Raw genomic sequence first — 72089 nt, 5'->3', positions numbered from 1 at the left:
CGTTTAAGATATTCTGCAGCTTTAACAAGTACATTGTATTTTTCTGGATCATTAAATTAACTGACGTCCCACGTTTGGGCAATTCATTTTACTCTCCTGTCCCCCTAGCCTGTGCTTGGCAGTAGCCTAAGATGACCGTAAAACCAATTGCGCAATATTTGGCAGAAACATTATCTGCACTGTATTTGATTGACAAATTGAAAAGTGAAAAGACTACCCTAAGAGTAAGGTTCTAGGATCAGCACTTGTACTTGTACTGCGGTTTACAGACCTAAAACTACTGCGGTAGAAATTGCTCTTGTGGAACATTGCTGGGAAGCAGAGGCAAAGGTGGTAGATGTCTCACTTCTTAGCTTTTGCAATTTAATTTGTTTGCAGGAAACCTTTACAACTTAATGAATTTTGAGCTTTCAAAGATTTTGCAAAGGAAGTGTAAAAGGTGGCATAATGACAGAGTTTAATTAAATTTTCAAAGCTTTATTCGACAGCATGTCATAAAAGCAGGGTATACATCCCATCACAAACACTATATTACATAGCAAAATTCAATGTTAAAAAGTATATTAAATCTTAATTGCTGTCATTTACAGAATTAAACATTTTAAAAGAGTATTTTAAACAACTAAAATTATGCATAAAATGAAGATTGTTCTTGCGTTTTTGGATGTCTTAGAGTGCTTTAGCTAGCTTCTAGGGACTGTAAAGTGCAAGTGCGTATAATCCAAGCCCACCTTAAAAATTTAGTAACAGCAATCGCTATACAGGGTGAACAATCTGACTCTAATATCCTTAGAGCCTCAATATACCTCCGGGTGCCCAAGTTAATACACGTTGGTTTTATCAGCGGTCAGGGTTTTTAGGAGAGTTCAGATATGTAGGGCGCTCTGCCTTAGTTTCTACGTTACAGTGTGTGGTGTGAGTAAGTCAGAGGTAGTGCGTGAAGAGCAGACGGAAAACACCCTTAACCGTCCAATGAAGTCAAAGACTTGGCAACAATTATACAGCTGTGCTCTCGCAACTACTTTAGGGTATCAACACTTAGTACAATGACAATTGAAATACAATAAATAGAAGCAGATTCTTTGGTGTGTTTCTTGTCACAGCAAGATGACGATTTAATATGTCCAGACTTGAAGCACAGTCACAGTAAGCCGACACGTGTTTCGTCGTGTACTGGAGAGAGAGGTTTTTCATTTACGTAATGCGAGCACTACCAATTAATTTATACCGAACACTTCTTGCACTTGACCTCCCACTTCTGTGAGCTTGTCACTTTCACTCTCCCACACCAGCCTCACCATAGACCGCCCACACTCGCATGGTATGTCACCACCTATCACTTTCGACGCAAAGCAGGATCACCATGTGCTTGGGAAACACTAGGCACACATACTTTTGAACAAATCACCCTTAAATCACTTCTAGTGCACTGCCACTCAAGGGTAGCCACTCACATCCTTAGAGTGGTACACCCTAAACATATGTATCGCCATCACAAATCACACCCACAATGTGTGACTATAACTGCTCGTCACAACTGCATGTGTGATGCACTCTTGTCACCAGATGCAGTATGTTTAAATAACAAGACGCGCAACTGAATATGAATACGTCATTTTTGTATCACCAGCCCTGAAGAGTCGTGTTGACTCACCAGTACACGACGAAACACGTGTCGGCTTACTGTGACTGTGCTTCAAGTCTGGACATATTAAATCGTCATCTTGCTGTGACAAGAAACACACCAAAGAATCTGCTTCTATTTATTGTATTTCAATTGTCATTGTACTAAGTGTTGATACCCTAAAGTAGTTGCGAGAGCACAGCTGTATAATTGTTGCCAAGTCTTTGACTTCATTGGACGGTTAAGGGTGTTTTCCGTCTGCTCTTCACGCACTACCTCCGACTTACTCACACCATACACTGTAACGTAGAAACTAAGGCAGAGCGCCCTACATATCTGAACTCTCCTAAAAACCCTGACTGCTGATTTCACTATTGGTGTCAGATTGGGTGCCTCCACGTTACCACACACACCTCTTTGTACATATACCTCTTAGATCTGTCCGGCACATCATGGACAGAGAGAAAGCAGCGGCAGATCTCTTTGAGAATTTGGCCAAGGGCATGCCTACACACCAGGCATCGGCCACGGCAGGTCCTGCGCGCATAGAAGGTTTAAGAGACAAGTTCGTCAAACTTGAGAGACTCAAAAAACGAGAAAATTCCCGCTGGTGGGATGGAGCTACTCTGAAACACTACCTCAGACTCAAGCTAGTTCCTAGAGGACTGCGATCCCACATTTTCCCAACTTATGACGATCTAGATCCAGATCTCATGACTAAATGGGAAGATTCACTCAACCAGAATTCCAACACACTCATGGATATTCTTATTGAGAGTGTTGACCGGAAAACCGCCAAACTAAAACTAGAAATCTCTACTGTAGAACAAGAGATCAAGGATTTAAACAAACCTGAAGCCACCGTCAAGAATTACACCACATTAGATGAGATTCTTCTTAAACACCAAACCGAGATCAAGAATAGAAAAGCACGTCAGATCAAAAGAGATGAGGCAGATTATAAGAATGGCAGAATTTATACTTTTGATCGAAAATATGATTCTCTGATCCCTAAACCTAAAGTAATCTCACAGACAGGCAGATCTACTACAACCAGTTCAGCCCACTCCAGCACCACTTCACTGAGCTCTACTGGACTCAGTGATATTGAAAATGAAATTCTAGCCAACACAGAAGCCCATAGTTCAACCTTTCTTTTAGAAATGGAACGGGTCAGGAAGGGCAACAGGACACAGCCACCCAGCGCCGCTGCAGACCCAAACCCCACAGGGGCAAACGTAGGAACAAGCGAAGATTATCGCAGGAAACTGAGATCAGGGACACAGAGGAACTAACCACACCAGCAGACACAGTCCAAGTTATCAATCTGTCTTCACTTCCTCTTACACCGGACATGATCTCCCTACTTAGCAGAGGCCTGAATTTCAATCCCTACACTACTGGTGACATATGCCAAACCAAAGTTGATATTTTTAAGTTCATACGCAATCTGAAACTTAAAAAACATTTCGCGGGACAACAGGGCACTCAGAGACAATCTAGACACATTCCGAATGTTTTTGATGATGTATCCTTGTCCATTAAAGATGTACAATCTACACACCTGCTTCTTTCTTTAACAGATAGGGAAGACAGCCCGCTTGAAATGGAGAGATTACTTGAGGAGCTGAATGTTGAAACTGATTTCAGTATGGCGAGTGGTTTGAAAAATAAATCCAAATGGACCCCCACGCTATCAGGGGGCAATGTGATAGACAATTTTCACAGACATGTACTAGAAGATTTAAACAGAACCAACACCAAGAACTTGAACACTAAGTTCAAATACAAAGACAATCTGACCAAAGGCGAACGGCTAGCACTTTCTACCCTTAGCAACAACCCTAACATCATCATCAGGGAGGCAGACAAAGGGGGCAATGTGGTGGTCATGGATCTGGTGGACTACAACAACGAGATCAATGGCCAACTCAATGACGACTCATGTTATGAGTTACTCACTCATAACCCCATGGGTCCTTTAACACTTCTACTCAACCAACTTCTACTCAACTGGAAACAATCTGGTCTTCTAGATGATAATGAATACCTTTATCTCAAAATCCTCAAACCCACGTATCCTTGGCTGTATACACTGCCGAAGATCCATAAGAACTTACCATTTCCTCCTGGGAGACCGATAGTATCGGGAATTGGAGGTCCCACTGAGAGAATCGCAGAATATGTGGATCTTTTCTTGGGCCCTCTAGTCAAGAACCTACCATCTTATATACAAGATTCCAAACACATACTAAGCATCATGTCAGACATAGAATGGCAACGAGACACCATACTTGTAACCATGGATGTGGTTTCTTTATACACCAGTATTAATCCGGAACTGGGTATATCGGCCATCACTAAACTACTATCCAACAGACCAGCCTCACTCTGGGCACATACCAACATGTTACTACATATGATGACTATCATTCTAGAAAACAATTTCTTCATTTTTGACCGGAAGTGGTATCGACAGAAAAAGGGAGTAGCCATGGGCTCAAAATTCTCACCCTCCTTCGCTAATCTCTTTATGGGGGCTTTGGAGGCAGACATGATTTGGAGCGACAAAGGGACAAAATACGTTGACTCCATAGTCTTTTGGGGACGATACATTGACGATTGTTTTCTTTTATGGTCAGGTTCTGAGGAATTACTTTTTTCATTCTTTGAACATTTAAACAATAGCACATGGGAAATCAGCTTTACCATGCGACATAGCCTCACGAATATGGAATTTCTAGACCTTGAATTTTACGTGAAGGACAACTATCTGCACTCCAAATTGTTCAGGAAACCCACCTCCTGTAACTCCATACTCCACGCATCTAGTTTCCACCCTGAGCACCAGTTACGATCCATTCCATATGGAGAATTTCTCAGGGCTAAACGTAACTGTAGCGAACCCACTGAATTTGATAACTGCATCTCTAACATGAAAGAGAGATTTCGAAAAAGAGGATACTCTAATGCATCCCTTAAGAAAGCAGAAGTAAGGACTAGAATCATCCCGAGACCAGATTGTTTAAAGACACGCACGGAGCCAGAATCCTCTGTACAGTGTATTAGACTCATAACAGAGTTTAACGCACTGAACCACACCACCAAAAAGAGTTTTAATAAACACTGGAAACTCTTAACTGCAGATCCTGTTCTTAAAGAATTTCTTCCGGATAGACCTTCCATCACTTACAGAAAGGGCTTTACTCTGAGAAACAAACTGAGCCCCACAGTTCCCCCAAACACTACAGCTCAAGACTGGTTAACCACACGAGGTCTGGGTTTCACACAAATGTGGTTTTTGTTCAATGTGTATTTGGGGCAAACATGGCACCAAAACATTCAAGGGTCCGGAAGGTACTACATACAAAATCAAACACAACATTGCTTGCCTCACGAAATTTGTAGTCTACATAATCGAATGCCAATGTGGCAAGATCTATGTGGGCAGCACAATCAGGGCACTTAAAGAAAGAATTGCGGAACACATGAGAGCTATCCAAAAGAGAGATCCCAGATACCCAGTAGCCCTACACATAGCTGAATGTCAACCACTGGGGGATGACATCAAAGTGCGTGTCTTTGGGATTGACATGATCCCCCTCAACATTAGAGGGGGCAACCGAGAACTGACACTCAGACGTAGGGAGGCCACATGGATCATGCGCCTACAAAGTGTGGAACATGGGCTAAACTACGACCCTGAGCTTCAATACTTCCTGGGTGATTAGTCGTCACCCTAGGGGATGCACCAAATTGAGACATACATTCTGTAACTTGAATAGTAATTATCTATTTTGTAACACAGTCATATGTATATACAAACTTGTTTACTGTTAAATATGCCTGTGGAAGGAAGATTTAGCCTAAATAGTATATACAGTCATATGCAATTTTGATGATACACCGTATGCTTTTCCATATGTTACTTGTGCAAATGATCTATTATATATGATAACCTAAACAATGTGCTAGAGAATATAGATTCAAGTACTGTAATCAGATTGATCGATCAAAGTCACGAATGTCTTGGGTGATAGGCACTCTCTCCCTTAACACAGTTTTCAGAAGCATTGTCTTCCATCACCCTCACCTCACCAAGGGGCACCGGGTCACACCATCCTTGGACAAGCACAACGACTCCTCACTGACCGATCTTTTGTATATTCAATTTAAAAGTCTCTCTTAATGATACTCGGGCCAACTACAAGCAAACGCAATTACTATGGCTCATTTTGTCATACTTCCACTAAGTACTATTTAGGCGGAAATGTTTTTCCTAAATATGTTATGGTACTCGTCATAATCTGCTTTCCTCAAGCATGATACTGAGACACACCATTTTCTGTCATACATCTATACAATTTGACATGTACTAAGTGTCTCACTCTTTCGCTCCCTTCTACAAGATGGCGCCCGTATTAGAGAGCACGTCTCTTGACGTTTTCCTTGACGAAAACTTCATCAAATAGTCACCTCCCTCCCGGTCACGTGTCCGTTCACGGAAGACGGCGACCGGGAAACTACAGAGGAGGGATACCGCACCACCGGTAAGTTGACTCACTCGCGCCCTAAAACAACCGAATCCGCCTTGAAGCCTGCTGGAATAGGTCACTCGCTTTGGGCGAAAACCGCATTTTGATTAAATTAACTGGCAACTCAAAATACTAGCGCGTGCGCACATTTTCACTGTTTTTCCCTTTCCAGCGCATCGCGCTTGAGAAAACGTACCCGTTTTCTTTTGTGCCTCATCAGATGGATCCCCTCCCGGCACTGCTTTTTACGTACCCGTATTAAGGTACTGGTTACTCTCAAACTTACCATTTGAACTTTCATGAACTTCTAATTATAATACAATTGAAATGCCGCATAACACTTTATGTTTAACCAAAGGGCATTTGTACTATATGTTTTCTCCTACTTACAGTGTTACTCTTGGGATAACTCGACCAACCCCACTGGGCAAAACATAGTAGCGAGATCTTTCTCGTGTACCTTACCAATTGGATATACTGTCGTACCGATGTATATACAAGAACAGACATAACTAGTGGTGAGAATATTTTCCACTAGTCTTCCTGCAACCCCTTATTCTTACTAGGTCACATAGGTATCCTTGGACATTTCCCCCGTTTTATGCCTTCCCCATGACTTATCTTTTCTCTCTCTCTCCAAACCTTTCTATACAGATTGTCAATTCAAGCACCAGACTATCCTCAACTCACTTGCTCAGAGTTGAGTATAAAGGTAAAGAGTCTACCTTTTAAAGAGAGAGAGGTTTTTCATTTACGTAATGCGAGCACTACCAATTACTTTATACCGAACACTTCTTGCACTTGACCTCCCACTTCTGTGAGCTTGTCACTTTCACTCTCCCACACCAGCCTCACCATAGACCGCCCACACTCGCATGGCATATCACCACCTATCACTTTCGACGCAAAGCAGGATCACCATGTGCTTGGGAAACACTAGGCACACATACTTTTGAACAAATCACCCTTAAATCACTTCTAGTGCACTGCCACTCAAGGGTAACCACTCACATCCTTAGAGTGGTACACCCTAAACATATGTATCGCCATCACAAATCACACCCACAATGTGTGACTATAACTGCTCGTCACAACTGCATGTGTGATGCACTCTTGTCACCAGATGCAGTATGTTTAAATAACAAGACGCGCAACTGAATATGCATACGTCATTTTTGTATCACCAGCCCTGAAGAGTCGTGTTGACTCACCAGTACACGACGAAACACGTGTCGGCTTACTGTGACTGTGCTTCAAGTCTGGACATATTAAATCGTCATCTTGCTGTGACAAGAAACACACCAAAGAATCTGCTTCTATTTATTGTATTTCAATTGTCATTGTACTAAGTGTTGATACCCTAAAGTAGTTGCGAGAGCACAGCTGTATAATTGTTGCCAAGTCTTTGACTTCATTGGACGGTTAAGGGTGTTTTCCGTCTGCTCTTCACGCACTACCTCCGACTTACTCACACCATACACTGTAACGTAGAAACTAAGGCAGAGCGCCCTACATATCTGAACTCTCCTAAAAACCCTGACCGCTGATTTCACTATTGGTGTCAGATTGGGTGCCTCCACGTTACCACACACACCTCTTTGTACATATACCTCTTAGATCTGTCCGGCACATCATGGACAGAGAGAAAGCAGCAGCAGATCTCTTTGAGAATTTGGCCAAGGGCATGCCTACACACCAGGCATCGGCCACGGCTGGTCCTGCGCGCATAGAAGGTTTAAGAGACAAGTTCGTCAAACTTGAGAGACTAAAAAAACAAGAAAATTCCCGCTGGTGGGATGGAACTACTCTGAAACACTACCTCAGACTCAAGCTAGTTCCTAGAGGACTGCGATCCCACATTTTCCCAACTTATGACGATCTAGATCCAGATCTCATGACTAAATGGGAAGATTCACTCAACCAGAATTCCAACACACTCATGGATATTCTTATTGAGAGTGCTGACCGGAAAACCGCCAAACTAAAACTAGAAATCTCTACTGTAGAACAAGAGATCAAGGATTTAAACAAACCTGAAGCCACCGTCAAGAATTACACCACATTAGATGAGATTCTTCTTAAACACCAAACCGAGATCAAGAATAGAAAAGCACGTCAGATCAAAAGAGATGAGGCAGATTATAAGAATGGCAGAATTTATACTTTTGATCGAAAATATGATTCTCTGATCCCTAAACCTAAAGTAATCTCACAGACAGGCAGATCTACTACAACCAGTTCAGCCCACTCCAGCACCACTTCACTGAGCTCTACTGGACTCAGTGATATTGAAATTGAAATTCTAGAGAACACAGAAGCCCATAGTTCAACCTTTTTTTTAGAAATGGAACGGGTCAGGAAGGGCAACAGGACACAGCCACCCAGGGCCACTGCAGACCAAAACCCCACAGGGGCAAACGTAGGAACAAGCGAAGATTATCGCAGGAAACTGAGATCAGGGACACAGAGGAACCAACCACACCAGCAGACACAGTCCAAGTTATCAATCTGTCTTCACTTCCTCTTACACCGGACATGATCTCCCTACTTAGCAGAGGCCTGAATTTCAATCCCTACACTACTGGTGACATATGCCAAACCAAAGTTGATATTTTTAAGTTCATACGCAATCTGAAACTTAAAAAACATTTCGCGGGACAACAGGGCACTCAGAGACAATCTAGACACATTCCGAATGTTTTTGATGATGTTTCCTTGTCCATTAAAGATGTGCAATCTACACACCTGCTTCTTTCTTTAACAGATAGGGAAGACAGCCCGCTTGAAATGGAGAGATTACTTGAGGAGCTGAATGTTGAAACTGATTTCAGTATGGCGAGTGGTTTGAAAAATAAATCCAAATGGACCCCCACGCTATCAGGGGGCAATGTGATAGACAATTTTCACAGACATGTACTAGAAGATTTAAACAGAACCAACACCAAGAACTTGAACACTAAGTTCAAATACAAAGACAATCTGACCAAAGGCGAACGGCTAGCACTTTCTACCCTTAGCATCAACCCTAACATCATCATCAGGGAGGCAGACAAAGGGGGCAATGTGGTGGTCATGGATCTGGTGGACTACAACAACGAGATCAATGGCCAACTCAATGACGACTCATGTTATGAGTTACTCACTCATAACCCCATGGGTCCTTTAACACTTCTACTCAACCAACTTCTACTCAACTGGAAACAATCTGGTCTTCTAGATGATAATGAATACCTTTATCTCAAAATCTTCAAACCCACGTATCCTTGGCTGTATACACTGCCGAAGATCCATAAGAACTTACCATTTCCTCCTGGGAGACCGATAGTATCGGGAATTGGAGGTCCCACTGAGAGAATCGCAGAATATGTGGATCTTTTCTTGGGCCCTCTAGTCAAGAACCTACCATCTTATATACAAGATTCCAAACACATACTAAGCATCATGTCAGACATAGAATGGCAACGAGACACCATACTTGTAACCATGGATGTGGTTTCTTTATACACCAGTATTAATCCGGAACTGGGTATATCGGCCATCACTAAACTACTATCCAACAGACCAGCCTCACTCTGGGCACATACCAACATGTTACTACATATGATGACTATCATTCTAGAAAACAATTTCTTCATTTTTGACCGGAAGTGGTATCGACAGAAAAAGGGAGTAGCCATGGGCTCAAAATTCTCACCCTCCTTCGCTAATCTCTTTATGGGGGCTTTGGAGGCAGACATGATTTGGAGCGACAAAGGGACAAAATATGTTGACTCCATAGTCTTTTGGGGATGATACATTGACAATTGTTTTCTTTTATGGTCAGGTTCTGAGGAATTACTTTTTTCATTCTTTGAACATTTAAACAATAACACATGGGAAATCAGCTTTACCATGCGACATAGCCTCACGAATATGGAATTTCTAGACCTTGAATTTTACGTGAAGGACAACTATCTGCACTCCAAATTGTTCAGGAAACCCACCTCCTGTAACTCCATACTCCACGCATCTAGTTTCCACCCTGAGCACCAGTTACGATCCATTCCATATGGAGAATTTCTCAGGGCTAAACGTAACTGTAGCGAACCCACTGAATTTGATAACTGCATCTCTAACATGAAAGAGAGATTTCAAAAAAGAGGATACTCTAATGCATCCCTTAAGAAAGCAGAAGTAAGGACTAGAATCATCCCGAGACCAGATTGTTTAAAGACACGCACGGAGCCAGAATCCTCCGTACAGAGTATTAGACTCATAACAGAGTTTAACGCACTTAACCACACCACCAAAAAGAGTTTTAATAAACACTGGAAACTCTTAACTGCAGATCCTGTTCTTAAATAATTTCTTCCGGATAGACCTTCCATCACTTACAGAAAGGGCTTTACTCTGAGAAACAAACTGAGCCCCACAGTTCCCCCAAACACTACAGCTCAAGACTGGTTAACCACACGAGGTCTGGGTTTCCACAAATGTGGTTTTTGTTCAATGTGTATTTGGGGCAAACATGGCACCAAAACATTCAAGGGTCCGGAAGGTACTACATACAAAATCAAACACAACATTACTTGCCTCACGAAATTTGTAGTCTACATAATCGAATGCCAATGTGGCAAGATCTATGTGGGCAGCACAATCAGGGCACTTAAAGAAAGAATTGCGGAACACATGAGAGCTATCCAAAAGAGAGATCCCAGATACCCAGTAGCCCTACACATAGCTGAATGTCAACCACTGGGGGATGACATCAAAGTGCGTGTCTTTGGGATTGACATGATCCCCCTCAACATTAGAGGGGGCAACCGAGAACTGACACTCAGACGTAGGGAGGCCACATGGATCATGCGCCTACAAAGCGTGAAACATGGGCTAAACTACGACCCTGAGCTTCAATACTTCCTCGGTGATTAGTCGTCACCCTAGGGGATACACCAAATTGAGACATACATTCTGTAAATTGAATAGTAATTATCTATTTTGTAACACAGTCATATGTATATACGAACTTGTTTACTGTTAAATATGCCTGTGGAAGGAAGATTTAGCCTAAATAGTATATACAGTCATATGCAATTTTGATGATACACCGTATGCTTTTCCATATGTTACTTGTGCAAATGATCTATTATATATGATAACCTAAACAATGTGCTAGAGAATATAGATTCAAGTACTGTAATCAGATTGATCGATCAAAGTCACGAATGAGTTGGGTGATAGGCACTCTCTCCCTTAACACAGTTTTCAGAAGCATTGTCTTCCATCACCCTCACCTCACCAAGGGGCACCGGGTCACACCATCCTTGGACAAGCACAACGACTCCTCACTGACCGATCTTTTGTATATTCAATTTAAAAGTCTCTCTTAATGATACTCGGGCCAACTACAAGCAAACGCAATTACTATGGCTGATTTCGTCATACTTCCACTAAGTACTATTTAGGAGGAGATGTTTTTCCTAAATATGTTATGGTACTCGTCATAATCTGCTTTCCTCAAGCATGATACCGAGGCACACCATTTTCTGTCATACATCTATACAATTTGACATGTACTAAGTGTCTCACTCTTTCGCTCCCTTCTACAAGATGGCGCCCGTATTAGAGAGCACGTCTCTTGACGTTTTCCTTGACGAAAACTTCATCAAATAGTCACCTCCCTCCCGGTCACGTGTCCGTTCACGGAAGACGGCGACCGGGAAACTACAGAGGAGGGATACCGCACCACCGGTAAGTTGACTCACTCGCGCCCTAAAACAACCGAATCCGCCTTGAAGCCTGCTGGAATAGGTCACTCGCTTTGGGCGAAAACCACATTTTGATTAAATTAACTGGCAACTCAAAATACTAACGCGTGCGCACATTTTCACTGTTTTTCCCTTTCCAGCGCATCGCGTTTGAGAAAACGTACCCGTTTTCTTTTGTGCCTCATCAGATGGATCCCCTCCCGGCACTGCTTTTTACGTACCCGTATTAAGGTACTGGTTACTCTCAAACTTACCATTTGAACTTTCATGAACTTCTAATTATAATACAATTGAAATGCCGCATAACACTTTATGTTTAACCAAAGGGCATTTGTACTATATGTTTTCTCCTACTTACAGTGTTACTCTTGGGATAACTCGACCAACCCCACTGGGCAAAACATAGTAGCGAGATCTTTCTCGTGTACCTTACCAATTGGATATACTGTTGTACCGATGTATATACAAGAACAGACATAACTAGTGGTGAGAATATTTTCCACTAGTCTTCCTGCAACCCCTTATTCTTACTAGGTCACATAGGTATCCTTGGACATTTCCCCCGTTTTATGCCTTCCCCATGACTTATCTTTTCTCTCTCTCTCCAAACCTTTCTATACAGATTGTCAATTCAAGCACCAGACTATCCTCAACTCACTTGCTCAGAGTTGAGTATAAAGGTAAAGAGTCTACCTTTTAAAGAGAGAGAGGTTTTTCATTTACGTAATGCGAGCACTACCAATTACTTTATACCGAACACTTCTTGCACTTGACGTCCCACTTCTGTGAGCTTGTCACTTTCACTCTCCCACACCAGCCTCACCATAGACCGCCCACACTCGCATGGTATGTCACCACCTATCACTTTCGACGCAAAGCAGGATCACCGTGTGCTTGCGAAACACTCGGCACACATACTTTTGAACAAATCACCCTTAAATCACTTCTAGTGCACTGCCACTCAAGGGTAACCACTCACATCCTTAGAGTGGTACACCCTAAACATATGTATCGCCATCACAAATCACACCCACAATGTGTGACTATAACTGCTCGTCACAACTGCATGTGTGATGCACTCTTGTCACCAGATGCAGTATTTTTAAATAACAAGACGCGCAACTGAATATGCATACGTCATTTTTGTATCACCAGCCCTGAAGAGTCGTGTTGACTCACCAGTACACGACGAAACACGTGTCGGCTTACTGTGACTGTGCTTCAAGTCTGGACATATTAAAACGTCATCTTGCTGTGACAAGAAACACACCAAAGAATCTGCTTCTATTTATTGTATTTCAATTGTCATTGTACTAAGTGTTGATACCCTAAAGTAGTTGTGAGAGCACAGCTGTATACACGTTGGTTTTAGCCACTTACGAAGAGGGCTTGTATAAAGGGGACATACAAACAACATATGGGCTATGTTCTCAGTCAGATCTTTACAGTTGTGACATTCATCATCCCGGGTAGCTGACCATTTATAGCTAAAAGCTTTTACAGGAAGAGTCCCAGTTCTAAACTGGAAATACAGTTTTCGGTCAAACGGACCCTCTATATTATCCCAATAAGCCTCACAGAGTGGACGAGGTTTACATTCAAGGAAACATCCAGTTAAATTAGTGTTTACACAGGTACTATGGGCGGACATCCAAATCATTTCCCAATACTTTTTTTTTCCGATTTATTTTTGATGGGAACATTAGACGTGTGAGTCTTCCCATAGGTGGTCAAGTTCCAGCTTTGATAATAAACCCCTTATCTCTTTAAGCCATGGGATAGAATGAAAACCATCTGCCCTGATAATATCCTTTATTGCAAGGGCATAGTGAGCTAGTTCTGGGGTTGTCCAGATACGTCTCCAATATAATAGAGGCGGTAACCATGCTATATCCTCAATTTTTTTCCTGCCAAGATCATATAAAAGCGGAACAGTGGGAGTACTTTGGGGGACCCCGACTAAACAGCGTAGAAATTTATTCTCCGCCTGTGTTAGTTGGTTCAAATAAATAAATCCCCATAGTTCTGAACCATACAAAGAGGCGCTTATAACCTTCATATTGTAGATCTCTAAGGCAGGTGTAATTGGCTTGGTAAAAGAAGCTTTATGCTTGATGGCTAAGGCACCCGCAAGCTGATGGAATTTTAGAACAGCCATGTCAATATGACTTTTCCAGCTCATGTTACTCTGGAGAGATATTCCTAAATACGTAAATGCCTCTACCTGCTCTAGTGGAGTTCCATTAAAATTAATTGTACCTTTGAATGTTTTCCGCTGATTCAGTCACATGAACTTGGTTTTTGAGGTGTTTATCTCAAGTCCACGCAGTTGACAAAATTCTCCAAACGCATTCACAGCCTTCTGGAGCCCACTCGGGGTCCGGGAAACAATCAACGTGTCATCCGCGAACATGAGAACAGCTAAAACGAGAGCATTAGTGGGGGAACGGCTAAGATGATCCACTATGCCGTTGATGTATAATGAAAATAGCGTGGGTGCCAGAACACACCCCTGCCGAACACCACGCTCGACAGGGAATGAGTTGGTCACCTCACCCTGTGCCCCCCATCTGATTCTGGTGTAGTTGTTCTCATACAGGCGGACGAGTAGAGTCAATAGTTCCGGGGACATCCCTGCTTCAGCGAGAACCCTTCAAAGTTTGGAACGGGGGACTAAATCGAAAGCCGATTTCAGGTCTACAAAGACTGCGTAAAGTGTCCCATTGGTTAAGGCCACATTCCTCCAGTAAAGTGCTGTGAAGTAAAAGACCTGGTCAATTGAACTAATACATGGTCAAAAGCCAGCTTGATATGGGGACAAAATATTGTGTTCTTCTATCCATATTTGCAATTTATTTTGCACTAAACGACCTATAAGGTTTTGGGCTGAGTCTATAAGACTGATAGGTCTATAATTACTGGGTAGAGATTTGTCACTCTTTTTAAAAAACGGAATTATTTCAGCGCCTTTCCATGAAGATGGGATTGGCGCACCCCTAGCCAGAGAGTTAGCTAAACACTCAAAGTACTGGCACCAAGACGATCTATCACTTAAAAACACGGCAGCTGGGATGCCATCCATGCCTGGAGCTCTTCCCCCAGTCACACAGTCTAACGCTAAATTGACATCTTTAGTTGTGAAAAGCTGACTTTGATAAAAAATAGTTGGGGGTAGAGGACACTCTTCTTCAGCTGGGTTACGAGCGTATTGGGGTCTGAAAAAATCTACCCATTGTTGTTTGGCAACATTGTTTTGGGGGGGTTCAGCTTCACCTCCTCTATCCCACTTAACAATGGCCCAAAATTGTTTTGAGTCCTTTGCTTCACAGGCTGATTTCAGATCACGCCACTGATCCTCATACCACTGTTTTTTTTGCTACTTTCTGAGCTTGCCTATATGTCTGTCTTGCCTTTCTCACACCTAAGGGATTCCTACATCTTATTTCTGTGCTCAGGCTAATTTACAAGCATTGTTATACCACCCCACCTTGGGTTGTCTTTTGTTTCCCTTATCTGGTTTTATAATCTTCCTGAAGATCAATTGGAGTTTTGTGAAAAAGTGGGTATGTGCCTCAAGCATTATTTGGGGAAAGTCTTGCTTACTAATGTGAGTGTTTAAATTAGCCACTTCTTCAACGACCATATTTTTAAGGACCTCCAACTTCTCAGGGTTCTCAATGAATCTACCCCATTTAATGTGACGCATGTTATTAGAGGCAACGATATCTAGCGTGACTTTCCCATGCCCCGGTTTCGGTTCTCTAGTCCCCTTTTGTGCTAGAAATTCCATACAAAGTGGATTATGGTCACTTTCCATCCTATTTATAACAGTCATATCTATCAGACAGTACCATCCTCTTATATCCACCAGAAAGTAATCTATGCGGCTGGAATACCTGCCATTATCAAATGTATTTTCTCCCAGGCGGTCAGACAGGGTGCACCCATTTGCTGCTCTAAGCCCTCTCACTAAGCATAAGGCCTTGAACTGTATGGCTACAGCTGACCATTTTCTTACGGCTGGTAATTCAAGCTGAGGGACGCTCCATTTACTGTCCTCCTCAGCAGCAAGAAATTGATCCTCTTGTCCAAAAGGTTCAAAAGTAGTATTGAAATCTCCACCTACTATAATAGACAACTGTGTTGGGAGGGCCTCAAGCTGATGGTCAAGAGCAGAGATTACCTCAGATGTTTGTCCCCCTGCCGCCCCCCTTGCATAAATGTTGTAAATAGCCACCAATGACAGAGTTCACTAAACATGGGCTACTGGAACACAGCATAGTAGTGTCCAAGGACTAGGCATCCACAAGTATCACCCATCAGACATCCACAAGCGTCAGGCATCCAAAAAGGGTCTGGGATGCACAAGCATCAGGCATTCACAAGCTACAAGCATCCACAAGCGTCAGCCATCCACAGGCGTCAGCCATCCACAAGCGTCAGCCATCCACAAGCGTCAGCCATCCACAAGCGTCAGGCAACTACAAGCGTCAGACATCCACAAACATCAGGCACCAGACATCCAAAAGCGTCAGCCATCCACAAGCATCAGACATCCAAAGGCATCAGGCATCCACAAGCGTCAGGCATCCACAAGCGTCAGGCATCCACAAGCCTCAGGTATGCACAAGTGTAAGGCATGCACAAGTGTCAGGCATGCACAAGCTTCAAGCATTCACAAACATCAGACATCCACAAGCGTCAGACATCCACAAGCACCCACAAGCATCAGGCATCAACAAGCAACAGACATCCATTAGCAACAGACATCCACAAGCAACAGACATCCACAAGCATTAGGAATCAGACATCCAGAAGCATCAGACATCCAGAAGAATCAGACATCCACATACATCCAGAAGCATCAGACGTCCACAAGCATCAGACATACACAAGCATCAGACATCCACAAGCATCAGGCATCAGACATCCAGAAGCATCAGACATCCAGAAGCATCAGACATCCACAAACATCCAGAAGCATCAGACGTCCACAAGCATCAGACATACACAAGCATCAGGCATCCACAAGCATCAGAAATACACAAGCATCAGGCATCTACAAGCATCAGACCACCAGGAGCATCAGACATCCACAAGCATCAGGCGTCCACAAGCATCAGGCATCCACAAGCATCAGATATCCCCAAGCATCAGACATCCACAAGCATCAGACATCCACAAGCAACAGACATCCAAAAGCATCAAGCATCCACTAGCATCAAACATCCACAAGCAACAGACATCCACAAGCATCAGACACCCACGAACTTCAGACATCCACAACCGTCAGACATCCACAAACATCAGGCATCAGACATCTACAAGCGTCAGCCATCCACACGCATCAGCCATCCAAAGGCATCAGACATCCAAAGGCATCAGACATCCAAAGGCATCAGACATCCACAAGCATCAGACATCCACAAGCATCAGACATCAACAAAAAACAGACATCCACGAGCAACAGACATACACAAGCATCAGACATCCACAAGCATCAGACATCCACCAGTATCAGACATCCACAAACATCAGACATCCACAAGCATCAGGCATTAGACATACACAAGCGTCAGACATCCACAAACATCAGACATCCACAAGCATCAGACATCAACAAGCATCAACAAGCATCAGGCATCAACAAGCAACAGACATCCACAAGTAACAGACATCCACAAGCATCAGACATGACATTCACAAGCATCAGACATCCACAAGCATCAGACATCCACAAGCGTCAGACATCCACAAGCGTCAGACATCCACAAGCCTCCACAAGCATCAGGCATCAACAAGCAACAGACATCCACAAGCAACAGACATCCACAAGCATCAGACATCCACAAGCATCAGACATCCACCAGCATCAGACATCCACAAGCGTCAGACATCCACACGCAACAGGCATCAGACATCCACAAGCATCAGGCATCCACAAGCGTCAGGCATCCACAAGCGTCAGACATCCACAAGCGTCAGACATCCACAAACATCAGGCATCAGACATCCACAAACATCAGGCATCCACAAGCATTAGACATCCAAAGGCATCAAGCATTCACAAAAGTCAGACATCCACAAGCGTCAGATATCCACAAGTGTCACACATCCACAAGCAACAGACAACCACAAGCATCAGACGTCCTCAAGCATCAGACATACACAAGCATCAGGCATCCACAAGCATCAGACATCAGACAACCAGGAGCATCAGACAACCAGGAGCATCAGACATCCAAAAGCATCAGGCGTCCACAAGCATCAGACATCCACAAGCATCAGACATCCACAAGCATCAGACATCCACAAGCAACAGACATCCACAAGCATCAGACACCCACAAGCGTCAGGCATCCAAAAGCATCAAGCATCCACAAGCATCAAACATCCACAAGCAACAGACATCCACAAGCATCAGACACCCACAAGCATCAGACATCCACAAGTGTCAGGCATCCACAAGCGTCAGGCATCCTCAAGCGTCAGGTATGCACAAGCGTCGGGAATGCAAAAGCTTCAAGCATTCACAAACATCAGACATCCACAAGCTTCAGACATCCACAAGTGTCAGACATCCACAAGCATCAGGCATCAACTAGCAACAGACATCCACAAGCATCAGACATCCACAAGCATCAGACATCCACAAGCATCAGACATCCACAAACATTAGACATCCACAAACATCAGATATCCACCAGCATCAGGCATCAGGCATCCACAAGCGTCAGGCATCCACAAGTGTCAGACATCCACAAGCGTCAGACATCCACAAGCTGAGGTTCCGTGAATTCTGAACGCGTTTCATAAAGGTCATGGTTTCGTTGCGAATTTGATAGTAGCGAACCGTAACTAGTGAGTGCGGCAAGTACGAGTGATTTCGCCATGTTAGACCGATGGATTCACTACGTATTTAGGGATTTTGTTCTGAACCCCTGAGTTCCATTTTATGCATGGCAGCCATTTTGTGGTTGCCCTCACATAGGCCGATGACTACGGCCGAATGAGTCTTTAGTACACATACACTTTAGCTGACTTTTGAATGACCTGAGCGAACTGACCTCGTTGCCTGAAGCTGACCTTGTTAAGCTAGTTCCTTGCCCGGTAGCTGATCGAGATTAAGGATCAAAAAACAGGACATTGTTGAGTTTATTGCACACGCACACACCCCTTATCCTACTTCTCATCTGTTTCTGTTCTTTCTTTTATGGCCTATTTATGGTATGGGTTGTGGTCTTTTATTATGGGTTTGTCCAGCCTGTTCGAGAAAGAATGCTGGGCTTTTTCCGTGCAACTGATGGTGGGCTGGACAACTGAGAAGTGGGTTTGTTGTCATGCGATACCTTTTGCAATGTTACCTATGATTGGACAAATTGTAACTAGTGGGTGTTTGTCCGGAATGTGATTTGTAGCATAAAAGATGATGTCTCGCTCTACGAAGATTGAGCAGTCTCTGACGAACCTACTTGTGTCGTACTTCGTAGACCTCTGTTCCTGGTTGCAGCCAATAAATGTGATCTTTGACGTCACCGAGAAGTATCCCATGTCTCTGTATTCTAAGACAGGTGAACCCGAAGACTTTGGGCGTGCCCCTGGTGCCGCTGGGTTCTAAAACCCGGATATTCAGTTGGCGCCCCACGTGGGGCGACTTCAGTGGTACCGGTCCAAGCCTGAAGATCGTGAGGAGCTTCGTGAGGAAATTCTGGAAGAGGGCCCCCACTCCATCGACCCCTGCATGTCGAACGTGGACTGAAGGTTTTTGTTGCGAGGCTTCCCGCTTTCCGACGGCTACGAAGGACTGCTGCCCTGACTGTCGCCCTATCTTGGACCCTTCATGACGATTTGTACAGCGAGACGATAGCCGGGTCTTCTGGGTGACGTGATCGATACTTCAGTTAAGTATAAGTGGGTCACTCCCAGTCCTGAGTCTTGGTTCCTTAGTTTTGATTTTGTACTTGCAAGTGCCAAAGCCGAGGGACTCGTATATTTGCGAGACTATCATTTTTGGTAATCCCTTGAAGTTTGAAACTAGATTAGTGAGCGAAGATGCCTGGTTTTAGCAAACTTGGAAAGATATTTTGTTGTAGTTGTAACAGGGATTCCCGATTGGAGAACTCGTGTCCGATACCTCCGGTTGGAACTCCGACTTATGAGCTCTATTCTAAACATGGCGTGGGCCACATTACGTATAATGAATTGTGGGTCCGATACACTAGGAAAGACGGTGTCTTAAAATGGCCCCAACATGGTAGCTATGACACCGAGATTTTAGATAATCTGGAAGTTAAACTATTTAAGAAGAAAGCCCGGCCAGCAATGTTTGACTCTTTCCGCCTCTGGCGTAAGGAAGCCAAACAGAAAGCAATTAAACAAGCGAAAAAAGATAAAAGAGAGAAGGGTATATCGATAATGCAAGCAGCTAGGCAGTTTAAAGATAATGAAGAAGATCGAGTGAGTGAAGAGTTGCACAGGCAACATAAAATGGCCATCAATAAATGCTATCCAGCTTTGTCACCTCTTTTACAAGGTGCAACGAAGGACCCTGAAAAGGATCCTTTGATGTCACATTTGTTGAGTTCACCACCCCCTTATGTGCAGAGTGCTAGGGCACCTCCTCAACATCCAGCTGTTCAGCCTCCTGTTGTTGCTCAGCCGCCAGCTCCTCTTCAGCTGGTTCCTTCTCCTCTGGCGCAGCATCCTCTAGGGCCGTCGACTTTGCTATCAGTTCCGCCCCAAATTCCTATGACTTTTTCTCCTGTACTTGCTACTTCTTTTGTTACTACTCCTACATTTGTTTCATCTCAGTCTGCTTTGTCTCCTTTCCTTCTGACAACTTCTCCTTCTGTTCGGCAGAGAATGACTGATACTGTTACTGGTCTTTTGTCTCCTTTCTTTGGGTCATTGAATGTGACCCCTGTTTCGGTGCGTAAGCAGTTACGTAGCCAGTTTCCTGGTCCCGAAGAGCGGGCAGTGTTGGATCATTTGGCTCAAAAATGGGTTACTAATTCTTTGAGATATGATTTGGGTTCGGTTATGGATGTATTCCGTCAATGGGAAGCACCGAAGCAAAGGTACGTCTTCGATATAATGTGTACTTTCCTCCGTGAGGATTGGGAAGATGGTGAGTTGGGTCAGACCCCATTGGAATTGCTTGATGTACAGTCCGAGTTTGCGAAAGGAACGATAGTGGGTTCCGATGTTGAGAAAGCAGTCGCAACGTTGCTTGCGTTTAGGGGCGAGTTTCCTTCCCAGTCGTTGTTTGAGCCTTATCCTTCTGTTAGGAGAAAAGCGAGACAGTACCCTATGAGAGAAGTTCGTCCGGTATGGAAAGAGGCAGTTCAGGCTAATGCTAATTCCGGTATTGCTAGTGTACCGGCTCATTTTCAGCATGTGTGGGTACATGTTCCGTGGAAGAGAGCAGAAGTTTTGGCCCTTAAGCAGACTCTACCTGATCCCCGCAAGAATCCTGCAGGGTACTACAAGGAATTGTCACAGACAGCTGACACATGCATCATGAATTTAGCTGATATAGACATGTTGTTTGGTAATGTGGTTCCTCAACCTTTGTGGGGAAAGATTCGTCATGTGGATCATGCGCAAGAGTTAGGTGACACATGGGCTAATATTACTGTTGTGGATGGTCTTCAAGGTGGAGGAGCTAAACCTGAGGCTTTAGTTGCGGAACTCCCCGGTAGGATTATTAATTATATGAAGACTTTAATGCCTGCTATGCGAGTGAATTGGGATAAGTTGTCTGCATGCAAGCAGAAGAAAGATGAAACTGTGTCTGATTTCTTCACTAGGTTTGAAGAGATGTTTATAGATCACAGTGGCCAAGATATGAGTGCGGAAGGTGGCCAAAGGTTGTTTGTGGATAAGTTTGTTCATAATTTGCTTCCCGAGTTGCGTAATAAGTTGAAGGATTCAGAGAGTTCATGGGCTGTTTCTTCGTCGGCCCAGATATTGGCTACTGCACAATATTACAAGAATAGAGATAAGGATGAGAAAGAGAAAGCAGAGAAAAAGACTAAAGATTTAAAGACAAAGGTTCTTTTGCAACAGGTGTATCCGCCTTGTTATAATCAGCGTGAGTTTCAGCAACCTCACCAATTTCAGAGAGGATCACAAAGGCCCGAGTCTTTTCAGCAGCGTGTTCCTGTAGGCCCTAATCAGTGTGCCTATTGTAAAGAAGAAGGGCACTTCAAGAGTAGTTGTCCGGTTCTGTTGCAGCGTACGAATGGTGCTTCTGGTGTGAGAGGCCGAGGTGTTCAGCAAGATCCTAGAGGTAGAGGACGTGGTGTGCTCCCCCAGAATGCACGATCCTTTCCTCCACAGATTAAGATGAATTGTTTTGATCAACAGAATGTTGCGTCTGGTCAGTCGACTCAATATTATGCTGATGATTACTATGTTGAGAGTGAGAATGCTGACGGTAACGATTGCTAGGACAGCCATAGACGAAGAGAGGGAGCAGTGTCAGTTCCAGTAGATCAGAGTGGACCTTATGTTGAAGTGATTACATCAGGTGTGTCAGAGCCTTTTCTGTTGGATACTGGTGCGGCGAAGAGTTCTATCATGCACTCTAAACTCCCTGGTGCACCTTTGTCTGGCTTGACGAATGTTTCGGTAGGTTTTTCTGGCGCCCCGGTTCGTAATCCAGTTTCTAGTCCTTTGTCTCTTTCTGTTGGACCTTGTGAATTAGAAGCACCCCTCATTCTGACGACAGGTTGTGGTGAGAATTTGTTGGGATTGGATTTCTTGAAGAGATTGTATGCGACATTGCATTGTTCTTCTTCGGGAGTACAGCATACATTGGGTAAGGGAGTGGTCTCTCCGATGTATTTGTCTAAAGATCGGCTTCCATTGGAATTGCGTTCTCTCCCTGATACTCTTTGGGCTACTGGTCCTAATGACGTGGGTCTTTTGGAGATTCCACCATACGTTGTGACGCTGAAAGTGAATGCTAGATTGCCACGTATTTCCCAATACAGGATTTCTAGTGACGGTGAAAGAGCACTTTTAGCGATCATCTATGATCTGATTGAGAAAGGTGTGATAGAAGAGACGAGAGATAATGTGTGCAATAGTCCGGTTTTGCTTGTTCTGAAGCGTACGGATTCTTCTCAACTGGCTGTGTATAGGTTTGTGATCGATCTTCGAAAAGTAAACAAAATTATTGTGCCACAGTTTCCGGTTGTTCCAGATATTACTGCTTTGGTGACTATGATTCCTGCCTCAGCTACCTGGTTTTCGGTGATAGATCTGAAGAATGCTTTCTTCAGTATCCCGATTGCCGAGGAGAGAAGAGATATTTTTGACTTCTCTTTAGGAGGCCGAAGCTTTCGGTTTAAGCGCGCTCCTCAAGGTTATTGTGAAAGTCCGTCCATCTATAGTCAAGCTTTGAAAACACAGCTTGATGCGATTGTCTTACCTGATGGTGCTGCTCTTATTCAGTATGTAGATGATTTGTTAGTTGCTGCTGATGATGAGGAGACTTGTAAAGAAACTACTCTTTCTTTGTTGCGGCATTTGTCTGACCTCCAACCTACAGGTTCTGCATAGCTAGTGCCCACTCGGTCTGTGGAGGGACCTGACATTGTAGTCCCCTTTCTATGTCTATGACAGCTGTCAAATAGTCCTACTTTTATGTCGATGGTTACTTCAAACTGTAGTCCTCCTTCTATGTCTATGACCTGTCCCAGTTTTTTGTTTTGAGAATCTGGTCACACAACAATAGTAGGCGGCTGATTCGCCCCCCATAATTGAGCAATATTACGCTTGGCGATAGCACATGCCAGCGTGACCCACACCTATCCGTGAGACGTGAGATCAGTTGGTTCCCAGACATTCAAGAGACAACGACATGCCTCCAACTCAAAGCCCACTCCCCACACCTTGCGCACCTTACCATGAACTGCGGCCCAATACCCCCGCATGAGGGTACAGTCCCATAACATATGCATGAACGTTCCAGCCTCACCACATCCCCTTCTGCACTCACCACTTGCACCAAACCCATACGCACCAATCGTGGGCAGGTAACATAGCAGCGGTAGAGGACCTTCAATTGCACCAACCGGAGTCTCATTTGGACAGCAATGACCCTTGGAGAAACCACCGCCTACCTCCAATCTTCATCGTCAAGGATAAGCCCGTCTGCAGTCCATTGGTCTCAAAGAGCCCCAAGGGGATCCTCCATGTGATTAACAAGATTTCTATAAATCAAGGAGATCGTTTTTGTCAGAATATGACCGTCCAACACCCGATCCTCCAACTAGGAAGCCTCCGGGGGTGTCACTCCCTGGGGAATACCAGCTAGCAGTGCGTGTCTAATCTGCAAGTAACGAAACCAGTCACTCCCCTGCAGTTGATACGGTTCCTGCAGAGTCTCAAACGTAAGGATCCCGTCTTTGCCCCACATATCTCCTACCTGGGAAAACCCAATGAGGTCCCATTAATCAAAACCTTTAGACTTCCATAAACTACCCAGGCATTCAGCATTCCATAGTGGTGTAGCCAAAGTTATCTTCCCATCGCATTTAAGCGAACGAGTAGCCTCATGCCAGACCTGAACAGCAACCGTCGTAGACCCGACCAGGGGAAAGGGCCCCTGTCTGTCATACAATGCCCTGGAGAACTCTCCACCCGGTATCTGGCTGCGATCCATAGCATAGCCGGGATCCAGCGGTGATCCATAAATGGCATGATTAACTGCCGCCAGCTGAGACGCCCAATAATACTTCCGGATATTTGGTAAGCCGATCCCCCCGTCATACCACGGCAACGTCAGTTTAGTAAACACGATTCGCGGCCTACCATCCCAAAAGAGTTGCCTCTGGAGAGACTTAATCTCCTTGAAGTACGACGAAGGAACCGGGTCCATAGAGTTCTGGAGCACGTACAAGAAAAGGGAAAGAGCCATCATCTTAAACAGGACAGCGCGTCCCAGCAGGGAGAGCGGAAGCGACTTCCACCGCACCACATCCCTCCGGAGTCTGGCCAGTGGCAGCAACAGGTTATTGGTATACTTACTCTGGGGATCTAAGGACACAAAAATGCCATGATACTTGAACCCTGCCGTTTCCAATCTAACCGTGCAGCCCGCAGGGATATCTGGGGGATCACTACTTAAGACAAAAAGGACCGACTTCGCCCAATTAATGGCGAAACCGGAATATCTTCCAAACACCACCAGGACGTCCAAAAACACTATCAGCGAAGTCCGAGGGGTGGACAAATATAGTAAAATGTCATCAGCGTAGAGTGATATCTTACCCTCCCACTCGGATGTCCACCTAAGCCCCCTAATCGATCTGTACCAACGAACCCACGCCACAAGCGGCTCCAGCGCTAAGGCAAATAACAGCGGGGAGAGAGGACATCCCTGCCTGGTGCCCGTCCCCAAGGCAAAATCATCAGATCTATGATTATTTACTACAACCCGAGCTAGGGGGTCGGAATACAAAAGACGGACCCAGGAAGCAAACTCTGGACCAATGCCCAACTTGTTCAAGATGGCACAGAGATAGGGCCACTCCACTCTATCAAATGCCATGGTGGCATCCAGGGACAACAAGACCGTCGGCTCGTGTATTTGTGAAGCACCGCCCAGGACCCTATGCAGTCTGCGCAAGTTAAGGGCCATATTGCCGTGGGGCATAAAACCTTACTGATCCGGATGGATCAGTGTCGTGATGACCATAACCAGCCGAGTCGCAAGCAGCTTTGCTAAGACCTTCGGCTCAGCATTCAATAAGTAGATTGGCCGGTATGAAGAACATTCCGTCTTCGGTTTGCCCTCCTTGTGCAGGACTACGATATTCGCGACACGCTGATCGTAAGGAAGCTGGCCCCTCTCCCTGCTCCAGCTAAACATATCCTTAACAAAGGGAGCAAGTTTGTTTGCATTCACTTTATAAAGCGCTATGGGGAACCCATTGGGGCCAGAGACCTTTCAAGAGCGAACCCCTCTAATGGGCTGCGCCACTTCGTCATTCGTAAATTGAAAGTCTAGGTAATCCCTGTCCTCATCGGAGAGAGTGGGCATTGGAATATCTCAAATCATTTCTGCATTTTCGGACTCCGTGTACTTACAATCGGCCGCGTACACCTCGGTGTAGTAGCCAGCAAATTCGTCCACAATCTACTGCGGGTCCGTTATTTTATCCGAGCCGACAGGCTGCAGTACCGGTACCAACCGCGACGCCCATTCCCCTTTTTCCAGCCAGGCTATCAACTTCCCGGTCATATCTCCATGCTCGTACACCCTGCTCTAGGTGTCCGCCAGTTGTGTCTGCGCCCTATCACGAGCCAAGCTGCTATACTCATATCTAAGGAGGCGCAGGCGGTGCAATCCCTCCGGGGTGGAGTCAAGCGACACCTCCCGTTCTAGCGCTAACAGATGTGCTTCCACTCTGTCAACCTCAGCACGGCCCTCACTCTTCTTCCCGGAAATAAACGATAGTAATTTCCCTCTGAGGACAGTTTTGTAGGCTTCCCACAGGGAACATTTTGAGTCCACCGTACCGACGTTTTCTTGAAAATAACTATCAGCAACACGCACAATCTCCTTTTTAGGTGCAGGGTCCCGCAACCGCCAAGCGCTAATAGGTGCAACTCTAGCCACGTCACGCCCGCCGAGGTCCAAACCAATCCAGACCGGCGAGTGATCCGAGACCCCCGTAGCCAAGTGCCACACCTCCCGGATCCAAACCGCCTGTGCCGCCGGCACCAAGACATAATCTATCCTGGAAAGGGACTTGTGTGCTGTCGAAACGTGTGTATATTGAGATTCACCGGGATTTTTAAGCCTCCACCCTTCAATCAGACCAGTAGTTTCCACAAAGTCGGTCAACCATCTCCGGGACGGCAACAAAGCCAGAGCCGGACACCTATCAGCTTCACCATTCATAACTGCATTGAAATCACCGCCAACAACCAACACCCCAACAGGCAACGTCAAAAAACATCTTGCACAGGTCCTGAAAAGTATCGGTCTGAAGGGCCGGTGGGACATAAACAGGCAAAAAGGTCACAGTCCTCCCTTCCCATAGCCCCGAAATCCCAGCATATCTACCCCTATTATCGGTCCATGTGGCCTGGATGGCCAGCGGGAAGGAGTTCTTGACCAAAATCCCAACCCCTCTCGACCCAGCTGTGAAACCAGCATGAGCGATCAATTTGTATCCCCCTCTGTGTAGTGCCATGCATCGCTTTCCCATGAGGTGAGTCTCCTGCAATAACACCACATCTGGGGAGTGCCTCCGGATCAACTGGCCAACCATACCTCTCTTGATCTCATCCCCAAGCCCATTCACATTCCAACTCAGTGCAGAAATCCCAACCACCCTTTTAACGGAGGACATCACAATGCCAAGACGTTACAGAATCGACTGACGGCAACCAGTGTAAAAAAAAACAACACACAGTAAAATTAAAACAAACCCCAACCCCCCCCCCCCCCTATCCCCCCTCCCTGCACCCCTGCATACAGCTTACGCTCATCCCCAACTAGCAGTGTGCCTGTCGCCCCCAGCTAATCTACAAAATTCTAAAAGTAAAAAACATGGGAGGGATTACGAGCGGGCCCCCCATCTCCCCCTCCCCAAACTCTTTGTGGATATACCCGCACCGTAAAGCATCCCCAAAACAATATAAGCACAGATCTGCAGGAACTCCTATCGCTAGCCCCCGCTGAAACGTCCCCCGAAACAACTATCTACAGCCCCCAGATGCCCTCACGCTAAACCAAGTCATTGTTCATCGGCTTCCCCCTGATCGCGGGACTCCCGGTCCGGCCACGGAACACTATCCAACCAGTCTGCATCGACATCAAGATTATCAGAGAACCAGGCCTTTCCATCAAGTTCCACTCGAAGGCGGGCAGGAAACATCATGGCGTACCTCATGCCTTTGTCTCTCAGTTTCTTCTTGATCGATAAGAACCTCTGCCTTTGCTTCTGCACCACCTGAGTAAAGTCCGGAAAGAACAGAAGCGTCGCATTCTCGAATTCCAGGGGATCCGCTGCACGAGCCGCTTGCAGGATAGCATCCAGGTCACGAAAGTTAAGGACTCAAGCTATGATCGGTCTTGGGTTTTCCCCAACCCGAGGCCTGCCACCCAGTACCCTGTGGGCACGTTCCACCATAAAAAACTTACTGAGGCCCTTAGGTTTAAAATGATTGAGGATGAGGTTCTTCATAAACAGATCCGTTGCCTGCCCCTCCGCCTTCTCCGGCACTCCCAGGATGCGAACATTGTTGCGTCGAGCCCGCCCTTTGTATTCATCAAGCCGACGATCAGTAGACTCCCTAGAGGACCTAAGATCACGCACCTCCTGCTGCAGCTCGTTCACATCATCAATAAGGCTTGTTGTTTTGACTTCCAGCGATTTAACTTTCTCGTTCGCCTTCGAAAGGTCTGCCCTGATCAGCTCCATTTCTATTGAAACAGTGTCCAGCTTGTTATTAAGAGTCTCCATCTTCTGGCCCAGGGACGTCCGGACCCCACTGATAGGCGCCATGAGGTCTTTTAATGTCGGTTCCTACCCCGCGGAACGATCGTCGGAGCCTCCGCCCGGACCCTTCAGAGCCAATCTTGCGGCAGTATTTTGCAATATCTGGAGCCTAGAGAAAAGTTCTTCATGGAACGTTTTGTTTTGCACCATATTCCTATGTATCTACGATAGGGTGTTTACACCATCATTGACTAGCATTGAGCTTTATGTTATTTACCTTGTACCTGTGTATCTAAGACACTTACCTTGTAAAGCGCTCTGATACCCGCAAGGGTCTTGTTCATGGTATATAAAACTTTCTAAATAAATAAATAAATAAATATGTTCTATTTACGTGACTTAGATGTATTGCTATTACAAATAACAACGGCTTCTAATTCATTTTAACACTTAATACTTAAATAAAAGTTATTGTAATTTACAATGGCAATAGCTTAAACTTTTGTAAGTAACTTTTGTGAAGATTATGTTGAGTGTATTTTATTGTGACGAAAATCCAAGAACAGAAGTGAAATATTTACATCTTTTTGTGACATTTGTAATAAAGATTGAAACTTTGAGAGAACATATTTGAACCAGTTGTTGTTGAATGGTTGCACAGATTGATGCTGTGGTGGCACTGAGTGATGTTGTGTTGGCGCTGAGTGATGTTGTGGTTGCGACGAGTGATGCTGTCGTGTTCAGTGATGCTGTGGAAGCGCATACTGATGTTGTGGTGCCCCTGAGTGATGCTATAGAGTGAGTGCGATAGATAGATAGAGTGAGGGCGATAGATAGAAAGAGTGAGGGCGATAGATAGATTGAGGGTGATAGATAGATAGAGTGAGGGCGATAGATAGATAGAGTGAGGGCGATAGATAGAGTGAGGGTGATAGATAGATAGAATGAGGGCGATAGATAGTATAAGGACGATAGATAGAGGGAGGGCGATAGATAGAGTGAGGGCGATAGATAGAGGGCGCTAGAGTGAGGGCAATAGATGGATGTTATGTTATGTTATGTTATGTTATGCTAGTGATATTTATAGAGCGCACTGCTGCCCAAGGGCTTCCTGGCACTATGTAAGATATCCTCCTAAAGCCTAATCACAGGGTTACATAGCCACGTTTTCAGGGCCTTCCTAAATACAAGCAGCTCTGTGATGCCTCTGATAGTGATTCCTAGATAAAATGAGGGCAATAGATAGACAGAGTGAGGGCAATAGATAGATTGAGTGAGGGCAATAGATAGAGTGAGGGCGATAGATAGATAGAGTGAGGGCGATAGATAGAGTGAGGGCAATAGATAGATAGAGTGAGGGTGATAGATAGCTAGAGGGCGATAGATAGGTAGAGTGAGGGCGATAGATAGAGTGAGGCCGATAGAGTGAGGGCAATAGATAGAGTGTGGGAGATAGATAGATAGAGTGAGGGCGAACTGCCAAGCCATGTCTTCCCTGGACTGGAAACAAGCATCCTGGGCTAGCACAAAGTATGAGAGTTCCACTCTTCATAACCCATACTAGTTTGTGCACACACCTAACACTGCAAGTTTCTGTACTTCGGTATCCTGACAAGTCTGATTGGCTAACCTAGAAAGAAAATCTTAGTTGTGCAGATGTCAAGACACATTGCGAGTTGCTACACTGTAGGAGATGTATTTCACACAGTACAAATCAAGTTTTGCATTTTTACTGCTAATAGCCTCAAAAGGTAAGTCAATATATTTTCAAATGTGGCGCATAGCAGAGTTCATACTGTGCGCAGCCGAAGATCAAGCGAGCAAACAGAGCCTCACTCTCAGAGCATGTCCAGAGAAAAAGCAAAAGGAGTGACCGTGGGGAGCCAGGCACAGATGGGAGGAGAAGAGTGTGGAGGGCTGAACACGCAGACAGAAGGAATCAAGAGTCACATAGTAGTGAAAGAAAACACAGACCACCGAGGCGGGTGGAGGGTGTTTAAGTGCAACAACCTGTTGAGCATACACAGGCAATGGCGAGCGAAAGGATGAGCATAGAAAGGGGATGAATGAACAGTATGTGAGAAGTTGGCCTGGTATATGATGTTCAATATTCTAGTGAGCACCTTGCACCAGTCCAAACAACCCTTATGGTGATGGTTGTAAAGTCAACCTTATAGAGAAGCTATCCTAGTGGTAGCATGGACAAAGCAGTCTTAGGTCTTAGGCTAAACTCAGGAGGTCATGTGAAGCCAGGTGTTTTACCATATGTAACCCCTTTAATACCAAATGAAAGGACACCACACAGGATATATATAAAACATATAGGTTATTTATTACTAGACCAACCCTCTGAACTCTTTATGAGGTCAGAGGCACAAGCACAATACAAGATATTCAATTAAAATACAATAAGTTGCAAAAAATACAGTAGGGCCCTAGGTGCACGCTAAACCATATACTAAAGTAGTGGTATAAGGACCACTACACGGAAAGTGAATAGGCCTAGGGAATCGCTGGGGCTATGCTGAGCTACCAAGAGTTAGGAAGCAGGAGACCCACGGGATGCGTGTGCAGTGTCTAAACACACACACACGTTACCATAGAGAATGAATGGGAACGTAAAAGAAGAAAACTAGTTATTTTAGGGCACTTCTAACTGGACTCGGTGAAAGTTACTTAAAACCTAGACAGTTGGATAGTCAATACCCACAGGAGCACCAAAGTACTCGCGTTACCTCACCCACAGGAAGCGGGTGCATAGGTGTCAAAGTGTGTCGGGTTTCGTCAACGAATCCTATGGAGCCTGGAAGAAAGATGCTGCAGGCGACCAGGAGAGAAGTGTCCGGGTGGATCCAAGGGTGGATCGAAGATGAAGAGGACCTGAAAGCAGAGGGGACAGACACTAAACCATATACTAAAATAGTGGTATAAGGGAGTGGCAGCCTTTAAAGTCTGATGCCGAGGCACAGACAAATGGTGGTGTGCTATGTGCACGTGGGGGGCGGTGGAGCGGCAGCCTTTGAAGTCTGATGCCGAGCCACAGACAAATGGTGGTGTGTTATGTGGCTGCCGATGGCGTGCACGTGCATACATCAAGGGTGGGAGGGAACGAGCATATGGGGTGTGAGCGATAACGCAAGTAAGAGGGGGAGCAGGAAGTGAGGCCGAGCACGCGCCGGCGTAAGCAGTCTGCTGCTTTCAAGTCGATGCCAGATTCCAGCTTCGCGCTTAAATGCCTCACATGCACTGGCCATAAACCGCAATCCAAAGGTCTTTGGTAGACTTTACTTTTCCCCTTACTATAATCTCGCCAGCAATGCACAAGCGCATTGGCTCAGCGAGACCTAAAAACTGCCGGTGCTCAGTACCAATCAGACCCGGCCCACTTAAACCCTGGCCACAGCTTGTTTTGTATTTGCAGCGCACTATGCCCGCTTTCACTTTTAGACGGCCATCTTGTTTTTGGCAGGCACGGGTAGACTCAATGATTTACCCAGAAGCACGGGATGCCGCCGCCGAGGCTCAAACCCAGTTCCCCAGCTCCAACGTCGGCAGCTTTAGCCATAAGGCCACATCCTCTCCCTGTTGCATTTTCAATGCTTGTTTTATCATAGCAACAGCAGTCCCTTTCCGATTTCTACTGGCTCATGGTATAGAGTGGTAACAGTAACACCCCCGCCCAGCAGCAGCATTTTGCACGCCTTTCAACTGAAACATTTCCTTAAAAAGAAAGCAGGGGTCGCCGTTCATAGCCACTCGATCGATCACCCAGATCAGCCTCTTCGGGACTGACGTCACGGCATCAATAGCGTGTCATACCAGATCCATGTTACAACCAATAAAAAGCAAGAAGCGCCCCCTGCAGGGGGTTTGGGTTGTGGAGTGAGAACCTTTCTTAAACAAGTTTGGAGGGAATACGCCCCAAGGCAGCCTGGGGGGTTTCCACTGTACCCCAGAGAGGAAGTGTCACTTCCCTGCAGGTGTAAACCCCCCACACTGCAGCAGCCACGGGGAAGTCCCACTCGTCACTGTGGCCAGTGCACCCCGGGGCTCTATTCTGGGGGGACCCCTCCCCTGTTAATAGCAGGCAGAGGTGGCTACTTGTTTCACTCTGTTGCTATCACAATGGACATTAACAGCAGGAAACAACACCCAGCCTTCAACCCGGACAGTGGCGAGTGCCCCCAGGCGGTTCACAGCACATCTGTCTCGAGCAATGGATGCCTCGACTCTGCCCCTCCCCTGGGCCAGGCCTTACTGGCACTGGGGTCAAGTTCCTCCATCGGTTGAAGGGTTACTTGATGGACGCTGTGTTCCTGTTCTTGGAATGTTTGTGTATTTATGACAAGGATGAGGCGTAACGGCCACAGTTGCCGACTACGGAGCTGGGGAACCAGGCTCGAGTCTCGGCGTTGGCTCGGCATCCTGTGATTCTGGGCAAATCACTGAACCTCACTGTGCTTCCCAAATATGAATGCGTCCTCCGGTGAGGTATCTGGTGCTCATGTAAAAGGCTCCAATATCTTGGGTCGAGTTCGCGCTATATCAAACAGCAACAAACAAGGTCAGGCGTCTAGATGTAATGACTGGTCACTCCACACAACACTTTCCACGTGTCTCACACCTCATGTGCACGAGGTTCCCTATGCACCTCCAAGCAACCTACTTTCGTGTATCCCCAGAATTGCTGTATCTGATTTATGTTGCTTGTATCTTGTGTCTGGTGGCTGTATCTACTTTATGTTGCCTGTATCTTGTGTCTGGTGGCTGTATCTGATTTATGTTGCTTGTATCTTGTGTCTGGTGGCTGTATCTGATTTATGTTGCTTGTATCTTGTGTCTGGTGGCAGTATCTGATTTATGTTGTTGTATCTTGTGTCTGGTGGCTGTATCTGATTTATGTTGATTGTATCTTGTGTCTGGTGGCTGTATCTGATTTATGTTGCTTGGATCATGTGTCTGGTGGCTGTATCTGCTTTATGTTGCTTGTATCTTGTGTCTGGTGGCTGTATCTGATTTATGTTGTTGTATCTTGTGTCTGGTGGCTGTATCTGCTTTATGTTGTTGTATCTTGTGTCTGGTGGCAGTATCTGATTTATGTTGCTTGTATCTTGTGTCTGGTGGCTGTATCTGATTTATGTTGCTTGTATCTCTTGTCTGGTGGCTGTATCTGATTTATTTTGCTTGTATCCTGTGTCTGGTGGCTGTATCTGATTTATGTTGCTTGTATCTTGTGTCTGGTGGCTGTATCTGCTTTATGTTGCTTGTATTTTGTGTCTGGTGGCTGTATCTGATTTGTGTTGTTTTATCTTGTGTCTGGTGGCTGTATCTGCTTTATGTTGTTGTATCTTGTGTCTGGTGGCTGAATCTGATTTATGTTGTTGTATCTTGTGTTTGGTGGCTGTATCTGCTTTATGTTGCTTGTATCTTGTTTCTGGTGGCTGTATCTGCTTTATGTTGCTTGTATCTGTGTCTGGTGGCTGTATCTGCTTTATGTTGCTTGCATCTTGTGTCTGGTGGCTGTATCTGCTTTATGTTGCTTGCATCTTGTGTTGGTGGCTGTATCTGCTTTATGTTGCTTGTATCTTGTGTCTGGTGGCTGTATCTGATTTATGTTGTTGTATCTTGTGTCTGGCGGCTGTATCTGCTTTATGTTGCTTGTATCTTGTGTCTGGTGGCTGTATCTGATTTATGTTGCTTGTGTATTGTGTCTGGTGGCTGTATTTGGCATATGAGGCCTGCTTCATGCGTCAGAGGGCTGCACCATGGTGTATCCGGATATGCATGGTGTATTATTGTTGTTTTTCGGTGTGATGCCTGAATTCCATGTATAAAGGCAGCATCCTTCATATGAAGAATCCATTCTGTGCATACACGTATGTAGCCTTTGACGCGTGTATCCCACATGTGAGGCTCTGCCTCGTGTGTGTGATGTCTGTATCTGGCCTGTCAGCCGTGGTGTCTGTGTCTGGTGTCTGTATTTGGGGTGTGGGCGCTGCACTTATGCTGGGGTCAGTATACCCCTTTAACGTCATGGCTTCACCTCTTGTGACGTCGTTGTGGCAAAGCGTTTGTGACTTCACATCCTTATCTGGAGAAGAATTGACGTCAGTTCCCGTGAGGTCAGATACTTTCCGGCCTTTCACTGCTGCTTTTACTGACCTGTTCTTTTCAGGTCTGGCCTAGACCCGTCTTTAGCTCTCGGGAGCCCCTCGGACCGGTAACACCCCGATACTGGCTTCAGTGTAAATAAGGAATGTTTATTTATTCATACATACTTCAAAGTCCCATAATTTGCGGGTATCACTACGACTCCCTCGTGAACCCCATTGTGGCAGCCCCCTTGGACCACCAGGAAACGTCCGAGCTGGCGTCTGCAGTGGCTCCCCCCTGACTCCGCTGCGGACATGCCCAGGATTACACAATGCCAGGCAGCCTGGGGTCATGAGCTCGGATTAATGGGAAAAACCGAAAGCAGCCCCCGGCTGTGGTGACATCATGGGAGTGCTGCCCCGGGGCGGGGGCGGGTCTGAGCGGCCCTACATAAGATGTAGAGGCAGAGGAGGGTGGACAGCAGCGGCAGTGACCCCCAACAACACCTGGAGCTCCAGCACTGCAAGGGGCAGGAGGAAACACTCACATCTGGAGCTCTTGAATACCAGGGTACAGAAACTCCAGCACCTGGGGAGCCACAGGGCCACATCTGGAGCACCTGCGTCTTTGGAGCCAGAAGAAAACGCCTGGAGAATCAGCACCTCTGTAGGTGAAGGGCAACATCTGGAGTCCGGTGCCAGAGGAACATATCCACATCTGGGGCTCAGCTCTCAGGAGCCCGGCGGCAGACCCCATCCCTTGCACAAGAAGCGGGGTCCGTTCGAATCCTCGCCCTCATCATGGAGGCGGACCCTCAGCACATGAAGACCCTTTATGACGCCCGGGGCTTCCTGACGTCAGTGCCAGTGCTGGACCTGGAGGAGCTGGAGGGCGCCAGGAGGGCCTTCGAGGAGCTGGAGCAGGAGTTTGGTAGGTGCAGGGAGGGCAGCCTTATCTCTAGAGCTTATTTATGCGGGCCTTGCGTCATGCTTGCATCATGCTAAGTGGTACATGCACGAGGCAAAGACCCAAGCCAAATTCATGAAGCCCCGCAAAGCCAATCTGCGTGGCCCTGAGCGGCTTCACAAATATGGAGAAAGGCAACGCAGCGCAAATCGCTGCGTTGCGTTACACTGTGCCCAGAAGGCGTTCCATGGGCGTTGCCTGGGTGTCGCAACTCATCGTTTTTGACGCAGATTTACAAGGTCTTGTCAATCTAGGAATGTGTTAAAAAAAAAAAGAGTAAAATGCCTCTATGGATTGTTTATATGCTGGAAGGTGCCCCTTCCTGCACTGATACAATCCTGCTGTAACACAGGCAGTGCTGCACCATGCTGCAAGGGTGCCAGCGTTGACACTAGGCTGCAGAAACGGCGCCAGCGCAGGGAGAAAGGAAAACAATGCACCGTATTGGATAAATGCGGGCGTTCCTGCCTTTTCCAGTGGCGCAGGACGGCGCAGGAATGTTTTTTGCTGCGCTGCTCGGTGCCACCATCCCCATATATAAGCCCCTCCGTTTAGAGGCCTCTCGGGGTAGAGACTAACCCCCCTCCTTGTGTCCCCTGTAGGCTGGGTCTAAACTGGGGTGGCAAGGTGAGCAAAAGAACGATGGATTGAACCCAGACCTCTTGACTGGGGGTGAATGTTTGATTTGCGTTGTATTCCGTCCATCATCTGTGTGTCTTTTGCTTTCTCACCCTGCAGGGAAGGAGCACGCCCAGTACAGCCTGCACAACGCCCACCTGCGCCTGCCGTGGGTACTGGGCCTCGCCACTCACCCGCATACCCTCCAGGCCATCACCGCTGTGCTGGGGCCCCACGTGGTCCTGCTGGACTCCAGGTTCATCTGTAAATACCCGGCCTCCGACGTGCCCCACCGAGGGAACAGCGCCCCCTACGTGGCCTGGCACCAGGACATCAAGTAAGTCAGACTGCGGGGTGCTGGCTCCAGGGTGGGTGAGGGGAGGGCTCAGCAGGGGTGATGTGTCTGTTTGTACTTCAAGGGTAAGGTCAAAGGATGGCATTCCTGCCCCCTCAGCCTGGTGAGGTCTGATTAACAGGCTACCTGGTGGGCACCATGTGGTGTTAAATACACAGGGCGGTGTGGGGTGCACACACAGCATAGATTACAGCATCTTTCATCTAGGCAGTACATGACGGCATAAGGCTGGCTGCACTACCAGACACACATCACCCTGTGTCATCCTGTGCCCTCGTGTGCCATCATGTGGCTTATTATGCCCTCATGCACCATCCTGTGCCATCATCTGCCATCCTGTCCCTCCATGTGTTATCCTATGCCCGTTGTATGCCATCCTGTGCCATCATGTGCTGTCCTGTGCCCTCATGTGTCACCCTCTGCCCTCATGTGCTATTGTGTGTCCTCGTGTGCCATTCTGTGCCATCATATGCCATCCTGTGCCCTCATGTGTCAAAATGTGCCATCCATGCCATGATGTGCCATCCTGTGTCATCAATAGCCATCCTGTGCCCTCGTGTGCCATCCTGTGCCCTCATGCACCATCCTGTGCCATCATCTGCCATCCTGTCCCTCCATGTGTTATCCTATGCCCTTTGTATAATATCATGTGCCCTCATGTGTCACCCTCTGCCCTCATGTGCTATTGTGTGTCCTCTTGTGCCATTCTGTGCCATCATATGCCATCCTGTGCCCTCATGTGTCAAAATGTACCGTCCATGCCTTGATGTGCCATCCTGTGTCATCAATAGCCATCCTGTGCCCTCGTGTGCCATCCTGTGCCCAAATGGGCCATTCTCTGCTCTCATGTATTATCCTGAACCATCATGTTCCATCCTGTGCCCTCATGTACTATCCCGTACCCTCATGTGCTATCCTGTGCCCTCATGTGCCATACTGTGCTCTCATGGGTTATTCTGTATCATCATGTGCCATCCTATGCATTTATGTGCCATCCTGTGCCCTCATGTGCCATCCTGTGCCCTCATGTGTCATCCTGAGCCCTCATGTGCTATGATGTGACCTCATGTGCCACCCTGTGCCCTCATTTGCCATCCTGTGCCCTCATGTGCCATCCTGTCATGGTCCATCCTGTGCCCTCATGTGCCATTCTTAGCCCTCATGTGCCATCCTGTCATGTGCCATCCTGTGCCCTCATGTGCCATCCTGTGCCCTCATGTGTCATCCTGAGCCCTCATGTGCTATGATGTGACCTCATGTGCCATCCTGTGCCCTCATGTGCCATCCTGTGCCCTCATGTGCCATTCTATGCCCTCATATGCCATCCTGTCATGTGCCATCCTGTGCCCTCATGTGCCATCCTCCTGCCCCGGGGTCTGCCGATGTTTGGCTGACAGTGTCCTCCTCCTTTTACTTCCAGGTATTGGGGCTTCGAGGGGGGCCCGGTGGCCTCAGTGTGGCTTGCCCTGGATGACGTAGACGCAGAGAATGGGGTCCTGCAGGTTATTCCAGGTATTGATAAGCTCCCATAGTCAATGCATGCATCACAACAGCCTGGAGCTGTAACACTGATTGGCTGAGAATGGGGGATGGGCTAATACTCTACTGGTGAGCCCCAATGCAATCACATAAGAAATCTAGGACAGGGCTCCACAGCATGGGAGATAGATAGGCCATCTCTTTACCTTGAGCCCCAGTGTCGTGACATAGGGATCTGGGACAGGACTATACAGCAGGGGAGGCCATCAGTTAACCAAGAAGCCTCAATGTCGTGAAATAGGGATCTGGGACAGGACTATACAGCAGGGGAGGCCATCTGTTAACCAAGGAGCCTCAATGTCGCGACATAGGGATGTGGGAGAGAGTTACGCAGAATGGAAGACGGTGCATTCATTCACAATGAGTCAGAGTCCAGACAAGCAGGGGTGCAGCAGGCTAATATTGTTGAAGCCCTTGGGCCTTGACTCAGTGGTGTTGACAAATTGTCTACTTCTCTATCGGAGTCCACTGCTGTCCTGACACAGGGATGTTGTCTTTGTACAGAAAGTCTGGAGATAGAACGCAGGCTCCACACAGGTTCTGACGCCCTCAGCACCATGTGGGTCACAACTATATCTCAGGATGGATCAAGTCCATGCTGCTATGTACGAGCGCCCCAGTGTGATCAGAGGGATCCGTGCCAGGGTCGGATTGGTAAGGGGGCTCTCGGGCAATGGTCGATGGGCTGGTATCTGAATTGCAGCTATGGGCCGCTTTTTTGGGCAGCGTGGTGGCCGATATGGGATGACTATGCTGCTCCACCGAGTGGGGGCATGAGCAGCCTTTGCGGAGGCAGATGGACCTCCGTTACCCCCCTTTTACCAAGGGGGCTGAGGTATCATTCCCAGTCTCCGGCTGGCCCCGCCCATTAATGTATGCAGATTGAGCAGGGGCAGGGGGGCTGAGCTTAGGTGGCCTCACTTATATTCAGGTGTGGTTCACCAGTATAAACTATTCCAACAACACAGAGTCCTAGCAACAATCATCGCATTTTTTAAATCTCAGTAAAGTTAAGATAAAACACACCTCTCTTATAGAAATCCCCCAACTTCTTTTTATAACACTTAAAACACTGAAGCAATGTTTTAAAAAAAGACGGGTGCAGATGTACAAGTCAATTGCTTCACATTTACGCCGTTGTTGCGTCACTTCTGTGACTCAGCGGTGGCGTAAACCATGCACCACGTTGCGACTTATTTACAACCTGACGCATCTAGGGAGATGCGTCACGTTGTGAAGCCCTGCACCACATTAAACCTGCATCAGGTTTAAGGTATGCAGGGTGGGCGTTCCGTCTGAAAAAAACTCGTAAAAGTAACGGTGTGAAATCTACAAGATTTCACAGTCATTTTTCAGAGGTTGCTGCGACGAAACCTTACACCTGCTTGAAGCAGGCGTAAGGAGTGGGGCAGCACGTTAGGTATGGGCGGTCCCTGAACATTGCTGGAGTAGCGTTGCGCCTGCGACATGACTCCAGCCATGCACCGACCTTACACCATCAGATGCGACACGCATCTGTCTATCCCTGCGCCACGGTGTGCTGCATTGTAAATGCGACGCATCCGTGGTGGCGCAAGGAGAATTGCGAATCGCATTGTTACTGGCGCATCACTGCTAATCTGCAAGGATGCGCCAGTCCTTGTAATCTTCCCCGCAATCCGCAAATGTGGGGCTCTTTTTTCAGGGTGCTCGGGCCAACTTTTTTCAAAGCCAATCAAACCCTGACCCGTGCTTTACTGTACAGCTGGAGCGGGAGGACACGAGGTCCTAACAGAGGGACGCTGCTTATGGTTCTACAGGCAGAGATGTCTTTGCCTGTAAACACGGGCACCACTGCCTTGAAAGAGTGATATTGGACAGTGTTGGCCAGACAGGGCTCTAGTAGGAGCCTACAATCTTCACCCAGATTAGTGTCAGAGGCTAGACTCCTGGGGGCTGGGGAGGCCTCGATGAAAGATCCCCGGGGTCCTCGCGGGGGTTCTAGTGTTCAGAGATGGCTCTCTCTTTATTTAGAAGCCGCAGTCCTCTGTTAGATGAAAAACATCCTTTACCACGCGTCTTTTCCATGCATGCCTTTACCACGCTTCCTTTACCACGCAAATGCCTTTACCACGCGTATTTTCCATGCATAAGTTTACCACGCTTCCTTTACCACGCAAATGCCTTTACCACGCGTATTTTCCATGCATAAGTTTACCACTCTTCATTTACCACGCAAATGCCTTTACCACGCAGTCTTTTTCATGCATGCCTTTACAACCCAGATGCCTTTACCACACAGTCTTTTCCACGCATGCCTTTACCACGCTTCCTTTACCACGCAGATGCCTTTACCACGCATGATAATTAAAGCTAAATGTGTGTATAATTATTGTGGGTGTGGCCCGTGCTGACACCTCATTTTAGACAGAGGCGGGGACTGCATGAGTACCCAGGCCAGGAATCAGTGCCCCCCTTACTCCAACCCTCTTTTCTTCTGCAGGAAGTCACAAACAAGGTGTCCTGGAGCACCGCACAGCAATGACCCCCGGAAACATGCTGTCCACCAATCAGGAGATTCCGCGGCACTTGGTTGATGCAGAGAAGGCGGTGGAGTGTCCTCTTCAGGCTGGGCAGATGTCGGTGAGTTCACAGCGCTCTGTCGTTTCCTGGACTCATGTCTCACTGTTGTGGTTATTCTCACAGGCAAACAAGCAAGGGGTTACTGCAACGTTACGAAGTAACATGAAAAGCCATGATACTTGAGCCCGGTGCATTGTGGGTGTCAGGCAGACCGGTGATTCTCCCACTTATAAATGAGGCAGTCGGGAAGTGGCCGGGGCCAAGACATCCATCAATTTATGGCACCGCCCTTCCCATAATGAGCCTTTTGTCTCCATTACTGTGTACTCACGACCCCCCTTAAAGGTGCCCCAGAACTGTGTACTCACAGCCCCCCTTAAAGGTGCCCCAGAACTGTGTACTCACTACCCCCCCTTAAAGGTCCCCAGAACTGTGTACTCACTACCCCCCCTTAAGGGTGTCCACGTACTGTGTACTCACTACCCCACCTTAAGGGTGCCCATGTACTGTGTACTCACTACCCCCCCTTAAGGGTGCCCATGTACTGTACCTCCCTGTACTTACAGCTTTCTTTGAGGGTGCGCCAGCACTGTGGACTCACAGCTCCCCATGACGGTGCACCAACCTGTGCACTCACAGCTTTCTATGAGGGTGCGTCAACTCTGTGTACTCTGTACTCACAGCTCCCCCGGATGCACTCACACTGTGTACTCACAGCTTACCATAGAGAAGCGCCCGCACTGTGTACTCACAGCTCCCCCTGGGCATGCACCCGCACTGTGTACTCACAGCTCCCCCTGGGCATGCACCCACACTGTGTACTCACAGCTCCCCCTGGGGTGCACCCGCACTGTGTACTCACAGCTCCCCCTGGGGTGCACCAGCACTGTGTACTCACAGCTCCCCGGGGTGCACCCGCACTGTGTACTCACAGCTCCCCCGAGGTGCACCAGCACTGTGTACTCACAGTTCCCCCTGGGCATGCACCAGCACTGTGTACTCACAGCTCCCCCTGGGGTGCACCAGCGCTGTGCACTCACAGCTTTCCTTGGGGTGCACCAGCACTGTGTACTCACAGCTGCCCCGGAGGTGCACCAGCACTGTGTTACTCACAGCTCCCCCTAGGGTGCACCAACGCTGTGCACTCACAGCTTTCCTTGGGGTGCCTCAGGACTATGTACTCAGTTTCCCCTTGAGGTGCACCTCAAGGCGCTGCCTGTCTTTTCTCTGTCCCATATCCAGTGCCTAATTTGTGCCTGTGTTTTCCGGTGCTTTTCTGTAAACAAAGGGACATATGTCTGAGAAACCACCATATGGTGGCAGTGTGTGTGTATTTTTAACTAACGTTCATTAGAAGAGAACTAAATGATTTAATATAGCTTTTAAAAAATGACAAAACTTAAAGGTAAAAAAGTGACGCGGGCAGTGCCAGCTGCAGAGGACCAGTGAGTAACACATTGGGCCCTGGCACTTACATTTTTGGCAGATAAGCATGGCTCATATCCTACATTTCTCTCGTCAGATCCACGACGGGCTGACAGTCCACGCCAGTGAACCCAACACGCCCCACAGACGCAGATGTGGCTTCGTTATTCGCTACGTCCCCACCACAGCCTACCCCGTGGAGGTGAGTACAATCCTCTCCTTCATACTTTCTGAGTATTAATGTGTGTCAGTGGGATTATTAGACAACAAGAGTAACTGTGTGGACTGTATGTGTTTGTGTGTGTGCATTCACGCACGTGTGTTTGTGTGCGTGCATTTCTACTTGTAACTGTGTGTGTTTGGAAATTTAGATAGTTTTGGTTGTTAGTTATGTAAGAGAGGCAGGTTTGAAGATTCAATAGTTTGGGGATTTAGATAGTTTTGGTTGCTAGTTATTCAAGAGAGGCAGGTTTGAAGGTTCAATAGTTTGGGGAGTTAGATAGTTTTGTTTGTTAGTTATATAAGAGAGGCAGGTTTGAAGGTCAGTTGTGGGATTTAAATAGTTTTGGAAGTTAGTTATATAAGAGAGGCAGGTTTGAAAGTTCAATAGTTTGGGATGTTAGATAGTTTTGGTTGTTAGTTATATAAGACAGGCAGGTTTGAAGGTTCAATAGTTTGGGGATTTAGAATAGTTGTATTTGTTAGTTATATAGGAGAGGCAGGTTTGAAGTTTCAATAGTTTGGGGAGTTTGATAGTTATGGTTGTTAGTTATATAAGAGAGGCAGGTTTGAAGGTTCAATAGTTTGGGGATTAAGATAGTTATGGTTGTTAGTTATATAAGAGAGGCAGGTTTGAAGGTTCAATCGTTTGGGGAGTTTGATAGTTTTGGTTGTTAGTTATATACAGGTTTTAAGGTTCAATAGTTTGGGGAGTTTGATAGTTATGGTTGTTAGTTATATAAGAAAGACAGGTTTGAAGGTTCAATAGTTTGGGGATTTAAATAGTTATGGTTGTTAGTTATATAAGAGAGGCAGGTTTGAAGTTTCAATAGTTTGGGGAGTTTGATAGATATGGTTGTTAGTTATATAAGAGAGGCAGGCTTGAAGGTTCAGTAGTTTGGGGATTTAGATAGTTATGGTTGTTAGTTAGTGGCCCCACTGGAGGAAGTAGTCGCCCCCTTTGGGATTAAAACAGTCACCTATGCGGACGACACCCAATTAGTCGTCTCGCTAACCCAACAAGACGGATGTTTTGATAACCTCTCCGCCTGCCTTGTTGAGATATTCTCATGGATGACCAGTTCGCGGCTTAAACTCAATGGAGCGAAAACTGAGATTATGCTCCTTGGTCATCATTTTTCATCTTTCCCTAAAGCCGCCTGGCCCTCCTGCCTAGGTGAGCTGCCCACTCCAAAGAAAAAAATCAAAAGCCTAGGGGTGTGGCTTGAGCCCGATCTGACTTTTAAGGCCCATGCACAGAAAGTTGCAGGGACCTGCTTCGGACTGCTTCGTTCAGTGCGGAAAGTCCTCCCTCTCCTGCCTCCTCAGTCTAGGACACTTCTGATTCAGGGGTTAATACTATTGAGACTCGATTATAGTAACGCCCTGTTTCTGGCGGCCCCGGAAGCCACCCTTAACATTCTCCAACGGGTGCAGAATGCAACAGCCAGGATGCTTGCAAGCACATCGAGAAGATCTTCGGCCAGACCGGCCCTGAGAGCACTCCATTGGCTGTCAATACGTGAAAGAGTCCTCTTTAAAGCACTATACGTCACCCACAGGGCTCTGCAGGGCAAAGGACCTCCGGTTCTCAGGAGCCTGATATGCCCTTGTAAACCACCTCGGGCTCTCCGGTCGGAGTGTGGCAATCTGGCAAGGGTCCCCAGAGTTAGGAAAGCACGTACTGGGGGTCGCCGTTTTTCTTTAATTGCAGCAAAAAAATGGAACGCTCTCCCCAACTGGATCCGTGCAGAACCTTGCCATCTGAAATTTCGAAAGGCCCTTAAAACTATTCTTTTTCCCAAGGACCCCTAATTATTGGTTTCTTCCTCAGTTTGCTTATTGTTCTATTTTTCTGTTAGTGCTGGGACGCTTTCGGGCAGCCATGCGCTTTATAAATCTAATTTCATTTCATTTCATTTCATTCATTTCAGTTATATAAGAGAGGCAGGTTTGAAGGTTCAATAGTTTGGGGATTTAGATAGTTATGGTTGTTAGTTATATAAGAGAGGCAGGTTTGAAGGTTCAATAGTTTGGGGAGTTTGATAGTTTTGGTTGTTAGTTATATACAGGTTTGAAGGTTCAATAGTTTGGGGAGTTTGATAGTTATGGTTGTTAGTTATATAAGAGAGGCAGGTTTGAAGGTTCAATCGTTTGGGGATTTAAATAGTTATGGTTGTTAGTTATATAAGAGAGGCGGGTTTGAAGTTTCAATAGTATGGGGAGTTTGATAGTTATGGTCGTTAGTTATATAAGAGAGGCAGGTTTGAAGGTTCAATAGTTTGGGGATTTAGATAGTTATGGTCGTTAGTTATATAAGAGAGGCAGGTTTGAAGGTTCAATAGTTTGGGGATTTAGTTAGTTTGGGTAGTTAGGTTGCTCTATAAGAGAGGCAGGTTTGAAGGTTCAATAGTTTGGGGATTAAGTTAGTTTGGGTAGTTAGGGTGTTCTATAAGAGAGGCAGGTTTGAAGGTTCAATAGTTTGGGGATTTAGTTAGTTTGGGTAGTTAGGTTGCTCTATAAGAGAGGCAGGTTTGAAGGTTCAATAGTTTGGGGATTAAGTTAGTTTGGGTAGTTAGGTTGTTCTATAAGAGAGGCAGGTTTGAAGGTTCAATAGTTTGGGGATTTAGATAGTTTAGGTAGTTAGGTTGTTCTGTAAGAGAGGCAGGTTTGAATGCTAGATAGTTTGGGGATTTAGATAGTGTTGGTTCTTAGGCTGTTTTGAAAGAGAGGGAAGGTTTATGGTTAGTTATTGTTGTAGAGTACACGTTTTAGAGATTTGGTTGATCATGCCCTTTTCTCCCTAACTACATGACACCAGTGTAGGTCCTCTATGATAAGGTCTTGTATTCTCCCACGTCTGAATGCCCTCATTCTAATGCACTTCTCTCCTCTCTGGGGATTTAGATAGTTATGGTTGTTAGTTATATAAGAGAGGCATGTTTGAAGGTTCAATAGTTTGGGGAGTTTGATAGTTTTGGTTGTTAGTGTTATACAGGTTTGAAGGTTCAATAGTTTGGGGAGTTTGATAGTTATGGTTGTTAGTTATATAAGAGAGGCAGGTTTGAAGGTTCAATCGTTTGGGGATTTAAATAGTTATGGTTGTTAGTTATATAAGAGAGGCAGGTTTGAAGTTTCAATAGTTTGGGGAGTTTGATAGTTATGGTTGTTAGTTATATAAGAGAGGCAGGTTTGAAGGTTCAATAGTTTGCGGATTTAGATAATTTACATAGTTAGTTGTATACAGGTTTGAAGGTTCAATAGTTTGGGGATTTAGATCGCTTTGGTTGTTAGTTATGTAAGAGAGGCAGGTTTGAAGGCTCAATAGTTTGGGGATTTAGATAGTTATGGTTGTTAGTTATATAAGAGAGGCAGGTTTGAAGGTTCAATAATTTGGGGATTTAGATAGTTATGGTCGTTAGTTAAATAAGAGAGGCAGGTTTGAAGGTTCAATAGTTTGGCGATTTAGTTAGTTTGGGTAGTTAGGTTTTTCTATAAGAAAGGCTGGTTTGAAGGTTCAATAGTTTGGGGATTTAGTTAGCTTGGGTAGTTAGGTTGTTCTATAAGAGAGGCAGGTTTGAAGGTTCAATAGTTTGGGAATTTAGATAGTTTAGGTAGTTAGGTTGTTCTATAAGAGAGGCAGGTTTGAATGCTAGATAGTTTGGGGATTTAGCTAGTGTTGGTTCTTAGGCTGTTTTGAAAGAGAGGGAAGGTTTATGGTTAGTTATTGTTGTAGAATACACGTTTTAGAGATTTGGTTGATCATGCCCATTTCTCCCTAACTACATGACACCAATGTAGGTCCTCTATGATAAGGTCTTGTATTCTCCCACGTCTGAATGCCCTCATTCTAATGCACTTCTCTCCTCTCTTATTCCAGGACCCCGAGCGCCCCCGATCCTTCCCCGCCACCGTGCTTGTTGCAGGAACAGATGAATTCCAGCACTTTACAGATCATGCACCCAACTTTTTCTCCAAGACCTTCTGACACCTCTGCAGAGCATCATCAGGAGACACCTTCCTCTCTTCATGTAGTTCATAACTGCCAGTAACATGCTGCTGCATGGTGCAGGTTCATTCCTGATCTCAGATGGAGCCCTATAGGTTCAAATATGTATTTCCTCTTTTTTAACATCTTGCAGTGAGCCTCAATATTGTCTACAATAATGTTCGGATGGTAGGCCAAAAGGTGCTGCAACTGTTACCGTAAAACAAACAACATTTTGGATAAGAGTACCACTTTTGATTTTCAACACATCTTGATGATTCCAGCTTGAGAAATATGTAACGAGGAGGCTGGTCTCAGTTTAAGCATGAATTTGGATACATGCCGGTACATGAGGAACTCTAGATCAATCTACTTCGATCTAGAAGTCTAGGGAACGCCCCACTAGGACCATCTTCAGCCTTCCTCATCGCCACTGGCCTCACTAACAAGCCTGCATTGTTACATATCGATCATTGAGTGACTATATATATACATATGATATGATTGACATAAAAGAGGGGATATATCCTGTGGTAATGTTGCAGTTTTCATGCAGGATGCCTCTGACAAAGAGCTCGAGGCCCGAAACGCGTCTGCACTGGACTACTGGGTACATGTGATTCACTAAAGTTGCCTGTATCTTTGGCGCTGTTTGACGACTCGTCACAAGACTTTCAAACAAAGGGTCACTGTGAGTCTTGTTGTGCATGGAACGTTTCAGGGAGATCGGTCAAGTAGGGGCTGAGAAATAAGGGTGTAAACAAAGGTGCCTTTTCCAGGCTAATTCCCCTGAACTCTTTAGACAGGGCCGCAGCTCGAACTGCTATTATTTGTTGTAAATCCATTCAGTTGTTGTTGAGAAATTTAAGGAAACCAAATTTAGATATCTCCGATTGCTGGCTAATTCACGAATAATAAAGAGCTTGTGCAGAGAACGGCATAACTGATTGGGGCTGCCAACACTTCAACCAGGAAGTGTTAACAGCCATCTTGGGACTCTGCTTCTGCCGAGTGTCCCCCCAAAAAAGTAAAAAAAAGAAAAAGAAAAGGGGGCTGGGTAGGGATACCCTGACCTCCAAGCCTTGGTCTTGGGGTCCCAGAGGGACCCTGCAGGGTAAAAAAGCATTTTTTTTAAATGTGTTGCGAATTTATAGCAAATGTGGCAAAAAAGTGGGGGCTCCAGCGCTTGTTCATACAACAGGAAGCCACGAGCCAGCCTGGAACGCGGGGGCCTTGAGGTACCTCTCGCGATCCCCATTAGGCACACTGTGTGCCCAGGGCACCCAGGTGAAATGGCCAGGCCCAGGGGGATGGGGAGATCGTGCCAATAATTGGTCCGGGGAAAGGGTCCTGCAGCCCACCTTCCCCATTTGTTTATGGCTGGGGAATGGGGTCCCCGGGGCCTAAATTGGCCCAGGGAGGGGGGCCATAAAGACCCCCGCCCCCATTAAAAATGTATATATTTATGCCTGGGCTCGGTTGGATGGGAATGCCGAAATTGACCTGGGGAGGGGCCCACGTGGCCTCCATCCCCATTCAGTTAAGGCTGGGCCCTGGAGGATGGGGTCCCCTAGGGCCAAAATCGGCCCTGGAGGGGGCTGAGTGGCAGAGTGTTTGTATGGATGTGTGACTGTGTGTGTGAGTGGTTGTGTAAAAAGCAGCTGTGACTTCCAAGACTTTTGATGCCGCTTGGTGCAAACCACCTCTAATTTACCTTAATATTAGCTATCAAAATAGGGAGGCAGACACTGGCAAGTGGAAAAGCGAAGAACAGGTTTATTACTCCAGGAGGAGACCCCATCACATCAGACACCGGGGCTATCGTCAGGAGGTGCTCTAACTGCATCTCTGTGGCATGGCCTTTTATACATTTCTTTCGTCAGTTTATTGCATGGTCAAACATCCTTGGAGGGCCCGCCTCAAGCTAGTTCCCACACAAATCCAGCAACAAATGTCCCCCCACTTAGATGTAACAGATGATCGCTATCTCGCAGCTGGACATTCCGACAGTATCTTAAAACACGTGGGATCGGTCAGATCTAAGGGTTTTGGGTTATTGATTAAGTCAGGCCCCTTTGTTGGTGAAACAAGCCCTGCCGTGTGTAGGCAATAAACAATGTCCACAGGGCTCGGTTAGTGCCTGGGACCGGACTGAGTGGCCAGGTGCAGGGAAGGAGGTTATAAAAGGGGGATTGCCTGTGCATGGAGGATGAAAGGACAAGTGGGTTTGGCGCGGGAAGTGACTCCGAGGCATTGTCAGGCTGACAAGGTTTGTACGACCCTAGTACGTGTGTTCAGGCTTAGTCAGGTTGCTGGGGATGATTGCGAGGTCAGGGTGAATCATGGGTGACTAGCAGGGAATGAAAATGGCTGTGATATGTAAAATGGTTGTTGCTTAAGCGCACGTAGAGGCCCTTGTTACGCAAGATGATGCAGACAATGTTTCACGATCTTCACTCTGCTCTCAACAGTGACTGTGGCGAACATAAATGAACGCTGCTTATGTATACTTAAGGTTTATCGATTTCCACAGTCCCCAGTTTTTATACTAAGTTAGTTCATTTCTGTTCATATATGTTGTGATGATGTACAGGTTGACATTATTATACACAAAAGCTAAGTATGCAGTTGGGCTGTCTATTGCGGTCTTTGGTGGCCTATTTGTTTTATTGGCAGATAAAAACAATTCTGCTATCAGTACAAACAGTATCGTCAATAACCTATGTAGTCAATGTAAAAAACGGGGAGACAGTGCATACAAAATGACATTTGTCGTACCATACCTTTAGACCTGGAGATGAGCATAAGTCTTAGAAGATGCAGTAATTTCGTTCTAATACAAAAATGTTATCATACAATTTGTTCTGATAGGATAAGGACCATTAAGTGCATTATTTGAGGTCTAGACTCCATGAGGATCTAAACTAATAAGCATGTTCATGAGGACAACTGGTGTTCTACAATTATCATTATACACAGTTTACTCTTTCTTCCATATTTCTTCGTTACTTATTCATACACAGTGAAAGCGACCGATGTAAGGTTTCAAAAGAAAATCTTTTTCTTGTCCAATTGGGGCATAATCTATACGAGGTGATTGGGAGAGAAATTCAACCTAATATAAATGATGGTCAGGGAGTGATAATGTTCAAAGGCTCTTCTTTCCAGTGTCTTTTACAGCGAGCCATCACTGGTAGGCTCCCATTGTTCTCTTCTTTCCAGTGTCTTTTACAGCGAGCCATCACTGGTAGGCTCCCATTGTTCTCTTCTTTCCAGTGTCTTTTACAGCGAGCCACCGCTGGTAGGCTCCCATTGTTCTCTTCTTTCCAGTGTCTTTGACAGCGAGCCACCACTGGCAGGCTCCCATTGTTCTCTTCTTTCCAGTGTCTTTTACAGCGAGCCATCACTGGTAGGCTCCCTTTGTTCTCTTCTTTCCAGTGTCTTTTACAGCGAGCCATCGGTGGTAGGCTCCCATTGTTCTCTTCTTTCCAGTGTCTTTGACAGCGAGCCACCGCTGGTAGGCTCCTATTGTTCTCTTCTTTCCAGTGTCTTTTACAGCGAGCCATCACTGGTAGGCTCCCATTGTTCTCTTCTTTCCAGTGTCTTTTACAGTGAGCCATCAATGGTAGGCTCCCATTGTTCTCTTCTTTACAGTGTCTTTGACAGCGAGCCATCACTGGTAGGCTCCCATTGTTCTCTTCTTTCCAGTGTCTTTTACAGCGAGCCATCACTGGTAGACTCCCATTGTTCTCTTCTTTCCAGTGTCTTTGACAGCGAGTCATCACTGGTAGGCTCCCATTGTTCTCTTCTTTCCAGTGTCTTTTACAGCGAGCCATCACTGGTAGGCTCCCACTGTTCTCTTCTTTCCAATGTCTTTTACAGCGAGCCATCACTGGTAGGCTCCCATTGTTCTCTTCTTTCCAGTGTATTTTACAGCGAGCCATCACTGGTAGGCTCCCATTGTTCTCTTCTTTCCAGTGTCTTTTACAGCGAGCCATCACTGGTAGGCTCCCATTGTTCTCTTCTTTCCAGTGTCTTTGACAGCGAGCCATCACTGGTAGGCTCCCATTGTTCTCTTCTTTCCAGTGTCTTTTACAGCGAGCCATCACTGGTAGGCTCCCATTGTTCTCTTCAGTCCAGTGTCTTTTACAGTGAGCCATCACTGGTAGGCTCCCATTGTTTTCTTCTTTTGTTGGCGCTGTTGAGCACCGGCAGTGGAGCTAGGCGTCCAGCTCTGATCCAGATTCCACGTTGCAGGGCGAGGTCGTTCTTGCTCTCGGACCACGGTCCTTTTTGTCCTGTTCCCTGTCTAATCTGTCATAGGTACCTTAGACAGGGAACCGCACCCTATTCTTGATCCTTGTCCATCCCTACTAACCCTATTCTATCTTCGTGCTGTGTTTCTTCATCAAGTCAATTACAAAAACCCCAAATGAAAAAGGGGGTTTGTTACATCCTGCACTGTATATCTTTCTTTCTATTACTTCCCATTTAATGGCATGAGCCTTTCTTCATGGTGTTCTGGTTCTCAGAACTTTCCTAGTGATGCATTCTGCATCTTAATGTCAGTTGTACTTGGACTTGAAGCTGTCTACATGATGCTGTGCTGCTGAATAAATCTACTTTAAATTTTAATCTGTTCCCTGGATTATTACAATTTTTGGCGACGAGGACTCCAGCCATCTACAGCACAGGAGCGGAGTGAACCCTATTTTATCTCTTCTGAAACTACTTTAAGACTTGAGGTTCCGTGACAATTGTAAGTGGTGTTTTCGACTCGCACGAATATGGTCGAGTCTGGTATCTATGAACCGCAAATGACGAGTTTAGTAAGTGTGCGCAGTTTCGCTGTGCTAACTTAAACCGTTCGTTTGTTATGTGGGTTTTTCATCTGTACCCACGGGTTCCATTTTAGATACGGCATCCATTTTGTCTCTTGCCCTCAAGTAGCCAGCGAACGGACGCTGTCCGCTTCGCGACCCTGGGACTCCCAAGATATTTGCGGAAGACACATGTTCTTTGTAGGTGTCTTTATGACGAGGGGGTTGCTGCTGTAAGGCAGATGGCGCCGCTCGAGGCTCATCTTGCCGTACGGGCTTATTGTCTCAGCCGTGCATCTCATTAGGCACGTCCCTTTGATGCCTGTATCTCGTGTTTCCCGATACCTCCCCTTTTACACCCTTTCCGATCTCCCCACTGTCTCCGTCTTCCTCTGCACCTGTCCTCGTTCCTATTTCGATCTACTTTACTGCTGATTGGAATTTGCTAATGATGGGAAGATGGGTTTTTACAGTTGGGAACCGCCAAATGTTTCCGCACTTATGTTCCGGATCTTGTGTATTTCCAAGTGACCAAAGCGACCCCTCTGGGGGCTAATTGTGGGAACCGGGTTGTAAACTTTTGTGTTCAATGTTATCCTATGGGTAAAAACTGTATAAAAGGAGCGATCCACAGAACCAATTTGAAGCAGTCTCCCCGAACTACACTTGATGTACTTCCTGTGACTTCTGTGTTCCCTGCAGCAAATAAACCTTGAATCTTTGACGCCGAAGGAAGTGTCCCGTGTCTCTGTGACTTGTACGCCGGAGCAGGTTACCCACGAAGGTTTCAGGTGTTGTGCCCTGGCACCGCTGGGTCCAAAAGAACCCAGTCCTTCAGTTGGCGCCCAACGTGGGGCTGCATCAGTGGTACCGGCCCAAGCCCGACGATCGTGAGGAACTTCGTGTGAAATCTCCGAGGGAAGGTGCACTCCGCTTCATCGATCCTGTTGTCGAAATAAGTGGCCCGAAGACTTTTCCCGCGAAGATTCCCGCCTCCGGACGGCTGCGACGGACTGCTGCCCTGACTGTAGACCTGTTTTGGCGCCTGGCGTAGACCTTGGTATAGCGAGACGATTGACGGGCCTTCCTGGTGACGCCATCGATCTTTGAGTTAAGTATTTGTGGGTCGCTCCCAGAGTTCTTGGTTGTTGACACTTTAGCAAGTGTCTTTGTTGTACACGTTGTGTGAGTGTTTTTGTCGGTGACACTTTGCTAGCGTACTTTGTTGTTGTATTGTTTGACGACTGCAGCCGCCAAAAACCGAGGGTTTTGTTCTTTGCTGGGACTTGGTAAATCCCGTAACCCTTGAAGTTTGTGAAACTCGGCTAGTGTGCAAGATGCCTGGTCGCAGTACTTTGTTCAGTTGTTTCAGACCTTGTGGTGCGGATTCCCTGCTGGAGGACTCGTGTCCGATACCTCCGGTTGGAACTCCTACTTATGACTTATATAGCAAACATGGGCTAGGCCCGATTGCTTTTAATGATTATTGGATTAAATATACAAAGAAAGACGGCGACCTTCGTTGGCCACCTCACGGTAGCTTCGAGGCGTCGATCTTAGATAATCTGGAAATAAAGTTGTTCGAACGTAAATCAAGGCCGGCCATGTTTGATGCCTTTCGGTTGTGGCGTAAAGAAGCCCGACAGAAAGAGATCAGACAAAATAAACGTAGTCAGCGAGATAATGTTGCTACTATAGTGAAGAAAGCTGAGCAGTTTCAGCGTGATAAGGAGGATAAGGATAAGGAAGTGTTTGAGAGACTACAGCGTATGACCATAGATAAATGTTATCCTGCTTTGCCTACGGAGTCGGATAAGAAGGAAGAGGCAGTTGAGGATCCTTTAATGTCCTATCTTATGAAGTCGCCACCTCCGTACGTACAGGGTACCGCAGCTCCTGTGGTCCCTGCCGTACCTGTTCTTCCACCTATTGTTCCTCCGCCTGTTCCTCAACCTGCACCCGTTCTTCCGACTGTTTCTGCTCCTTTGTCTGTTTCTATTCCTACTGCTCCTCCGCTTCCACATACTCCTGTTCCCGCTATTGTTCCTGTTACTGCTCCCGTGTTGTTAACCCCTGTTGCTGCTACTGTTTCTACTCCTTCTCTTGTTAGTCCTGTGTCTTACTCTTCTCCCTCTACTCGTAATCGTAATTCTCCCCTTGCGACAAACTTCTTTCAGTCGCTCGGACCTGTTTTTGGGTCTGCTGGATCTGATGGTCCTCAGAGACGTAGTCAGCTTCCTGGTAACAGAGAACGTGTTGCGCTATATAATATGGCGATGGGTTGGATGGTAAATCCTCAGAGAAATCCACCCCGTGTTGTCCTCGAAACGTTTAGTCAATTCAACATACCAACTCAGAGATATGTGTTTGACGAAATGTGCAAGTTCCTACATGATCAGATAGCGGCCGATGCGCCTGACGAGGTGCTGACCGCCCTGTCTGACCTTCGGCTTCAGTTCGCAACTGGACTGATAGTCGATACTAATGTCCGACGTGCTATTGAGCGGTTGCTTTCTCTTCGTCCCGCTCCTATTCCTCATGCATTGTTCGTTGAGGATATTGAAAAACAAGACGAGTCTGGCCAATATCCTATGCGTGAAGTTCCGCCGGTTTGGATACCAGCTGATCCTAATGCTCAACCTCATCCGATAGTGGCACATTTTGAGAGAGTGTGGATACACCTCCCATGGAAACGATCGGAAGTGCTTCAGGTGAAGCAATCTTTGCCCGATCCTCGTAAAAATCCTACAGGGTATTATAAGGAATTATCGCAGCTCGTAGATGCCACGGTAATGAATCTTGCCGATATCGACATGTTGTTTGGCAACGTCGTACCGCAACCGGTATGGGCTAAGATTCGTCACCAAGATCACGCAAATGAATTAGGTGGTGATTGGGCTGCCATTACAGCGGCAGACGCTGGACAAGTGGCTGCTACTAAACCCGATCAATTGATTACTGCTCTTCCTCAGCGGATAATAACGTTAATGAAGACTCTTATGCCAGCTATGAGGGTCAATTGGGACAAGTTGTCAGCTTGTAAACAAAAGAAAGATGAGAGTGTTTCCGACTTCTTTACGAGGTTTGAGGAAGCATTCATAGATCATAGTGGACAGGATATGGGTACTGAGGGTGGGCAGAGGTTGTTTGTGGATAAATTTGTGTCGAACTTATTGCCTGATCTAAGCAATAAATTAAAGAATTCAGAGAGTGCGTGGGCCGTTTCTACCTCAGCTCAGATATTGGCTACGGCACAATATTATGAGAATAGAGAGAAAGAGGAGAATGACCGTGCTGATAAAAAGACGAAAGAGCTAAAAACTAAAGTGTTGTTGCAACAAGCGTATCCGCCACGTTCTAATCAGAATGCGCCCCAACAGAATAGATCGCAGTCGCAATCGAATCGATCGCAGCCGCGTAATGATTCCTCTTTCCAAAGATCCTCGTTAGGGTACAATCAATGTGCTTATTGTAGACAGGAGGGACACATTAAATTCAATTGCCCTGCCTTAAATGAACGTAATAGTGGTAATTCGTCCAAAGGAGGCCGTGGTGGTTCGCAGCACGCATCACGTGGTAGAGGTCGTGGTGCTCAGAATGATCGCTCTGACAATTCATCAAATTCTAATAACTGTTTCGATCAACGTGGATCATCGCAAGGACGATCTGCGCAGTACAATGTAGACGATTATTACGTCGATCAGGGGACTGACGACAGTAATTACTAGGACAGCCAAAGACAAGGAGAGGGAGTGGTATCAGTTCCGGTTGATCAGAGAGGGCCTTACGTCGCAGTTGCTACATCGGGCGTCGTTGAGCCTTTTCTGTTGGACACTGGTGCAGCGAAAAGTTCTATCATGCATTCGAAACTCCCTGGCGCACTTTTGTCTGGCTTAACAAATGTATCCGTTGGATTCTCTGGCGCCCCCGTTAGCAATCCAGTTTCTCGCCCTTTGCCCCTTCAAATTGGGCCACGTGAGCTAGAAGCTCCGTTGATTTTGACCACTGGTTGTGGTGAAAATCTTTTGGGTCTGGATTTGCTTAAACGTTTGTATGCAACTTTGTACTGTTCTCCTGCGGGTGTAAAGCTTACGTTAGGAGAGAGGGTAGTCTCTCCCATGTATTTGTCTCTCGATAGGCTTCCACCGGAATTGAGTTCTCTTCCTGCGTCCTTGTGGGCGACGGGTCCAAATGATGTGGGCCTACTTGATATCTCCCCTTATGTTGTTCAGTTGAAATCGAATGTGCGGTTGCCACGTATTCCCCAATATCGTATCTCCCTTGATGGTGAACGAGCTTTGTTAGCGATCATCTATGACTTGATCGAGAAAGATGTTATTGAAGAGACTCGGGGAAACGTGTGCAATAGCCCTGTACTGCCCATTCTTAAACGTACTGATCCTACCAAACCGCCTGTTTATCGTTTTGTTATCGATTTACGGGAAGTAAATAAAATTGTGGTTCCTCAATTCCCTGTTGTGCCTGACATCACGGCGCTACTGACTCTGATTCCAGCTACTGCTTCATGGTTTTCGGTGATTGATTTGAAAAACGCATTTTTCAGCATCCCGATTGCCGAAGAGAGCAGGGACCTTTTCGGTTTCTCTCTTGGTGGACGTAGCTTCCGGTTCAAACGCGCTCCTCAGGGCTACTGTGAAAGTCCATCAATTTACAGTCAAGCTTTGAAGGGTCAACTGGATGCGTTTCGGTTGCCGGTTGGTGCGGCTTTAATCCAATACGTCGATGACTTATTGGTGGCTGCTGATACTCAGGACATTTGCAAAATTGCTACGGTGTCGTTGCTGCAACATCTCTGTGAGTTAAATCACAAGGTGTCACCTTCTAAACTCCAATATTGTTGTCAAGAAGTAACCTATCTAGGTCACTTATTGTCAAAGGAGGGAAGGAGATTGACCCCAGAGAGAATTGCAGCGATTGCGCGAATGGCTGTGCCACAAACCCAAAGAGATGTGCGTGCCTTTCTAGGTATCACGTCGTACTGCAGGCAATGGATTCCTAATTTTTCATTGCTAGCGAAACCATTGGTGGCTCTTACGTGCAAGGATGTTTCAACTCCTTTACCATGGACGGAAGAATGTCAGCAAAGTTTTTCTGAACTGCGTGATTCGTTGTGTTCGGCTCCTGTGTTAGGTACCCCTGATTACAGCAAGCCGTTCACGTTATATGTTCACGAGAGGGAAGGTTGTGCTTTGAGTGTTCTAACGCAACCTTTTGGTGGTAAGCAACGTCCATGTGCATATTTTTCCTCGACCTTAGACCCAGTAGCTAGAGCATTGCCGAGTTGTTTGAGAGCAACTGCGGCAGCTGCGGTCTCCATCCGACAATCAGCAGGATTGGTCATGGATAATATGCTTACGGTAATGGTTCCGCATGCAGTCGATACTCTCTTAAATAGAACGAAAACTCAGCACTTGACGAGTGCGAGGTTGTCTGGGTACGAATTGACGCTCTTGGCAAGCCACATTCAGATAAAACGTTGTAATGTCCTAAATCCGGCAACTTTGTTACCGATTAGTGCAGAGTCAGATGAAGTAGCAGAACATGACTGTTACTTGCGGACAGAAGAGGAAACGAAAGGTCGGGTGGACCTTAAAAACACTCCATTGGAAGATCCGGATGGCATTCTGTAGGTGGATGGGTCATGTTTTAAGTTGCCGAATGGCGATGTGACTACCGCTTATGCTGTTGTCACATTGAATACTGTTGTTGAGACTGCAAGATTGAATCAGAATTCTGCCCAAGCTGCAGAGCTGATCGCTCTCACTAGAGCATGTGTGTTAGCAAAAGGGAAACGTGTGAATGTGTACACCGATAGCCAGTACGCTTTCGGTGTAGCGCATAGTTTTGGACGATTGTGGCGAGAGCGTGGTTTCTTGACGTCGCATGGTACGAAGATACAGCATGGCCAGCTTGTGAACGATCTTTTGGATGCATTGACTTTGCCTACACAAGTTGCGATTGTTAAGTGTAGTGCGCATCGTAAAGTGATAGATGATGTTGGTCGTGGTAATGCGTTTGCAGATGAGATTGCTAAGGAGACTGCCCGGAACCTTAGCACTCGAATGTATGTGACGAGTTCGGTTAGGTGGCCTGCAGAATCAAGTATGTGTGAAGATACCATAGAGAGTGTGAAAGCAATTCAGAATGAGGCCACCGACACTGAAAAGATGAAGTGGAAAGAGAGTACGGGAAAGTTGGATGCGAATGGTTGTTGGATTGATTTGTCGGATCAGAAAAGATGGATGTTGCCTGATGCGTATGTGCTGGCCGTTGTGACAATGGCACATGGGTTAGCACATATTAGCGCGAAAGGTATTTGCAAGTTGCTGGCTGCTGTGTGGAAGAATGATGGAATTACGAAATGTGCTGAACGTCTGGTGAAGAATTGTATGGTGTGTATAATGTACAATCCTGGCAAAGGAACCCCAACTCCCCCTGGCAGTTTTGCTCCTCCTTCGTATCCCTTTGAGGTGATTCAATTGGACTTCATCCATATGGAGCGATGCAATAACCTGAAATACGTTTTGGTTGTGGTTTGCGCATTCTCCCGATGGATCGAGGCCTATCCCCTCAAAGACAATACTGCTTTGTCTACTGCGAAAATCCTACTGAAGGAATACTTTCCTCGGTATGGAATGCCTAGAGTCGTGTGGTCAGATAACGGAAGTGAGTTTGTTGGAAGTGTGATGAAGAGTGTGTGTAAGGGCCTTGGAATTAATCAAAAGTTCCACAGTGCCAATCATCCTCAGTCAGCTGGATTGGTTGAGGGGTACAATGGCACCCTTAAACTAAAACTAGCGAAGATTCAGGCTACGACTGGACTTTCGTGGCCTGACGCTTTGCCTCTAGCATTACTGTCAACTAGGGCGACTGTACACTCCCGAATAGGGCTTAGCCCCTATGAGATAGTGTTCGGCCGTCCTGCGAATGTGTGGGGGGTTCCTAGGCCAGGAATATTCTCTGATCTTGAGTATCCGATGTTGATTGACTATTTACATGACTTGACTGCTAAACTGAGGTTAATTCACCAACAGGTTTACGACGCATTGCCGACGCAGACGGAGGGTCCAGGCCACCAGCTCCAGCCCGGAGACTGGGTGGTTACTCGCAACTTTTCACGCAAGAACAATCTGGACCCCCGATTTACCGGACCTTACCAGGTGCTCCTGGCCACGAGGACTGCCGTTCGTCTTGAGGGGCGGAAAAATTGGGTACATGCTACCCATTGTAAGCGAGTCCCTATTCCTTTGCCGGCAGACCCGTGGGTAAGGAAAGGCATTGCGTCAACAGAAACAGAAACATTGTCGGCGTTTGTACCTTTTAGCGACGCACAGCTTGTTGGAGAACCCTCAGCGCAGCAGAAAGCCACTGTTGAACACTTGTCAGCAAAAGACTCAAGACCAGATCAACCAACTGATCAGCAGGACGCTGTCTCTTCAACGGATCCTTTGTTCGACGAGCAGACACGTCCCGGGAAACATCGATATTCTTTGCGATCTCGCACCAAGGACAAATAAAATTTTCTTGCTTTGCTGAAATTGACAACTGCATTATCCCCGATTTCCCGTGATCAGTTTTGAACATTCGTATCATTGAAATTCTTTGTACATATATCAAGCTTCTTCCTTGTATCTTTTTCCTTCCACAGCTGAGAGACATTGTGCTTATATATATACATATTGTGTATTGAAGGCCGTAGGGCCGCGCGCGTACTTCCTTCTGGACAGTAGGTCTTGACGCTAGGTTAAAGGCCGTCGGTTCCTAGGAACTCCTGGGGATTGACTATTGCTGCACAGAACGAAGTGCGTCAAGAAACGTTGCGGACGGTCATAGGGAATGGCATTTTCGAAGCTGAATGATTTGGAAGGAGCTCAGGCGTACCGATTCAAGCTGCAGCAACTCAGTCGTACCAAATGTTTTATATTCCAATTGTTTGTATTGTTTTTGACTGCTTCTGCATTATTGGCGGGTGGGGTGTATTACACTATGTCCTACTTCTTACCTGCTACCCCTACTCCTACTCCTTACCCTAATCTTACCACTACTGCTTCTTCCCATTCCTTTCACATGTTACCGGAACACGAGCAGGCTAGACGTGTAGAATTCCGCAACAATTCCTTTATTCAGCTCCTCCATCAGCATCAGTTAGTGGTTAACACTACTAATTGTTGGGTGTGTGGGTTGATGCCACATACTACGGGTAAGGGAATTCCGTATCTGGTGTTACCGTATAGTTCCCAAGGGTCAGCTCGAGCATTCCAAACAATGTTTCGAAGCACACTGGGTTTCCACCCCATTCAAGAACAACGTTCCCCCCACTCTGGTCCTACCTCGTATCAGAAGCTGCTATCGATGGCAATAGAGGATATGGAAGATGAGATCCATGACCCTTTTCTTATCCCTGAAGAAGAGGTACAAGCCTATAAGGTCCTAAGTAGAGGGGAATATAGTATGTTCACTAGTGAAAAGCAGCTTAAAAGCTCGCCTCCAATATGGGTCGTACCCCACACTGGTAATTTGTGTCTTATGGGTCGTGGTCGAAGTCCGCAAGCCCGACTTGGAGCAAGTGCTTGCACTGAAAGTTACATTCTGCCAATGTTTTCGTCCCCTGTGTTTCCGGCTGCCGAGGGTACCTACTTTATCTGTTATGATCGTGCATACACATGGTTGCCCGCAGACTTCATGGGCTCATGTTTCATTGCGAATTTGTTGCCTCCGACGTTCACTGTAGATGCCGATTATCATAAGACTAGAGTTGTACGAGGCGTAATTAGCGAAGAAGACACTGCCGGTCAAGAGGCAGGAGACTTTTTCAAGGGTTTCCTCCCGTTTTGGGGGCCTATGGTTAATAGTAGGAACCTGAGACAGTTGACTCGAGTGGTAGAATCGACAGCTAATATTACTGCCAGTGCCCTTGGTAATATCACCACAGAACTTCAGGCAGAGAGACTTATGACGTTACAAAACCGTATGGTTTTAGATGTCATCTTGGCAGATCGCGGTGGGGTATGTAAGGTGATCCATTCGAGCTGCTGCATTTTCATTCCAGATAATGCTCCTACCGTATATCAAGCCATTTCGAGGTTGCACAAAATCTCCAAATCCATACACGTGGATGTAGGGGATTGGACGCTACTTGGATGGTTTTGGGGCCTGATGTCGACTTGGGGTTGGAAGATTCTGATGATCATCGGAGTTGTGGTAGTGTTCCTGTTCACGTGTTGCCTTTGTGTGCAGTGTGGTCCTGCCTTATGTGGCCTCTGTGCTACAACGTGTATGAGACAACCATCTGTTACCAAGGGGACTCGGTTGGACAGAGTTATGCTACAACAACATCTCGATGGTCTGATGAATATCGAGTATGATTCCGACTAGTGCTTGCCTACATGAGGGCAAAAGGAGCGTCTGAGGTTCCGTGACAATTGTAAGTGGTGTTTTCGACTCGCACGAATATGGTCGAGTCTGGTATCTATGAACCGCAAATGACGAGTTTAGTAAGTGTGCGCAGTTTCGCTGTGCTAACTTAAACCGTTCGTTTGTTATGTGGGTTTTTCATCTGTACCCACGGGTTCCATTTTAGATACGGCATCCATTTTGTCTCTTGCCCTCAAGTAGCCAGCGAACGGACGCTGTCCGCTTCGCGACCCTGGGACTCCCAAGATATTTGCGGAAGACACATGTTCTTTGTAGGTGTCTTTATGACGAGGGGGTTGCTGCTGTAAGGCAGATGGCGCCGCTCGAGGCTCATCTTGCCGTACGGGCTTATTGTCTCAGCCGTGCATCTCATTAGGCACGTCCCTTTGATGCCTGTATCTCGTGTTTCCCGATACCTCCCCTTTTACACCCTTTCCGATCTCCCCACTGTCTCCGTCTTCCTCTGCACCTGTCCTCGTTCCTATTTCGATCTACTTTACTGCTGATTGGAATTTGCTAATGATGGGAAGATGGGTTTTTACAGTTGGGAACCGCCAAATGTTTCCGCACTTATGTTCCGGATCTTGTGTATTTCCAAGTGACCAAAGCGACCCCTCTGGGGGCTAATTGTGGGAACCGGGTTGTAAACTTTTGTGTTCAATGTTATCCTATGGGTAAAAACTGTATAACAGGAGCGATCCACAGAACCAATTTGAAGCAGTCTCCCCGAACTACACTTGATGTACTTCCTGTGACTTCTGTGTTCCCTGCAGCAAATAAACCTTGAATCTTTGACGCCGAAGGAAGTGTCCCGTGTCTCTGTGACTTGTACGCCGGAGCAGGTTACCCACGAAGGTTTCAGGTGTTGTGCCCTGGCACCGCTGGGTCCAAAAGAACCCAGTCCTTCAGACTTTTATGCTGCCTTTTCCTTTCTTCCGTTGAAGAAAAGTGGAATTTTGGATCTGTGCCCTTTGGATTTATTTCCCTATTTTTTTCTTACTTCTTGAGAACTTTTCCCCGTGTTTTTTACTGCAATTTTCCTTGTTTTTGGACTTCTGCATCTTTCAAGTTTTCCACTGGCTCAGCGCGTTAGGCTTGCTGCCTGGATACCATTACGCGGAGCTGTGGAATTCCCTTTCAGATGCTAACATTCTTCTTGTTGCCCAGATACGTAGATGCTGAGCTCAACTAACGGAGCGTCAAACACGAGCGTCAACACGTCAGCGCTTTCTTTTGGAACAAGCTGCAAGAAGTCAACGCCTAGCAACCGAGCTTTGTTGTCAACGCGTCATCTCCTAACAACGCGTGTCTATTTCTACACGTCATCTTCTCAACGCGTTCTTCACTATACACGCAGCGTGAGTAGCGTCTCACGCACTGCGTGCAGCGTGCCGCCATTTTGTCTTCTTTGGCATTTCGTCTCCTAGCAACGCGTGCGCTAATTCCAAGCGTTCCGACCTTCCAATTTAAAATAAATAACCACGCTTTGCTGGCAATCACTGCTGCATCTTCTGACCTTCCGATTTTAAACAAATAAGCTACGCTTTGCTGGCATTCACTGCTGCATATTCTGATTTGCCGATTGTGAACGAAGGAACATACTTCTGCCTGACAATTACTGCTTTGTGGTTTTTACAGCGTTTCCTTCAACAACCAATTGAATCAACGTCTATTAACTCTGTATTTTCTTACGCTTTCTTTTTATTTTACAGTGTGTCTTCTATGATATAGTACAATGTACTCATGATACTATTTTACATATAATATTTCAGTGCATTTCATGATTTTAACTGTTATTATTACTTACTTTTACTGTCATTGAGTTATTTAATATGCAATTTGATCCTCCTGCAAAATTTCTACAAGTTAAGGGTGATCCTCCTTTGCCTTGGGCAAGATGGAAAGAAGAGTTCTTCAATTATATGAAGGCTATTGATGGAGAGCGAATGGGGGCAGAGAGAAAAAAAAGTATTTTGTTACATTGTTTGGGCTCAGAAGGGCAAGACATTTTTAGAACTTTGCCTATTACTGTGCTACCCTCCGGAAGTGGTGATAATCTTAATGTTTACTCTGAAGCACTTGCCAGATTGGAAAAAAGGTTCAAACCTACTGCTAATATTGCCCTTAATCGTTTCAAATGTTATACCAGGGCACAGAAACAGGATGAATCGTTTGATGATTTTCTTACTGCTTTGAGAGCGTTAACTTTACGCTGTAATTTTGGTACAATGGCTGATGAAATGATACGTGACCAGATTATTGTTCACGTCAAAAACAAAAAAGTCCAAGATAAATTATGGTGTTTAGGTGATCCTACCCTAGAGGAGAGTTTAGCTATTGCTAAGTCTACAGAAATGTCTGAAAAATGGATGAATATTGTAGAGAAACAAAGTATCAATACTAGTAAAAGTAACGTTGAGGAAGAAGTATGCCTTGTTAAGCCCAAAAATGAAGGAAGAAATTTTATTGCTACACAATCTAGTACTAAGAATGTGTCTAATAGTAATTTCAGGAAACCTAATTTCAACAGCAATTCAGTTGCTTGTTTCAGATGTGGAAACAGATCACACATTGCTTCTTTCCAAGGTTGTCCGGCTCTTAATAGAACCTGTAATATATGTGGCAAAATGGGACACTTTGGGAATGTATGTAGAGAAAAACGTTTCAATACTCAAGGGCGAGTGGGGCATCCACGTCCTATTTCCAATTTTCCTACTCCTGCAAAGGTTTCTTCTGTTAATGATACTGAAACCTCTACACAAGAACTCAATAGAGGCTATGTTGTCTCTATCATTCAAAGTGGTACTGTTGTTTCAATTAGTAAGAAATCACCTAAGTGCATGTTTAACATTTTGGGAATTGAGGTCGAATTGATGGTGGATTCTGGATCCCCATGGACCATTATTACAAAACAATATTTGATGAAAAGTTACAGAATGTGTGTGATTTGTCTAAGTTACAACCATCTGATATTCTAGCAGAAAGTTTTAATGGAGGCAATATTTCCATTGAAGGATTTTTGTGTGTTCCTCTAACTTTCAGGGGTAGATTAGCTCACATCAAACTATACATTGCTATCAAGGGTGTGAATGTTCTAGGGTGGCAAGATCAGTGGGAACTTGGCATCAAGTTGAATCCACGAGCCAAGGATCCTATTGAGCTTTGTAGCGACCAAGAGATGATTAACACCATTAATGATGGGGGAGAGGAAGTTACTTCATTGTGGAGCAGTAAATTTAACAAAGTATTTTGTGATCAACTGGGAAAGTTGAAAGGGTTTGCACACAAAATAGTGCTAAAAGATGGAGCTATTCCGGTTAAGCAGAAATTAAGAGGTGTACCTCTCAATGTCAGGTCTGAGTTAAAAGATATGCTGGATGACCTATTAAAAGATGACATCATCGAACCCATAGAGTCTTCAGAATGGGTTTCGCCCATAGTTCTTGTACGTAAACCGGATCAAAAGTTGAGAGTCTGTATTGATTTGAGGGCTCCTAATTCGAATATTGTCATAGATTGTCATCCGCTCCCAAATATTAATGAACTTGTTTCTTTATTCGATGGAGCGCATATCTATTCTACTTTAGATCTTAGGTCAGCGTACCACCAAATAGAGTTGACGGAAGAATCTAAGAAATTCACTGCCTTTATTACTCCCATGGGTCTCTTCCAATACAGGAGAATGCCATTTGGATTGGCTTCAGCCGCTTCTGTATTCCAGCGTGTAATGTTTCAGATATTCAGGGATCTTGATTCTTTCGTTAAATGTTTTCAAGATGACATTCTGATTTTTTCCAAAAATGTTGTTGAACATTCTGTACATCTAGATGAGGTATGTTCCAGATTGCAAAGCCATGGTCTTACCCTTAAAGCACATAAATGCAATCTGTTTAAAAAGTCGGTAGAGTATTTGGGGCATACTCTTTCAGGGGAAGGTTTGATTCCAAAGAAATCTAATGTTGAGGCAATTCTCAATGCCCCGACTCCTAATAATAAGGAACAACTTTTGTCCTTTTCGGGAATGTGCGAGTACTACAGCAAATTTGTTGCTAACTTTGCCACTAAAATGGAGCCTTTAAGGAAGCTGTTGAGGCAGAAGAATGAGTTTGTTTGGACCACAGAGCAAGAAAAGGCTTTTACTGAGATTGAAAAAGATATTGTAAATTCACCAACTTTAGGACCTTTTAGGATGGGCAAAGAGTGTATTATCACTACAGATGCGAGTTTATATGGTTTGGGGTGTGTGTTGTCTCAAACAGATGGTGTGTCAGAGTGGAATGTTGCTTTCTCATCTAGGACCTTGAGTGAAACAGAACGCAGGTATGCAGTTATCGAGCGGGAGCTGCTGTCATGTGTGTGGGCAATCGAACACTATAGGATCTACATTTGGGGAAGCAAGTTCGTATTAAGAACTGATCACAAGCCCCTTGTTCACATTCTTTCAGTGGGAGGAGGATGGAACTCGACAGCGAGAATTGCACGGTTAACATCAAGACTACAGGAATATAGTTTCACAGTAGAATATATACCAGGAAAGAAAAACGTCACAGCTGATTGTCTATCACGCCTTCCATGTCTTAGTGTAATTGATGGTATCTCTGGGTGTAAGGATGTTGATTTTGTCTCTGGATTGCAGGATTTTGTTGGTACTCAGTATCAAGATATTACTGAACAATTTTGGCTCAAGTGTCAAGAGAAGGATGATAGGCTGAATACTTTAAGGAAATATTTGTTGGAAGGTTGGCTCAACAAAGCCAATGTCAGAGAGGATATTGTGCCATTTTTTAATGTTGCTGATGAGTTGTTTTGTGAAGGGAACTTAGTTTTTAAAGATGACAAGTGTGTCCCACCTGTTGGAGTTCAGGACCTGATACTCAAGTTAGCACACAAGACCCATCCGGGAATTTCTGCTATGAAGCGGCTTATTAGATTGAACTTTTGGTGGCCGGGTTTGGACAGGTTCGTGGATCGTGTGGTCAGAGAATGCAGTGAGTGTTGTGACAAAGATAAAATGTTGAAAGTCTTTGTTCCTCCTCTTAAATCAGTAGTGTGGCCTGAATTTCCGTGGGAAAAAATTGCCTTTGACATTTCTGGCCCGTTCAACATTTTACCTGAGTCTTCTCGTTTTGCTTTAGTGATTATTGATAACCATTCCAAATGGCCAGAGGTAAAGTTTGCATCCAAGGTTACTTCTGAGGTCATTGTTATGTTTTTTGAGGAAGTGTTTTCTAGAGAGGGTTGTCCTTCTGTTTTGGTGTCAAACAACGGAGTTCAACTGGTTTCGTCAGAGATGCAGTCATTTGTACAGTCCTGTAATATCAAACATGTCAGAACTTCTTCTATGAACCGCACGAGAATGGTCAGGTTGAGCGTTTCAATCGTGTGTTAAAAAATGTTGTTGTTGACTCCATCAAGGAAAAGGGTAACTGGTTGAATGCTCTCAGAGAGAAACTTTGGAACTACCGTATAACTCCCCACACCACTACTGAAGTTAGTCCATTCAAATTACTTAAGGGAAGAGATCCAGCATCTGTTATCTGTCCTTGGTGGTTCAAGGAGAAGTGTAAGGGTTTTGGTGAAGATACTGTTGATGTTAAGAGTCTTGCGGACAGAGTTTCTTGTGAACAAAAGAAATCGGCTGAATGGTATAACAAGAGGTGGAAAGCAAGAGAGAATGGTTTAGCTGTTGGTTATTGGGTCAAGATTATGAAACCTTCTTTTGTTAGCAAGGGCATGAGCAAGTATGGCAGACCTATTCAGATCAAAAATGTTTTTAATAACTCTAGGATCAAGGAGGATTCCCGCATTCGTAAGAAACCCATGTCTTTACGGGACTATGTATAATAATTTGCTTTTGTTATCTTTATAATTCTGTACATATGTTTTATTCCTTGTTTTCTTTTAGGGGGGAGATGTGTTACATCCTGCACTGTATATCTTTCTTTCTATTACTTCCCCTTTAATGGCATGAGCCTTTCTTCATGGTGTTCTGGTTCTCAGAACTTTCCCAGTGATGCATTCTGCATCTTAATGTCAGTTGTACTTGGACTTGAAGCTGTCTACATGATGCTGTGCTGCTGAATAAATCTACTTTAAATTTTAATCTGTTCCCTGGATTATTACAGGGGTGTGTTTGGGGAGGTCAAGGGAAGAGAGGGTGGAGTGGGGTCAGATCTGAAATGGACCAAGGGGGGCAGAAATTTCACGCAAGTGGGCCCATCAATTAGGCTCAATGGGCTGGGACTTCCGGCACAGGTGGATCAATAGGCTGCAGACATGAGTCCCTTGCTCACTTTGCCACTGGATTCAAGCAAGCCGGGCTGAAGACGGCTGGAATGCCAGAAGCCAGTCCTCTGTAGCTTGTTTCCGGTCCAGGGACGGCATGGCTTGGCAGTTCGGGCTGGACTGTTCCCATGAGGCACAGGGTCAGACTGATTTGCATATTGCCATGTCTGAACTGGGGTGGCAGAGTGGGCTAAAGAACGGTGATGGATTAAACCCAGATCAGTTCACTGGGGGTGAGTGCTTGTATTGTCAACGCTCCATCCATCATTTCCTTTGGTTTTTCTTTGTTCGCCATAAGTTGGCAGGGTATGCTCAGACGTGAGTCCCTTGCTCACTTTGCCACTGGATTCAAGCAAGCCGGGCTGAAGAAGGCTGAAATGCCAGAAACCGGTCCTCGGTAGCTTGTTTCCGGTCCAGGGAAGGCATGGCTTGGCAGTTCGGGCTGGACTGTTCCCATGAGGCACAGGTTCAGACTGGTTTGTATATGGCCATGTCTGAACTGGGGTGGCAGAGTGGGCTAAAGAATGGTGATGGATTAAACCCAGATCAGTTTACTGGGGGTGAGTGCTTATATTGTCAACGCTCCGTCCATCATTTCCTTTGGTTTTTTTTGTTCGCCATAAGTTGGCAGGGCATGTTCAGACGTGAGTCCCTTGCTCACTTTGCCACTGGATTCAAGCAAGCCGGGCTGAAGAAGGCTGAAATGCCAGAAACCGGTCCTCTTTATCACCTAGCACAATTGCCCCTGACACCATTGATCACAAAAATCCTTTTTAACAGTAGTCCCTTTTATTGACTCTGTATTCGTTAAATTATTTCACTTTTCTTTACTGTTTTTTTATATCACATTTCCAATCGTCTTCTTTACTTTACACATAATTCATTTACAATATTTACAATATTTTTACTGTACATTCCTATACGTAAACTTTCATATTGTTGTGATATATATTTATATTTACAACACATCACTCATTACTTTGTATGGTGTCCTACTGTTTTTCAAATGTCAAGATATAACTTTTTCTTGATCTTAACCACAGTAGTTGGTATTGGTTCTATTTCATATGCTCAAAGTAATATATCTTTCACTTTATCTTTTTACATTTTTGGCACAACATATAACTCTTTTGTATACCATGCAAGTATTCACAATGTTCGACTTTTAACAACACATTTAATAATTATATCGCCGACGCGTTTCGACCTTGTCATGGTGGGACCTGCACGTTTATTTTATCAAGGTCTTCCTCAGGGCTGTAGCCCAAGACGCCCAAACACGGAAGCTGGAGAAGAGATGCTGGAGTAATAAGACGACCGCGTCTAGAGCAAGTGGTGCAAAAGAAATCAGAAAGCCTCAGAAAAAAGGAAAATGACGCCAAACAACAACAAGATTCTACCATAAGATCCCCTCGAGATAAACAGCTAAAAGACACCAAGGGTGAGAAAAGACAAAGTACCCAGCGATTACATCTAGGCGGATTGGAAGATTGTCCTACAGACAGTGTAATCACAGCCCTGAGGAAGACCTTGATAAAATAAACGTGCAGGTCCCACCACGACAAGGTCGAAACGCGTCAGCGATATCATTATTAAATGTGTTGTTAAAAGTCGAACATTGTGAATACTTGCATGGTATACAAAAGAGTTATATGTTGTGCCAAAAATGTAAAAAGATAAAGTGAAAGATATATTACTTTGAGCATATGAGATAGGACCAATACCAACTAATGTGGTTAAGATCAAGAAAAAGTTATATCTTGACATTTGAAAAACAGTAGGAAACCATACAAAGTAATTAGTGATGTGTTGTAAATATAAATATATATCACAACAATATGAAAGTTTACGTATAGGAATGTACAGTAAAAATATTGTGAATATTGTAAATGAATTATGTGTAAAGTAAAGTAGACGATTGGAAATGTGATATAAAAAAACAGTAAAGAAAAGTGAAATAATTTAACGAATACAGAGTCAATTAAAGGGACTACTGTTAAAAAGGGTTTTTGTGATCAATGGTGTCAGGGGCAATTGTGCTAGGTGATAAATATAACTTGATTCAAGTCCCTGTTCCCCTAAAGGAATCATCCCCATTTATAGAAACCGGTCCTCGGCAGCTTCTTTCCGGTCCAGGGAAGGCATGGCTTGGCAGTTCGGACTGGACTGTTCCCATGAAGCACAGGGTCAGACTGATTTGCATATGGCCATGTCTAAACTGGGGTGGCAGAGTGGGCTAAAGAACGGTGATGGATTAAACCCAGATCAGTTCACTGGGGATGAGAGCTTGTATTTTCAACGCTCCGTCCATCATTTCCTTTGGTTTTTCTTTGTTTGCCATAAGTTGGCAGGGTATGCTCAGACGTGAGTCCCTTGCTCACTTTGCCGCTGGATTCAAGCAAGCCGGGCTGAAGAAGGCTGAAATGCCAGAAACCGGTCATCGGTAGCTTGTTTCCGGTCCAGGGAAGGCATGGCTTGGCAGTTCGGGCTGGACTGTTCCCATGAGGCACAGGGTCAGACTGCAGCGTGTACAGAATGCCGCGGCAAGAGCTGTTGTGGGATTACCTAGATTTTGTCCAACTGCTAACACCTTGCGTACGCTGCATTGGCTACCGATTGCGCAAAGGATTCAGTTCAAGGTCCTTTGTGTAGCCTACAAGATTCTCAAGGGAGCCCCTGCTATGATCCTTTCCAATCTTTTGTCCCGCTATGTTCCGGTCCGTTCTTCATGATCTTCAGACCTAGAACTTGCGGTTGTTTCCCGCTTTAAGCGGTGCAGGGCAGGCGGCCGCTCTTTTCAAGTTCGCGCCTTGTCGGGCGCCAGGACGCTCCTTTGCTGGAGCATCTGTGCGCATAATAAATGAGTCTAAGATACCATAACATAACATAACATTTGCATATGGCCATGTCTGAACTGGGGAGGCAGAGTGGGCTAAGAACGGTGATGGATTAAAGCCAGATCAGTTGACTGGGGGTGAGTGCTTGTATTGTCAACGCTCCGTCCATCATTTCCTTTGGTTTTGCTATTTAATTTGGGGCATAGCTTTAAACCTGTTAACTAAAATCTTGTGCATCAAACGTGCCACTTGCGCTGTATTTGAATGCTCCTTTGAGCTGTCTGTTGTATCTAGACGTATCACATAACTAAAACATATGCGTAAATTAAAACAGGCAGACCTATTGTCTTTGCCAGTCCTTGCTAGCAGTGTCTGCCTTTCTGATTGGGCCTGGGATGAGGCATTTTTTGCTGAACGCTTAAGGTATTCTGCAGCTTTAACAAGTACATTGTATTTTTCTGGATCATTAAATTAACTGACGTCCCACGTTTGGGCAATTCATTTTACTCTCCTGTACCCCCTAGCCTGTGCTCGGCAGTAGCCTAAGATGACCGTAAAACCAATTGCGCCATATTTGGCAGAAACATTATCTGCACTGTATTTTATTGACAAACTGAACAGTGAAAAGACTACCCTAAGAGTAAGGTTCTAGGATCAGCACTTGTACTTGTACTGCGGTTTACAGACCTAAAACTACTGTGGTAGAAATTGCTCTTGTGGAACATTGCTGGGAAGCAGAGGCAAAGGTGGTAGATGTCTCATTTCTTAGCTTTTGCAATTTAATTTGTTTGCAGGAAACCTTTACAACTTAATGAATTTTGAGCTTTCAAAGATTTTGCAAAGGAAGTGTAAAAGGTGGCATAATGACAGAGTTCAATTCAATTTTCAAAGCTTTATTCGACAGCATGTCATAAAAGCAGGGTATACATCCCATCACAAACACTATAAATATTACATAGCAAAATTCAATGTTAAAAAGTATATTCAATCTTAATTGCTGTCATTTACAGAATTAAACTTTTTAAAAGAGTATTTTAAACAACTAAAATGATGCATAAAATGAAGATCGTTCTTGCGTTTTTCGATGTCTTAGAGTTCTTTAGCTAGCTTCTAGGGACTGTAAAGTGCAAGTGTGTATAATCCAAGCCCACCTTAAAAATTTAGCAACAGCAATCGCTATACAGGGTGAACAATCTGACTCTAATATCCTTAAAGCATCAATATACCTCCGGGTGCTCAAGTTAATACACGTTGGTTTTAGCCACTTACGACGAGGGCTTGTATAAAGGGGACATACAAACAACATATGGGCTATGTTCTCAGTCAGATCTTTACAGTTGTGACATTTATCATCCCGGGTTGCTGACCATTTATAGCTAAAAGCTTTTACAGGAAGAGTCCCAGTTCTAAACTGGAAATACAGTTTTCGGTCAAACGGACCCTCTATATTATCCCAATAAGCCTCACAGAGTGGACGAGGTTTACATTCAAGGAAACGTCCAGTTAAATTAGTGTTTACACAGGTACTATGGGCGGACATCCAAATCATTTCCCAATACTTTTTTTTTCAGATTTATTTTTGATGGGAACCTTAGACCTGTGAGTCTTCCCATAGGTGGTCAAGTTCCAGCTTTGATAATAAACCCCTTATCTCTTTAAGCCATGGGATAGAATGAAAACGATCTGCCCTGATAATATCCTTTAATGCAAGGGCATAGTGAGCTAGTTCTGGGGTTGTCCAGATACGTCTCCAATATAATAGAGGCGGTAACCATGCTATATCCTCAATTTTTTTCCTGCCAAGATCATATAAAAGCGGAACAGTGGAGTACTTTGGGGGACCCCGACTAAACAGCGTAGAAATTTATTCTCCGCCTTTGTTAGTTGGTTCAAATAATTAAATCCCCATAGTTCTGAACCATACAAAGAGGCGCTTATAACCTTCATATTGTAGATCTCTAAGGCAGGTGTAATTGGCTTGGTAAAAGAAGCTTTATGCTTGATAGCTAAGGCACCCGCAAGCTGAAAGAATTTTAGAACAGCCATGTCAATATGACTTTTCCAGCTCATGTTACTCTGGAGAGATATTCCTAAATACGTAAATGCCTCTACCTGCTCTAGTGGAGTTCAATTAAAATTAATTGTACCTTTGAATGTTTTCCGCTGATTCAGGGACATGAACTTGGTTGTTGAGGTGTTTATCTCAAGTCCACGCAGTTGACAAATTCTCCAAACGCATTCACAGCCTTCTGGAGCCCACTCGGGGTCCGGGAAACAATCAACGTGTCGTCCGCGAACATGAGAACAGGCACGCGGGCCCCAGCTAAAACGAGAGCATTAGTGGGGGAACGGCTAAGATGATCCACTATGCCGTTGATGTATAATGAAAACAGCGTGGGTGCCAGAACACACCCCTGCCGAATACCACGCTCGACAGGGAATGAGTCGGTCACCTCACCCTGTGCCCCCCATCTGATTCTGGTGTAGTTGTTCTCATACAGGCGGACGAGTAGAGTCAATAGTTCCGGGGACATCCCTGCTTCAGCGAGAACCCTTCAAAGTTTGGAACGGGGGACTA

At 45.6% G+C, this 72089-nt stretch overlaps 1 protein-coding gene across 1 annotated transcript; it reads left to right on the top strand.

Moving 5' to 3' along the window:
- The first annotated feature begins 35262 nt into the window (after positions 1–35262).
- Positions 35263–46134, top strand: LOC147689239 (phytanoyl-CoA dioxygenase domain-containing protein 1-like). The gene is made up of 6 exons (XM_086940049.1): positions 35263–35392; positions 36167–36383; positions 37822–37913; positions 40423–40562; positions 42025–42129; positions 46027–46134. Exons 1-6 carry the CDS (start codon positions 35263–35265, stop codon positions 46132–46134), a joined length of 792 nt encoding a protein of 263 aa, XP_086796175.1.
- Positions 46135–72089: the final 25955 nt, after the last annotated feature.

This window comes from Lissotriton vulgaris, chromosome 10 (genome assembly GCF_964263255.1).
Source record: "Lissotriton vulgaris chromosome 10, aLisVul1.2, whole genome shotgun sequence".
NCBI classification, from domain to species: domain Eukaryota; kingdom Metazoa; phylum Chordata; class Amphibia; order Caudata; family Salamandridae; genus Lissotriton; species Lissotriton vulgaris.
Note: the sequence above shows the minus strand (reverse complement) of the source record. Positions and strands in the feature narration are given on the sequence as shown.

What these genes read in the sequence shown, in the direction of transcription:
- LOC147689239 (XM_086940049.1), top strand. Translation starts at nt 35,263, where the DNA reads ATGGAGGCGGACCCTCAGCACATGAAGACCCTTTATGACGCCCGGGGC. An exon ending in GGAGCTGGAGCAGGAGTTTG is followed by an intron (nt 35,393 to 36,166) that starts GTAGGTGCAGGG and finishes CTCACCCTGCAG; the next exon opens with GGAAGGAGCACGCCCAGTAC. An exon ending in GCCTGGCACCAGGACATCAA is followed by an intron (nt 36,384 to 37,821) that starts GTAAGTCAGACT and finishes TTTTACTTCCAG; the next exon opens with GTATTGGGGCTTCGAGGGGG.